This window comes from Dendronephthya gigantea, unplaced genomic scaffold (assembly GCF_004324835.1).
Source record: "Dendronephthya gigantea isolate DGI-Jeju-01 unplaced genomic scaffold, DenGig_1.0 000004F, whole genome shotgun sequence".
Classification (NCBI taxonomy): domain Eukaryota; kingdom Metazoa; phylum Cnidaria; class Anthozoa; order Malacalcyonacea; family Nephtheidae; genus Dendronephthya; species Dendronephthya gigantea.
In genome coordinates this window covers 2,777,126-2,849,214 of record NW_021163014.1, presented here as the reverse complement: position 1 = coordinate 2,849,214, position 72,089 = coordinate 2,777,126, and the positions used below count along the sequence as shown (strand labels likewise).

The following is a 72,089-nucleotide window of genomic DNA, read 5'->3' as shown; positions in this document are numbered from 1 at the left end:
CGCTAGAACTTGCATCGTATCCAGATTTGGTAATTACCCTCGCTGCTCTATTTTGCAGTTTTTGCAATTTATCATTTAACGTGATATTTAAACCATCCCAAACTGAACTACAATAATCAAAATACGGTTGAATCAAAGCTCCTTAAATTTTGAGGGCGGTGCTTGTATCTGTGAACTGGCGTATCCTTTTAAGAGCACCAATTGCCGACGCAACCTTTTTGGAAATGCCTTCAACGTGTCGCACCCATACTAGGTGCTCATCAATTTGTAATCCTAATGATTTCGTATCTTTAACTCTCTTGATTATCTTCCCGTCAATTTCAATGTTTATTTGTTCATTATTGTGTATCATTAAACCTTGACGAGATCCAATTATCATAAATTCCGTTTTAGCGACATTTAGACTCAGTTTGTTAGCTATGAGCCATTGATTAAGATTTTTCAATTCAGAGTTAATTATTGATTCAAGCTCTGTTACAGATTTTGCCGCAATACTTATATTAGTATCATCAGCAAACATTCTCGGAGAGGCTCTTTCTAGACAATTAGGCAAATCGTTAATGTAAATTAAAAACAATGGTGGCCCCAAGTTGCTACCTTGAGGCACACCACAACTTATTTTAACAGCCTCAGATAATTTACCATTTACGCAACATCTTTGGCCACGGTTGCTTAGATATGATTCAAAGAGTTTGATGCCGCTTTGGTCAACACCATATATTCTTAGCTTCCGTAAGAGAATGGTGTGATCAATGGTATCAAATGCTTTTTTGAGGTCGATAAAGACCACTCCATTGAGTAAGCCATTATCTATGTTGATTGACCATTTGTCCGTTGCTTCTAATAAGGCAGTTAATGTACTGTGCAATGATCGAAAACCGGATTGAATTTTGGATATCAAATTATTAGCATTTAAATACTCATATAGCTGATCAAAAATCAGTTTTTCAAAAATCTTAGCAACACATGAAATTACGGATATTGGTCGATAGTTGTCCATATCATCTTTTCTACCTTTCTTAAAAATCGGCGTAACTCTTGCTAACTGCCATTCCGTTGGGAATATGCCAGTAGTTATAATCTTATCAAATATTAGAGTTAATGATGGGGCAACGATTTCAGCTGCAAGTTTTAAAAGTTTGCAGGGTATTTTATCCAGACCTGATGCTTTCTTTTCGTTAATCGTTCTTAATTTACTACAAACTGTATTTATTGTGGGGGGTGTCAATGAGAATGTCGTTTCAGTTGGCTCAATATAAACCTCCGGTTCCACAGCAGATGGTGGTATATCAGATGCTAAATTCTCACCTACTTTTGCAAAGTGAGAATTAAACATTTCGGCTATGTCCTTAGGCGCATTTATTGTTTCTTCGCCAATTGTAATATTAGATATGGTCTTATGACTAGAATTATTACGAGAGCTTAATTCATTAATAAGTTTCCAAGTTGACTTTGGATTGTTCTGGTTGGTCTCAAGGTTATCAGTAAAATATTGACTTTTCACTTTTTTAATTTCATTATTCGTAGAGTTCCTTAATGATTTATATTGTTGCCAAATCAATGTGTCTCCAGTCATTTTTGCTATCTTTTTCAAAAAATCTCTCTGGCGCATTTTTTGTTTTAATTGTTAGTTCTCCAAGGGGATTTCTTTTTCCCAATTCTTTTTAATCTGAGTGGAGCATGTTTATCAATGCAATTAAGTAACATCCCTTTCCATCTTACCCACATTTCATTAGGTTCATTGCACAAATTTAATTCTAACCATTGCTGTTGTTTTAAATCTTTTATAAAGTTTCCTCTATGAAAATTTTTCATCACTCCTTATTTCAACTAATCGCGCTTCCGCTTTCTTATAATGAACCTTATGTGTCATATAAACTAAAACATGATCACTTATGGAAAGATCAATTATACCTGAATTTATGATCTTTGTTGGGGCATTTGTAACGCAAAGATCAATTAGCGTTGAGGAATATGGTGTAGTTCTAGTGGGTTCTTTAATTAGTTGTGTGAGGCCAAAAATTTCAAATATATTATTTAATCTATTAGCATTGGCTGATGTTGCTCCCGGCATAAGGTCCACATTTATGTCACCTAATAGAAAGTAGTCATGATTCGTCAAATCTACCTTCTGTATTATTTTCTCAAAATAATCAAAGTAATACGTTGGCAGATCTGGAGGTCGAAACCAAGTGCTAATTAAAAGAGATTTAGACCGAGGCTTAATTATTTCAACTGTTAAATATTCTAAATCGTCAGAGCTTAAATCATCGCAAATTTTGTAATTAAGGTTGCATCTTACATAGAAACAAACACCACCCCCATGTCTCCCATTTGTTCTCCTATCTTTCCTTACTATTTCATAGCCGGGTATATGGACTTCGTTATCTCCAATTAAAGAATCAAGCTTTGTTTCGTTAATTGAGATAACATCAATATCAGATTCTTTCATAAATATTCAAAATTCATCAATATGCGCAAAAAGGCTATTAATATTTAGTGAGGCCATAACTAGACCTTTGCCAAATGGTTTATAATTAATATTAGTACACTTACGATTTACACTCGGTAGCACAGACTCAGACCCCCGCACAGCAGATTGGTCGTCCACACTACCTATTATTGACGTGTTCGCCAGATCATTGTTATTTGTGGCATAAGTACTCTTTTCCGCGTCATATAACGATTTGTCTAACGATGAATTCTTTTCCTTGGCGTCTGCAGTAAATTTACGAGAAGCGAAGTAAAATTCAATAAAATGATCACCTTTTTTTCAAATTCAATACAAATATTATACTGATGAAACGTTTATATACATTGGTAGAACTTAAAAGTTCTCATTTGATTACACTCATTTTATTTACATTTGAATTTGAATACATATATTATAATATAAAATTTTAATACAAAATTATAATACAAAATATCATAATACAAAAATATTTTTAAAAATATATACAATGGTGAACTGATACAATATATTATTATACAAAAGTATTTTAGAAATGTATACAATTATGAGTGTTTGCTTTTAGATTTGTTCCCTGGTTTTTGGATGTGATGTAATACATTTAGGGAACCATAACTTTAACATGTGGCATATGTCAAAAATGATGTATACAGTTAAATCTGGTGGCCAAGGATGAGGGAATGAGCCTTCCAAGTCACTAATTTTGCAACCAAGTTTTCTTGCGGTTCCATTTTTTTTATGGTCCATCAAAAGTTATAGATCTGACAATGATACTTTCTTTATATATGTAGTGTAAATCGTGTTGTTCAAAAAACCAAGCTCGCACGTAACGTTTCCGCCCCATGAACGCAGGATGGGGTAAGTGGAGTTTTTTTCGGACAAATTTATACGCTCTGGGGCTGTAGAAATGCATTGATATGCAAATTCTTTTATATCTTCACTGTAGCGTGAGCAGTTGACATATTGCGGTTCTTTACCTCATTTTTGAATAAATCTAAGTCAATATGCCTAGTTGGTTTCGAGAATGTCCGCAAATTCACTTGACAAAAGTTGTTTTTCGTTTAATGTGGTCATCAGACCCTTTATCGTTTTCGCTTGTCTCAAAATTTTTGACATTGGTTGAAAGACTTTTGGTGTGTTTTCAACGTTTTTTCTTTCTGAAATTTGTGAACAAATATTGACTAAATGAATAATTTTCGTCGCGAAAATTTTTTCCGCAAAGCACGGCAGTTTTAGAGGGAAACCAGTTTTCTTTTCCCACGGCTTCAATCCATTTACGCAAAAGTCGCTCGTCTTTATATGAAGAAATCTGTTCAAAACAAAGCAGTAATTTGTCTTTAGTGTAGGGAAAACTTGATTTTTCAACGGCGCAACTGCCGAGGCAACGGCAAGGTCTCATAAAACATCAAGTCATCAAAATCAAGACAAGGTCAAAAGACAAATTCAAGCCAAGTTGAAGTTAAACCAAGTATCAATTTCCGTTGCATAACAAACGGATGTAAACAAAGCTTAAAGTGGAAGTCAAGTCCGTTCTGCGCATAGGTTCTGCTCATAACAAGTGAGGGCCCTCACTTGCCTAAATTTAGCATGTTTCTTATTTTTTCTTAATATAAACTCTAATGCTTATTCATTTAGAAGCGTAACGAACCTAAATAGCGTTAGATATTCAAACAGCACATCGTATTTTAAAAAATAGCTCAAAATCTAAAAAGTTCAAAATCTAAACAAACCGTTTGTTTACATACGGACTTGACTTCTATTTTAAAATATATTATAACGAGAATAGCTGTCACTACTAAATGCTGACTTTGCTCATGACTTAACGTAATCAATCCACCCATCCCATCCACTGAATGTATTAATTTTCACTCATCTCATCCAAATCCATCCCATTCAATCAACCAATCAGCACACCCCATTCCATCCCATCCAATAAATCTGGCCATTATTATTATTATTATTATTATTATTATTATTATTATTATTATTATTATTATTATTATTATTATTATTATTATTATTATTATTATTATTATTATTATTATTATTATTATATTATTATTATTATTATTATTATTTTATTATTATATTATTATTATATTATTATATTATTATTATTTTATTATTATTATTATTATTATTTTATTATTATTATTATTATTATTTTATTATTATTATTATTATTATTATTATTATTATTATTATATTTTTTATTATTATTATTATTATTATTATTATTATTATTATTATTATTATTATATTATTATTATTATTATTATATATTATTATTATTATTATTATATTATTATTATTATTATTATTATTATTATTATATTATTATTATTATATTATTTTATTATTATTATTATTATTATTATTATTATTATATTATTATTATTTTATTATATATTATTATTATTATTATTATATTTATTATTATTATTTTATTATTATTTATTATTATTATTATTATTATTATTATTTTATTATTATTATTATTATTATTATTATTATTATTATTATTATTATTTATATTATTATTATTATTATTATCATCATTATTATTATTATTATTATTATTATTATTATTATTATTATTATTATTATTATTATTTTTATACATCGAGCAGTGGCGTATGGACGCTCTCTGTGCATGTCCATTGTTTTAATGAAAAATTTTACTTGAATTGACATATACTGTGATTTTTTTGACCTTATATGAAAGATAAACAATCATGATTCGTGCACATTTGCTTGTATTGTTCTTTACGTTAATAATATGCGGGTTTTGTGGAAAAGAATTTTTATCATTGGGCCGCCATTCATGGCGTTGTAAAAGTAAACTTGGAAACGAAGAAGAAAGAACTGGAAATGTTAATCCAAGAATGGAAATGCCAACAAAATTATGTCTACCGGTAAAGGCTGTTAAGGCAATAAAATGTTGTTGTGGTAAAGTCTGCAAAGGAGCTCGCGGTCTAAAAATGCATCAACGAAGTTGCAGAGTCATTGATGACCTCGAAGACGAATTACAACAGCAAATGACAGATGCAATGAACGATCGCCACAGCGAGGATAGCATTTGTCCAGACACCACTGAAACATCAAATTTAAGCACTCAGGATCAAGAAAACTTCCCTGATTTAAAACAAGGTATAAAACTTCCTAAATCTCCATTACAATGGTCAGCCGCCAACGACTTTTTTCAACTAACATTTTCAAATCACCCAATCATACCGAGTGATCTTAATAATAACATCAATACCATGGCAACCGTCATCTATAATTACTTTAGCGAAAATTATGGGTTCGTTGGTAACAATAGTAACGTTAAATATGAACGCAAATATCAAACACTTTCAACTAAGGATTTAAAGAAAGAATTAAAGAAACTAAAAGCGGAAAATGGTGATATCACAGAAATAAAATTTGTTGCAAAAAAGCTACGGAACCTTCTAAGCAAATCCAGTCAAACCGATCCACATACAAATGACTTTGACTCTACGGAAATTAATCACGATAGTCTAATTACTAAAAACTTTTGGGGTTATGTTAAACGAATATTTAAGAAGACTACAAGCTCACTCCCGTCGTTTAATTTAACACAATGTACCAACTACTTCACTAAAACTTTCACCTCGATTAACCCGAAAAGATCATTCAAACTCCCTAGCTGGATCCCAAAACTCGCTTCTCCACAAACGCCATATAATATTGACCCCCCGACCTATCAAGAGATTACTAACGTCATTCGTAAAATGAAACCGTCTGGCTCGCCATGTCCACTTGATCATATATCTATAATCTGTTTTAAACGTTGTCCGTATTTGCGTTCCTACTTAACCGAAATTATCCAAGCAGCCTGGTCTTGCGGTGTTGTCCCAACAGAGTGGAAGAAAGCATGCACTATACTGATTCATAAGAAAGGTGAAACATGTGACCCTGCCAATTTTAGACCGATTACTTTGGAATCCATTCCACTTAAAGTCTTCACGTCATGTCTTCGTAATAAAACATATCAATTCCTCTCAGAAAATAATTACATAGAACAAAAAATTCAAAAAGGTTTTACTCCAAAACTCTCAGGAACACTTGAGCATACTGCTCAGATGGCTCATATCATTAATACAGCGCGCATAAAGCAACGTTCAATTGTTATTACATTACTCGATTTGAAAAACGCATTTGGAGAAGTTCATCACAACCTTATTTATGAAGTTCTTGAATATCATCATATTCCCAGTCACATAAAGAACCTTGTCCGCAATCTCTACACTGATTTCCAAACTTCTATAATAACTGAACATTTCAACACCCCATTTATCACAATCAGTCGAGGAGTTCTTCAAGGGGATTGTCTCAGTCCTTTACTATTCAATATGTCATTCAATACGTTTGTACAGCACATCAAATCCGAAAAATATCGTCAGCTTGGATTTTGGAAACTAAGCCAAGTTGGCATTCCATGTAACCCAGTCCATTGGTTCCAGTTTGCAGATGATGCTGCAGTTATTAGTAGCCAAGAGAGGGAGAATCAAATGCTCCTCAATCGTTTTAATATTTGGTGTCAGTGGGCTGATATGATCATACGTGTTGACAAATGTTCAACATTTGGCATAAAAAAACATTTAACCAAATCTATCCAGTATTTACCCAAGCTGTTCATTAATAACCATCTGATACCCCGAATCGAAATGGGCAAATCCTTCTGCTACCTTGGCCGCTTTTTCAATTATGATATGTCTGAAGAGGAGCATAAAACTGAGCTGCTAAATACGTTCAATGAAATCATGAATAAAATTGATCAATTACCCTTACATCCGAAAAATAAACTTCAATTATACAGTCGCTATTTGTTTTCGAAAATCGCCTGGCACTTCACAGTTTCTGATATCCCTAAGACCTGGATCTGTGAAACGTTAGATAGTGCCGCATCAAAATATATCCGGAAATGGTTAGAACTTCCTGTAACTTCAACGCTTAACAACGTGTTTCTTCCACAAAATAAATTTGGTCTCAATCTTAATCTCCCCTCCACAAAATTTTTGCAATGTCGAACCGTTTGCCGAACAGCTCTAAAATCCTCAACGAATAAAGACATCAATAATCTATGGGTAATCACGAGTACGAACAAGAACATTCAGTACGATATCTACAAAGACACTAAAGACGTTCTAAAGGCTGTTAGAAAAGAGAACAAAGAAAGGCTTCAAAACCATTTGTTTTCGCAAGGTTCTTTCTTTTCCAATGTCATTAACAATTCAACATCTACATTTAACTCTTTATGGTCCTCAGTTCAAAGAAAACTTCCCAAAAACATTTTTAATTTCACCATCCGATACATCAATAACAGTCTCCCAACAAGAAAAAACCTTTCAAAATGGGGTGTGTCGTCAACTTCAGCTTGTTCTTTTTGCTCGTCTCCTGAATCTCTGCTTCATGTCGTTGCTGGTTGTCAAACGTACTTAAAAGAAGGCCGATATACATGGCGACACGATTCCGTCTTAAATTTCCTCGCATCAACCCTTACTGCGGTACAAAGTTCCAGACTTTTCGTTGATTTACCTGGTTTTATAAACCCATCTGTTCTCACCGGAGATAACTTGCGACCTGATCTTTTACTTGCCATTGAAAACAAATATTTATATATTCTTGAGCTTACTGTTGGATATGAGTCAAACATGGAAAATAACGCCCATCGGAAACATCAAAAGTATACCCACTTAATTAAAGAACAAGAGTCAAGCTATGATAGTGTTAAATTTGTCAACTTATCCTTGAGTGCACTAGGCGTTTTTAGTAGATCAGCTAAATGCTTCGATGAAATGCTCAGAAGCCTAAAATTTGATGCCCAGCATAGCAAATATATAAAAAGAAAAATTGTAAATATGTGCATAAGATCATCGTATTATATATTTTGTAAACGAAACAAGGAGTGGGATAACCCAACACTTATGACACTATAATCTTTTTATAATCGGAAAATCATGACATATAGTACATTTTAATCAGTATATACATATTAATATAGAGTCAATTCTTGTAGTCATTGATAAGCTACCTGTAAAGCGAGGATTATCAAGTTTGTATTTTGTAATAATCAATTGAAAATAAAGTTTCCATTATTATTATTATTATTATTATTATTATTATTATTATTATTATTATTATTTATATTATTATTATTATTATTATTATTATTATTATTATTATTATTATTATTATTATTATCCCCGAGCGGGCGCGGAGCGCCTGCGAGGGTACTAATTCCGCTCGGAGATTAGGAATTACACCCGGAACCCGGTAGAACATAGGCGAATCCAAAGTTGTCCAAATTCTTTGTCATGGACGGTCGACGTTGGGTGGTTTTGTAAGTTATGCGCATGCGCGAGTAACGTGTGGTAATCAACGAACGTTCTGATTGGCTAAGACAGAAAGTTTGTATTTCAACGAGAACGTCAGCAATTTATATTAACTGTCATTTCGTAAACATTTTTGTAAAAGCGTTTCATAAACTTTGTGCAAAGAAAGTAAAACGAGAAGAAAAAAGATATATGAAGCATGACAGTTAGCAAAGATGAACGTGGATACGGTCAAGAGAAAGCCGTGTAAGAGGAATAATTCATAATCTGCAAACTTATAAATGTTTTCAAAGACATGGGGTACGTGTTTACTTTGTTTATTTCGTATTTGTTTCGCGATAAGAATGAGCCGTATTTGTATACTTTTCAGCTTTTTATGCCGTTTATTTGTTAAATTTTCAGCTTTTTATGCAAACGCATAAACCTGTGAAAGGCTATTACACCTTTGCTTTAACTTCAAAAAGTGTTTTTGAAAGTGTAATTTGAATTTTGCTATAAAAAATACACACTATATTTATAAAGTATGAAACTTCTAGCCGCCGGCATCGACTGCAAAATACAGAATAAAATAACATTTGAAGTTTTTTCTTTGTCTGTGAAGATTTTGTACTGTTTTAATCGTTTGAAACTTCGATTTTAAACCGTTACTTAATTGCTGGCATGGTATAATGCAGCAAAATTGAACGGGCAATGTTTACACTAGCTTTATGATTATTTTTGTATTGAATGATGGAAACATTAGCTATAATATACTCGGTAAAATATAATAAGACTGATTTGAGATTTGTGTCATTCCATAATATAAGTTTAGGTCAGGTTAACTCAGGAAATTGTGTACTTGGTTTGAAATAGCGAGGGGTTGCTGCATGCATGTATTTCTAGTTATTATTATTATTATTATTATTATTATTATTATTATTATTATTATTATTATTATTATTATTATTATTATTATTATTATTATTATTATTATTATTATTATTATTATTATTATTATTATTATTATTATTATTATTATTATTATTATTATTATTATTATTATTATTATTATTATTAAGTCTTTACATATAAAATCTAGCCACAACAGACGTGTGACCTTACAATTTAAACTAACATATACTAACATATACAGGAATGGAATAGAATTATTAATGTACAATATCTATTTTGACTAAAACTATTAAAAGTCAATCCTTTAAGTTTTACTATTAAGATTATTAAAATTTAAGATTATTAAAGTTAGCTAAAATTGTTAAAAAGACATCTATTTAAAAAAGACCTTTTAAATCTTTCTGTTTCGACTTTGGGTAAATCCAATCCATCCCATTTAATCAATCCGCATGGATTGCATCGCAACCCATGTAATCAATCTATTCATTCCAACCCACCCAATCAATCTATTTGTTCAAATCCATCTGATCCAATTAACAAATTCCACCTATCTATTCATCCCAAATAATCTCTCCGAATCGATCGGAGGCGATCTATTTATTTATCATAACCCACGTTATACAATTCATCGATCCATCCCAACCCATTCCACCAATCAATCTATCCTTGAAACAAATGAGGCACAAGTTGTCTATTTGCCTTTTCATTACAACAAGAGTTTGACGTCAAAACAAAATTATTCATGCGGTGCATGAATCGCTCCCATTGCACTTACGGTACTGCACGATAAGAAGAAAAATGCAAGGAACCTGCTCATAATAGAGACTTTTACGCCTAGATTAGACATCGCATTTTAGTCGAATTTAACTCGTCGCATTTAACCGCAGTTTTGTGCGACGTAAATGCGACGTTCGACGTGCTCAGTTTAGACGTTGAATTTATTGGTCGCATTTATCAACACTAATTTAAGTAAGCAATATGGCGGCTTTTACGTTAAGTCAATTATTTTAAAGCAAATTTTGAAAATAAGAAGAGAAAGATGACTGAAGCAATTACGAATATTGCACGGTATCAAAACAAGAAGGAGCAAGATTCTTTAGTTATGTTTGTCATTACTTACAATAAAGTTCATTAGGCCCACAAAGCCTCGAATTCGTCAATGTCGCCGTCTCGAAAGAACCAAACATGGCGGATTTGGTGGAATTTTGTGTGGGCAAACTTTTCTGAAAGTCGGTTTAGGAATACGTTTAGAGTGGCGCAGAATATCGTTATCACGATTCTTGGCAAAGTTCAGAACCATTTAACATGCAAAAGCTACCATAATGGAGCAAGCAATATCGCCAGCCAATATAGATTGGCAATTTGCCTTTACCGACTGGCACGAAGTGATTACAACTATACTCTTGCTGAAATGTGTGGACTTAGTACTTCTACTATGCAAGTCATTGTAATTGAACTTTGCGAGGCAATTGTGTAAAACCTGTGGGACCGTGCTGTCTCTTTTCTTTTTCCTTCGACAGAAAAAGAGATGAAAGAAAAAATCATCGACATGGAAGGAATGTGGCAATTTCCAGTCTGTTGGGCTGCAGTTGATGGTTTCCACATACCTATGAAATTCTGCAGCAGATTTGCCCTAGATCGATCTTTCCCCTGTAAGTCGTCCTCCTCAGAATCGTTTTCTTCTACATCACCCTATGGGGTGTTCTGGAAATATGGGGATGTGGTTTTGCTGCTTGAGGCCGATGGCTCAACAGCTTGATCTGGCTGGCACGAATCCCTACTTTTAATCAATGGGAATAGAACCATTTTTTAAAACCTTTATCTTCTATGAATCGCTGTATGCCATATTTTGTCTCGCCATGTTAAATTTATGCCGTTATGAGAAAAATACGTGTGTAAGCATTTCCACACTGATTAAAGCAGGTTCTATCCCTTTGGGCACAGAGATCACAAAAAAACCCATCTGCAAAAGCCCTAAAAACGTCATCTCAATGCATAACTTAAACTTCTTGGAGTCCACGAAGCAACAATGGTTAGATCATAATGGATAATTTGGTACAAAAACAAATATATGCATTTTATACGAGTCAGTTTTATTTGCCGTCTAAACTGGTGTATGCGACAGAGCTTGTCACAAAATTCGACAGCGTCGAATTTAATGTGCCGCGTCGAATAAAAACAATTTAGACGTTGCATTTCCGTCGAAAAAAAGGCGTCGCACTTCAGTGCAATAAATGCGACGAGTTAAGTTCGACTAAAATGCTACGAGTTAAGTTCGACTAAGATTCATGACGACATGGGAGCAGACAACGCAGTGAATTGAAAAAATATTCAATTCAAAGTTTTCTTTTGTATTTCTTCTTGTGCTTATTCCACTAGCATGAACGTGGGACTTTTCAATTTTAGATGATGCTTCAATATTTAATATATGCTGTCAATATTTTAAAGCAAAGCGTCGTTCTTCTGAAACGCCTTCTACTACACAGTGTGTACAGGGTGAGTAAAAAAAACTGACTGAAAACTTTGAAATTCAAATTAGCCGCGAACTTGTGGCTGGCATTTGACAATGCCCATTGTGTACAATCAACAAGACGTGCCTGGCGTGGTTAATTAATGTGAAAGTGTTTAAACCAATTGAATTAATTCAACGCGGTGCGTGTGCTAGAAAAACGATTTGATAAAACTATTCTTTTTTATTTACAGAGCTTAGAATGCATTTTAACTCCCAAAGGGAACAAACTTTATGTTTCTAGGTTACCTGATATGCTTCATATACTCATGAGATATTTTAGGCAACTTCTGTCACATTACCGCCGATTACTGCCCCTTGCAGCTAATTTGAATTTCAAAGGTGTCAGGTTTTTTTACTCACCCTGTATACAAAAGGTATATAACCTTTCAGATTTAAATCAAGCATAATGCCGTGTTCTATTGAATTCATCTGTCAGAGAAGCTATAATTGCTTCAAACAAGTTAGCAAGCCATAAACAAATGACTTTCTATTATTCTATAGTTATGCGTACAGCAGCACAAGCCCGAATTAAGTTATAATTGATCTCTTTGTAAAAGACGTTTTCGTCGCCTTACAAATCACACTCAAACAAAAAGTCTACCGAACAAACTGTTTGGTAACGACATTTAACTGAAACGTTTTTTAAGCATAAAATAAACACATTTATACCGGCTTCAAATTACCATAAAAGTCTTCACTGCTGAGTACTAAATAAATTCCATAAAGCGAGGAACACAAACACAAAATGACTCTTTCCAGTCAGCGTTATAAATTGTTTGTACTAAGCAAATTCAGTATAGTGTAAGACCAGGCCAGAATCAGTAGGTCATAAAATTATAATGAACACAACATACAGCAAAGGCAAAACAATTGCATCGTTATCGCCTTATTTTATCAGTTTTGTTTATTAATAGCATGAATTGAATAATGACATTTTGCATGGGAAGGAAATGTAGCACAAACAGCTACGATTGAAGGTTGTACGAGTTGTTACAACTGGCATTATAATGTATTGCTATAAAAGCCAGCGAACGACTATAATCAGTCGAATTGGATAGATTAAGTGTAGAATTTACTTCGATTTACTTAAACCTAAGTAAATCAACTCAGTCGACTACTCAAATTCCCTGTATATATAGCATCATGCATGCAAAACATTCTGGTCAGTTAACAGCAGTGCATATAGTGGTGCATTCTGGTCGGTTAACAGCAATGTATTCTGGTCCGAAAAACAGAAGTAAAATTGTACTTTAAGAACCCTGTACGAATTAGAATTAGAATCAGGCTCGCTCGCTGCGTCAGCAATTACGTCATTTTAATTTTACTCACTGCGTAGCCAAGTACCCGCGTATCCATTCAATAATGCGCTTTACAAATGACGGGTATTCTGCAATCGGTCCCTGTTGCCTTTAGTACCTTTGGCAGGAATTTTAGAAATATGCAAATTAGTGCGTAATATATGTATGAATGTCCATTTTTGTCCTTTTAGAATACCCCTATAACATTTGAACGTATTAAACATACGTATTAAACATACAGTCAGACTTCTTGCAATTGTTATTGCTAATGTAGTTAAATATTTTCACGTGAAATAAAAGTAATGTACTTTTCATATAAAACGAGCAAAATAGCTGTGTCGAATATATAAGTAGTAAGATTTTTAAAAGATTACAACTTTGAATTTCTTTACTTTCGGTGATAAAATTATATACTGGTAGACTCGACGAATTTCCGTAGAAATAGCAATAACGAACTAATTTATAAAACTCGTAGCGTACCAGTCGCATTATGATTTCTCTTCAAAGCTCGTTCAGGTCTTCAATTGTTCAGAGTCACTGAAGCAGAAACCCCTCAGTAGAAAATATTTTTATGGGCTGTAGGCTAGAAATGCGAATTTTATGTTACGATCATTATTCATTTCTTTGGAAATTCATTGTCTTCACGTCAATGAAAACCAAAATATTCGCAAAGCATGACTAAATTGTCGGACTGGCCACGCCACTGAACGTTTGCCGCTTTCGGTAAATGGTTTCCCGTATATGTCAGTCTTAAGGTCCCTAATCTCGAAGCGAAGGCTGCCTTCTTTTCCACTCTAAAAATTCGGAATATATTCCTTGTCGCAAACAAAATGCAAAACAATTTTAAAAGTTCCGATCTAAAGTGAATTATACGTATCAACGTGATATCGTTAAATATTTTCACGTGAAATAAAAGTAATGTACTTTTTATATGAAACGAGCAAAATATGTCGAATATATGTAAGTTTTCTAAAAGATTACAAATCTAAATTTCTTTACTTTTGGTGATAAAATTACATAGGATCATATCAGGGGTGGATCCAGCACTAGTGCACTAATTTGCATTACAAAACAAAGTGGCTATTTCGAGCAATTTTCTTGTGTCATAAAAATTAGTGCACTAGTGCTGGATCCAACCCTTCATATAGGATCGAAGAATTTCGTCAATCTTAAGGTCTCTAATCTCGAAGCATAGGTTGCCTTCTTTTCCGCTCTAAAAGTTTGGAATATATTCCTTGTACATGTCGCAAACAAAATACAAAACAAAATGTTGAACTTACGGGCCGGCTAAGGTGAATTATGCGTCAACGTGATATCGTTAAATATTTTCACGCGAAGTAAAAGTAACGTTACTTTTTATTTTAAACGAGAAAAATAAGTCGAACATATAAGTAGTAAGATTTCTAAAATAATACAAAACTCGAAGAATTTTTGTAAAAATAGCAATAACGACATAATTTATAAAGCTCGTAGCGTACCAGTCGTATTATGATTTCTCTTCAAAGCTCGTTCAGGTCTTCAATTGTTCGGAGTCACTGAAACAGAAACCCCTCACCAGAAAATATTTTTATGGGCTGTAGGCAAGAAATGAAAAATTTTTTGGTATTAAGTTCCGCAATCTCGAAGCGGAATATATTCCTCGTCGCAAACAAAATGCAAAACAAAATTTTAAAAGTTCTGATCTAAAGTGAATTATACGTATCAACGTGATATCGTTAAATATTTTCACGTGAAATAAAAGTAATGTACTTTTTATATAAAACGAGCAAAATAGCTATGTCGAATATATAAGTAGTAAGATTTCTAAAAGATTACAACTTTGAATTTCTTTACTTTCGGTGATAGAATTACATAGGATCGAAGAATTTCTGTAGAAATAGCAATAACGAACTAATTTATAAAACTCGTAGCGTACCAGTCGCATTATGATTTCTCTTTAAAGCTCGTTCAGGTCTTCAATTGTTCGGAGTCACTGAAGCAGACACCCCTCAGCAGAAAATATTTTTATGCGCTGTAGGCAAGAAATGCAAATTTTATTTTATGATCATTATTCATTTCTTTAGAAATTCATTGTTTTCACGTCAATGAAAACCAAAATATTCGCATAGCATGAGTAAATTGTCGGACTGGCGACCGTACTGAACGTTTGCCGCTATCGGTAAACGGTCTCCTGTAAATGTCAGTCTTAAGGTCCTTGGTAAAATTTGTGATAGATTACAACTTTGAATTCTTTACTTTTGGTGATGAATTATATGGACTCGAAGAATTTTTGTAGAAATAGCAATAAGGATATAATTTATTAACCTCGTAGGGTACCAGTCGCATTATGATTTCTGTTCAAAGCTTGTTCAGGTCTTCAATTATATTCGAAGCAGGAACCTCTCAATCTAAAGCAAAGAAGAAGAAATGATAATTTGGCCTTAAAAACCTTTCTGTTAAAACTTATTTCACCATTCTTTACATAGACTATAGGTATGTTAATATTTTTATAGGCTGTAGACTAGAAACCATCTGGCTTACGGTCTAAATTGAATTGCGCATCAACGTGATATCGCTAAAAGTTGTGTACTTTGTATTTTCAACGAAAATAAATGGTCGAATACCTATACATGCTAGGAAGACTACAACTTTTAAATTCAACTTTTTCACAAATCGTTTCCAGGAGTTTTTTTCCGAAATAACAATAGCGATATTATTTATTAAACACTTACCTGTCCTCGTTCAGGTTTCAATTGTTTGGATGCACGAGAGCGTAAACTCATCTAGATAAAAGATCCTGGCGAATACGCGATTAAACATAAAGTTTACCTGTTTGGTTAACGAACAACAAGGCCATCGCTCATAAGAAGGAAGCAAAAATTAAATTGAAATAGTAAGTTAAAATCGTTTATATATTGTGAGATTCATCAACTTCAGTAGAACCGAGGCATTCGTAACATGTTTTAGGAAACGAAAGGTGTAGCAAAAATGTTGAAGCTTTTGTTCAGTATCACAATCTTGGTCGGAATTGCTGTCCAAGAAAACATGGGTGAGTATAAGTATTTTTGTAGGTTTTTATGAGTAAAATCAACATTTTCCTATGCATCTGTAAGTGGAATATAATATTTTGCAAAGTGCTTAAAGCCAGTTTCACAATGCGTTCAAAATAACCAAAGCCGATGATCCTTCAGAGGAAAGAAATCCGAGGCTTTAACAGGGTTATGTTATTTTTTATCTTGTCCCTGCGAAAGTCTTGCCTTGCTTGGGTTGCCTTGTTTTGTCTTGCCGAATTAATACGCGTTTTGCGAGAAATTTAGCCTTTTCCCTCAGTCTTTTTTTAACTTGTTTGGTAAGAAGTACATAATATAATTCCTGTATTTACAAAGCGATAGTCATGTAGGGAAAATTGGGCAAAAGTTCGATATATCCTTACACTGCAACTGGACCGTTTGGTGAGATTAATCCGAAATAAATCAAAGCCAAAAAACTTCGAATTATCTTTTAACGAAAGTAGTCCTTATAAATTATGCAGTAAAAATAGAGTCAAGATGCTTTAAGCAGATAGCAAATCACGAGGATAAATCAGCCTTCTACTTTTATACAACTACCTAGATTAAATTTAGCATAAATAGTTACACTTTTCAATATTCAACCCAGAGGGATACATTTTCCTAAGTATATTGATCCAATACTTTTCCCTAATTGTAGGCTCTCTCGGATTAGTTTTATCAATGATAACTATCTCACAATTATTAACTAAGCCATTGTGCTCTTTTGTTAAAAAATGTGAATGAAAAGATGCTTCAATGTGTTGTCCCGGTTGCAAATCGCTTTCTTTTGACATGTTTTATAAGTTATTGTTAAAACCACTCCAGTCTTACATCTTTGTTCATTAACTACCCTGCTTTGTTCTATGTTATTCCTTAACTCGCTTAGTTTCCTTCTCAATGAGCCATGTATGTATGATCTATTTTTGAACCAACTACATAGCTCCTGGAGATGTTTCTCAAATCTTCCTTACGTGATCCGTAGAAATTTTCTTAAGTCGCAAACCCTGATTATCTACTATAGATGTTTTAACGTGTGCAGGGTGCGATGACTGATAGTGTAAATATTGATGGCAGTCAATGGGCTTAAAAAAAAGACTTGTTCTGAACTTACCATCATCAATTTCCACCGTTACATCAAGGATATTTACCTTGCCCTGTGAGTACTCATAAGTAAATTTCAAGCTGGGATGGAACTCATTAAATCTGTTCATAAACTTTAATAGCTTATCCTCACCTTCTAACCAAATAAAAAAGGTATGATCATTATACCGTAGCCTCACCCATGGTTTTATCTCTTGTTGTTCCAAAAATTCCGTCTCTATCATGTCCAAAAAGATACATGCATACGGCGGGGCATATACATAATTATACTGATTTTAATTAGCTACATTACAGAGTCAATACATCATTACAAAGCATACGAGTCAACCTGTCAAATTATTAAAAAAAATTTTTGACAGTGGCACATATGACGTCATTGCAATTGAAAGAAAGAAAGAGCCGACAATTAGAAAAATAGAGTAATTAAGTGAACAGTTGTAGATCTTCGCTGGCCTCAACCCCAGTGTTAAAGAAAGGTCTCGTTACGTTTGACTAGGAGCGCCTCGAGAAAGCCGAGATAGGCACGACAACCTTTTAGTGTCGGAAATAGTGTACAACTTTACCGGTTTAGAAAGACTTCTTAGTATTTTATCGAGACAAGATTTTAAGGGAGATCACCCCGGTTTCCGAGATTAGGCAAACGGCTCCAGATTTTGGGCAATAAATTATCATCCGCTCCGCGGAAGGAGATTTTTCACAATACTTAGTTTTGAGTTTATTTATCGGGGAGTATAAAACATTATCCGGATAACGATTCCAAGACAAGAAAGATTTGATGATTTCAATTTGATTACTGAAAAATCGTTTTCGAACTACAAATTTTAAAAGCGCGGTGGTATAAGGTTTTCATCCAAGCTATTTTACGGTATAACATGGCTTGAAACTAGGAAAATGCGGGTACTGACCAGTGTGAGTGTCTTTACGATATAAACGTGGGTACCATCGATCGTGCGTTACTTTCATATCTAAAAAATGTGAGACACTATCGGGAGAAGTGTCAACTGTGAAGTCGAAACTATTAAACTTTGTTAAAACGGCGGAAATATAGGAAGGCTTGATTAAGACAAGCGTATCGTCAACGTAGTGTTTAAAATTTTTTAGTGTCAGCAATTAAGTTACAAACTATTAATCTTTCAAATTCGGTTAATATTATTCCCGAGCCGACGTAGAGTACCGCGCGAGAGTACTAATTCCGCCAGGAGATTAGGAATCACACCTGGGTATTGTGACAACATAACGGAATTCAAAGTGTCTAAATTCTATGTCATGGACTGTGGACGTTCAATGGTCATAGCACTTGTGCGCACGGGCAAAATTTGAACGAGTAAGGACTGATGATAAGAAACTTGCTCATACTGGAACAAAATGCTTGTATTTCAATGAAGAACGTCAGCAATTTAACCGTCATATTTTATCCACTATTTTTATAAAAAATGTTTCGTAAACATGATATGAAATTCGGATCAAATAAAATGATATAAACACTTCGAAAATATTAAAATATGATCAGAACTGGAAAAATTAAGCGGCGAAAGGTAAGCGGTGAACAACTCGTACTTTATAATCCTTGAAATGGCAGGTGTCTAGTTTGTTTATCTCGTGTTTGTTGTAAGAATGCATTTTACTTGAGCTTGGTATGTCGTTTTGCGAAGACCTATAGTAATCGTATTTTTTTTAAAAATTGCTTTGTCTGAGCCCTGCCCTGCAAATTCGCAACAAATTGTCCAAGCAAAACAATGTTTTCGACAATTGGGGTGAGTCACACCCCTACGTAAGGTGATCTTGAAGAACTGAAAAAAACTGTTAGTCTTTCAGTAAAAAAAGACGAAGACAATGATATGATGTCTTTTTTACTGATAATATTGGTGTATATGCTATGCGATATATTCCTGCAAACCATAAACAGCAATAATTATGATACTGCATTATTTTAAATGCCGCATTGTCACTGTTTTGCAATAGCGCGTATCTAAATATATCAAACACACTAAAACAGGTCCGTTTAACTCCATAAATACTCAAGAAACACCATCCTTGCTAATTTAAATTGAACTTCAATGTCTGAAGAAACGACACTGGCCGCGTGCACATTAAAACACCATGGTCAACATCACTTGACCAACACGGAATTGTGAATTCGCGAGATTGCGTACAGTTGCGCATGCAACTGCTCCGTAGATTTTCGCATTTTTTGCTGCTATTCTTGATGCTGCGGCTGAAATGTTATTAAAGGGAGATTGGTAAGACATCAGTTAACAAGAAGATAGAATTTATTTTAAACTTTTTGTTCGTTTTGTGCTAATATCTGGTGGTTTTTATCTATTACTAACCGTTACTGGACTCGTTTACATTAATTAGACGGTTGGTTTTTGACGCACGCAGTATACGCCATGCGTATGGCGACGAAAGCGCGCGTATTCAAACGTAGACGAGACATCTGCACACGTATATTGTATGGAAACTATAGAGACGCTTATGGTACTGTAGATATTTGTAATTGGATAGTAAATGGATTAATTCGTGTTTCGCTCTTGGTGACAATTGTCTATTGGTGCTTAAAACCATGTCCTAGCAACGTTGACTCCAAGACTTCCTTAAATGGGATCATAATCCAATGTTCTTTGGCAAATCTACCTGATAACTTATGCTTCACATGGACCGCTACTCCTGATCATCGGCTAAGAGTAACTAATTATCCTCCCGATTACCATTATGGATTAGGCTTCCAAACTACTGGTAAAGCATCCCACATCTTCCTGCTTATTCTACTTGCTGGTGACATACAAACTAATCCTAGCTCTACTCTGCAATCCAATAACAAGAACATGTTGCGCTGCCTATATTTTAATGCAAGAAGCGTCGTGCGTAAGTTGGATGATCTTCAAGTTCTCGCAGCTGATAAAGATTTGATCGCTGTTACAGAAACTTGGCTGAAACCGACGGTTATGGATTGTGAAGTGCTACCCGGGACAAATTGCAACATCTTTAGAAAAGACAGAACTTCTCGGCCTGGTGGAGGAGTTATGTTGGTCGTTCGAGATACGATTACGTGTTTTGGTCGTCAGGATTTGGAGGGGATAGTTCTGAGGTTCTATTTTGCGAGATTCGACCTAACAACAGACGTAAACTTCTTGTTGCTGTTTACTATCGACCACCGGATTCCAGTCTTGAGTACTTGAAGGAGTTAAAAGCATCTCTACGTCTAGCACATAATGCCAAATTCGATCAGCTCATTTTATGTGGCGACTTCAACTTGCCAAACATAGACTAGGCTACTGGCACCTCAAAAACCAATGACGCTATTGAGAACTGTTTCACAAAGTTAGTGCGTGATAACTACTTATGGCAATTAGTAGACTTCCCGACACGGATCTCTAACACACTGGATCTAATATTAACTAATGTATCTGAAAAAGTTAAAGATGTTTATGGGTATGATGACGTCATTTCTACTGATCATAAACTCATCAGTTTCACTATGGATTTTAACACTCCAAAAAAACTAACTGTCAAACGCAACGTCTTCGACTACAAGCGCACTAACTGGAATGACCTGAATGAGGCTCTTTCTAGAACTCCTTGGGATTTGGCTTTTACTTCAAATAATGTCGATGCAACCCTAACCCACTGGTGCGATTTATTTCTTGCTGCAGTAAAGGATCACGTGCTGGTGCGCCAGGTCAAGAGTGCGTCCGCCCATCCATGGATCGATGCAGAAATGTTGTCCTGTATCCGACGCAAAAATAAACTTCGGAGAAAAGCTCGGGCTACAGCGAATCCAGACGACCTTTCGCGGTATTCTGAAATTCGACGGGAAACAAAAAGACTCATCGCGCAGAAAAAGAAGGAGTCTGGCCATAAACTTGGTGATGTGCTTGCGAGCAACCCAAATCGTTTCTGGTCCTTGATAAAGTCATTAACTACTAAACGTTCTATTTCCAACGTCCTGCGTGATGGCCAAATGATTGTGTCTGATCCAGTTAAGAAAGCTAATTTGATGAACTCGTTCTTCAACTCCGTATTTTCACCTCACTCACCTGTCTCTCCTGCATCTTTTCCTTCCCGTGATGTTGATCAGCAACTATCTGATATCGAACTGTCAGTTGGTGAAGTAGAAGCTGTTTTGAATACACTGAATCCATCTAAGGCATGTGGACCTGACAACATCCCTGGAAGACTTATTACATCCACCGCAGCAGCTATTGCACCAAGCCTGTGTCGTCTCTTTAATATGTCTTTATCCCTCGGTGTTTTCCCAGAAAACTGGAAGAAGGCCAACATTTCTCCTGTCTATAAAAGTAACGATCCTTCACTGCCAAACAACTACAGGCCAATCTCTCTACTGTGCATCCTATCCAAGGTGCTAGAACGTTGCGTATTTAACCGTTGTTTTCCACATACATCGCAGTTCCTCTACCCCCTACAACATGGATTCCGTCAAGGCCATTCTACTGAATCTCAACTACTGGTTGTGTATCACGACCTGTTGGATTGTGTAGCCAGTGGCAAGGAGATTGATGTTTTATACCTGGATCTGTCGAAGGCATTCGATAAAGTTCCGCATCACCTGCTACTCGCCAAACTTTCTAAACTTGGTATATCTGGTTCCCTCCATCAATGGTTCCATAGCTATCTGTCTGACAGGTACCAACGAGTAGTATTAGAAGGTGCGTCTTCTGACTGGTTGCCAGTTTCATCCGGGGTGCCTCAGGGATCAATCCTCGGTCCCTTTCTGTTTATCGTTTTCGCAAATGATCTGCCTGGCTACATCACCACAGGGTCCACTTTAGCGCTGTTTGCCGATGATTCAAAATTGTATAAAACCCTTGATAGTCCTTCGTCGACGACCAATCTCCAACAAGACCTGAATAACCTTCGGGATTGGAGTGCTGATAACTCGATGCTTTTTAATCCCTTGAAGTGTAAAGCGTTGCGCATCTCCAGAAAAAAGTCACCCAGTCACAAGTTCGACTACATCTTGGATGGACATTTGTTGGAGAGTGTGTCAAGCATCAAAGACCTCGGTGTGACTCTCTCCAGAGGTTTACAATGGTCTAAGCACATCGAGGAAATCACGGCAAAGGCAAACCGAACGCTGGGATTGGTGAAGAGAGTATGTAGAGATGTGCAAGACGTGAAGACAAGGAGGACGCTGTACTGCACTCTGGTTCGCCCGCAGTTGGAGTATTGCTCCAGTGTTTGGTCGCCATACACTGCTAAACATCGGGCATTAATTGAAAATGTTCAACGCCGCGCCACCAAATTCATCCTGAACTACCCAGAAAGTAATGTATCTTACGCCAACAGACTCAGCGAACTTAACCTGCTACCCCTGGAATATCGAAGATCTATCAAGGACATTACTCTATTTTATAAATTCAACTCTGGTACTATGTATATCGACTCTAAGGGCATTTTCTCTCCAGTAAACTGTGCTCGTTTAACACGTAATTCTAGTTCACATAACTTTAAAACCAAGATATCACACAAACAAGATTATTATAGATTCTCCTTCTTTCCACGGGTGATAAATTTGTGGAACAAGCTACCGCATGATACTAAAGCCTCTTCATCACTACAATCACTTAAAACAAGGCTTATACTTCAATGTAAAGATACTCTGCAAAGTTACGTTCCTCCATAATACTTAGTAATAATAACTTCTGTTTTGTAATAATGTAAGCATATGTGACCGTCCGAGTTTGTTTGTAAAATTTCTGTATATGTCTGTACTATAGTTGTATTTTAGTGTATTTATTTTTAGATAAGGAGACAATTACAAATTGGGACTTATGTCCTGTTATTGCCTCCTGTCACTGCTGTAACTTTTAGTGACAAACCAATTAAAAAAAAAAAAAAAAACAAAAAAAAAACATATCTTCGCATTGATGATAAAACCAGCTTTTGCCTATATATCTCTTAGCCTCAACTTGTGCTACGGTTCTTCAGACGTCAAATGTATGCGCAGAATTTTCTTTCAATATTCTTTTATTTAAGGGATTTTGATAAACAAGAGTCGTACACGAATCTTTGAAATGGACTTATCCACGCAAAGAACCCCACCATGAAACAGAAAGTCGGAACAAAATTCAATATTTTCTTTGACTTTGGCGATCCATCTCTTTCGTTAGGAACATACGTATATATATTTCATAATTTTGATGAGTACTGGCTTAGACGGGAGTGTAAGAAACAAAGCTTTTTGGTCAACGTGGCTACATAACACTAGTATTTTTACGCCATGCTAAGAATCGGTACTATTTTCTAAGTCACAAACCACACTATATCCGAGCAAAAGTTCACACAGGAAATAGAAAAAATCGCAAATTTTGAAAGCTATAAAAATCTTTCGACAAAGCCAGTTTTGATTCTGTTTTCCGAAATGAAATCAGGAAAGTGAGCACTTTAAATTAAGCCAAAAAAGGGCTCGAAAATTTCAGACCGAGTTAGGCCGAGATTTATAACATCTGTCTCACCGCGGTTCGATCTCCGTCTGTTCTCGGTTCAACCGCGATCAGGCCGAGGTTTGAACTAGGTTAACCGCGGTTTTTGTTTGGTTATTTTTTGACAGTGCAGTATACCATTACAAACAATCCTAAAACAGATTTTTTTTTTAGCTAGCGGCACATGTCGAAAGGCAAATTGGTGGCATAGTTTCGACAAACCTGGTTGGTCCAATTGTCCTGCTAATACTCCCTATATCAACGGTTTGTTGAGAAGTAAATCCTCGCATCCCCATCGCGATTGGATATACCATCTTGAAGGGGCAAGTTGTTGTGATGCCGGGAGACCAAATGCTGAATGTGTACAAGCTAATTGGGTGCACAGTTTTGACAAGTAATAATATTTTTTCTCATAGTACTTTATATATTTAATATAATTTTTCCAACAAAAATTTTATTTATGCTTATAATATATCAAACTAATATGTTCGGCTTAACGCTGTCCAGAAAAAAATGGAGAACAACGTTCTCAATTACCGTCCGCTTCACCCGCACATGCGTCATGGAGAATCGGCTTAAGTATTAGTCGGGATGCGGGCGGGCGCGGGTTGAGACTTATCCCATATAAACTTTTCAACTGTCGCTTTTTATTTAATTGACAGATATTTTTATTTAATTTCGTTTCACGGCATTTGCAGACATCGTACTTGGAACCTATGCCCAGCAGGATATTATCTGTCCGGATTGCATCGCTCACACGGCCATAATCTACACAATATTGAGCATGCGCGGTGCTGCAAACCTCGTGGAGCACCGAATTCTTACAAGTCATGTTATGATGAGGGTGTTTGGTCCAGCTTTGACTGGAATCGTAAGGGTATGGTTTCATGCAAAAAACCTGGTCACTTCATCACCGGTCTTTACAGATCTACCTGTAACCACTTGTATTGTATTGATATGTTCAAATGCTGTGAATTGTCTGATGGTATGTATTATCGTATGTAGTCGACTTAATAAAGAACACAAGGACGCTAACTAAAAATTTAACTAGCACTATACAACGTTTAAAATATCCTTTTTTATACACTTTGAATTTTGCTATTATGACAATTATTGAAATGAAACGAAACAAAAAAAAATGTATATAACTCAAATAAGACTGGAATGCCAGTTCTCTTACTTTTCCTCATTAATGAGTGAAGCCAAGATGGCGGAAAATGAAGCCTCTCTTCTTGTAAGTATAAAACACGCGTGTTTTTTGCGTTGCTAATCACGAAGGGTGAAGCCGTAAAAGAAATTTTTTACTTTTTGTATGAATCATACCAGCTTTGTACAATTTTTTGAACAATTTTCATGGGAGACGATATTTTATAAAGGATGTGCATTTGACGGACTTTGCGATCATTTTAATTAAGCCCATATATTTGAACACAAGTCGAAAAAATGGGAAATGTGCTTATATTTTCGTTGGGAACGATGTCTTTTTTCTGTCTGAAACAATGTCCTAGAGAAATGATTTGTGTTCCGTAAAATGATCCTCTTGTTCCTCATATAGAATACATGCTATATTTTGGGTTACTGTTATCTAAAGCTGTCTGTAAGTTGAATCTATAAAGAGGAGTTTAAATTATCATTGATATATTGCCGATATTTACTTACAAAATTTCCGTGCCGGAGGACTGGATCTTACCTATACAAGAAAGGCTTCATACTCTGCTCTCCTCGGTTCATACCTCCGCTGGGGCTGGCGTACAAGTCGTATTTGAGTTCGCTGATCAGATCTTATTTGCGATTTAAAGAATGACAACATTCGTATAGAATACATGCAATATTTTGTGTTACTATTATCTAAAAAGGTCTGTAAATTGAAGCAAAAACGATCTTTAAATACTCATTCATATATTGGCACCATTATTTTTACCACCTACACAGTGAACTGAAATAAGACTGAAACGATAGCTCTGCAAAAAATTTGAAGCTGAGATAACGGAATATGACGCCTTTCTGGTAGGTGTGATTCAAGCCTCCACGCGGAAGTCTTGTAAGTAAAATGGCAGCAATTATGATTCGACCTTTGACATTTCCGCGCCAAAGAATGGATCATACGTGCAAGATCATACACTTGGCTTCAAACGTCCGGTGGAGCTAGCGTTCGAGTATCATTTGAGTTCACTCATATCCGCTTTCATTCGGGATTCAAAGAATGACGCCATCGAAAAGTAGGTGGCCCAAGCATTCTTCAAAATTCGTAAATAAACGTTTGAAGTTTAGCTTCGAGAGAATATGATAAAACAACCGGCGTTCAAAATAATCTTTATTGCTTTTATTTTCAAGTTGCGAGAATTTAGCAAACGTTTTAAACATACTACATTTTAATAAGATTCTTGTCAAGTTTGTCATAATAATATACTGAGTAGACTCGATCGTGTAACACACGCGAGAACAAAAACGCGATTTTGGAATAAACAACACTGATTTCTAGCCTCCCTGATTAAGCGAGACAAAATAACCAGGTCAATGAGGTCATTTCTTCAATGTACATTGGTTTATTTGTTGCAATAAAATTCTCTTTCGACTCATTAGTTGTTTTCTTTATAGGCCGGTGGAGAAATATTGGAAAGGGATGTGCTGGGGCAAGAGATAACAAATTTGCAAGTCTGACATACAAGGGCCCTCCTGGTTTTGTTAGTGCATTTAGGCTCACTCACACCCATGGAAAAGTCGGATGCGTTGGAAGCGCAAAAACAAATTGGGGATGTAATGGTCATTACCGCACCGATATGTACGTCACAGATGTTCGCAACGCGGTTATGTATCCTTCTCGTGTATTAACCAAGCCTCATCATCACGGCGGTTGGTATCACCTGCCTGGCTATTTCGAGAATTCACCTCAGCTGGTGTTTTCAGATGTTGGCACCAGGTTCATTTATCGAGGGCAGCAAATGCGAGTCTGGTATGGTGAAGATCTTTACGGTTATACCGAGCATGACAACCATGGAAGCACTTGCTTCACGGCTGAACTTTATTTTGTTAAATAGCCGTTTTTAGCGATCAAATTAAACTCGCTTATTTCTTATTACCCTTAATTGTTAAAGGCTTTTGTTCGGTGTGTAATTGTCACAATTTTTTTCATTCGAAAAAATAATACAATTTGAATTTACCAATCATTTATGTTGTATTAATTATTTTTTTTATTACAAAATATTAGATGAAGTTTAGATTATGGGAAACAATTGGGAGATTCCTATGTTACATTGCTATTAAACCATTTAAATTATAAGTACAACTCTTACAGTGTTTCACCGCGATTCACTCAGTGTTTATCACATTGCTTCCTAACGGCACAGAATACCCATCAGAAAGACAACTTAATTGTTTTTTGGATCACTGTAATTGGCAACTCAGCAAGGACGATAAATAGAAACCATCACCCCTTGCCAATATTGAAAATGGCGCCATCTTAAATATTGGCGCGGGGGTATCTCACCTACGCAAAAAGAGACAATGGCGTATGTATGTATGTATGTAAAACCTTCTTTAATGACGCTAGCCTTATCAACAAAAGTTGGTTTCCATAAGGGGCGTCCAAAACACAATAGAACATTTACAAAAGATAATAATATATCTACATAGCTATTTCCCAGCTAACACAATTACGTTGTAGCAACGTTGTACGAACGTTTGCCGAACGTACACACTACGTTGTAATTAACGTCGTTGGAACGTACTTTTGTGAACTCCCACGAACGGATTAAACACGTCGGGATTGACGTACCAGTTTTACGTTCGTACAACCTTCGGTCGACGTTTGGACATTTATACAACGTTCATAGCACGTTTCTGGAACGTTCCAACAACGTACAGTGAACGTTCACTTAACTGTTGGTATGAAACGTCCTCATTAGTTTGAAAGGCATTTTTCAGACAAGTCCTTGAATTATCAAATTTCATGCAATATATGCATGTTAAAATTTTTTATCTTGCTTAAATTATTGGTCAACAATACAACATGATGTACAGGATAGAATGCAATTTATTTAAATAAAACTTAACTGTGTATACATGTATAAAATTAATACGAATCAAACCATTTACAATATTCTTTATTATATATATGTATATCATGCCAAAAGGCCTATCTACATGATGCGATTAGTCGTATGCGATTCATATACCGGCGTATGTATTCGAGTAAATACGTGTGTAAAGATGTCAAATTTTAAATTTCGTTTTAATAAACTGAGGAACAGAAAGACTGGCATCAGCAATCGTTTTCATACGTCTGGATAAGAATCGCATACCACTATAATCGCATCGTGTAGATAGGCCTTAGATAAAATGTACACCATGCATAAAATAAGTTATGCACTTCCTTGCTCCTGGTTCCTACGATCCTGCAAAGAAAAAAAACGCAATAAATGTTAGGTATATGTTGGACATATAAGCCCTTCAAATTTATGGTAATATGTCAAACATTAATTAGAGTCTATTAAGATAATTTTCATATACGGACCGTAAGACGCGTCTCCTGTATATGTAGTTTGCACTTTACTAGTGGCTAGTATTAGAGTTTGAAAATTCGATTGTGACAAAGATTGTGAAGAGGTCCGCATTGCTGTAATGCGAGCCTCGTACTCTAGCAATTATAGAGGTGAGTTATAGTTACCTTGTATCTAGAGCCACCGGATTTCTGTGGAGCATGCTTCAAATACTCTGCAATTTGTTCCTCGATGTCTATTTCACTTACACCTTTGTGAACACGTAGACAGGCCTCTATAATTAAACAAAAATAGAACAATTATAGCTAATTATCAGAAAGGGTTAATAGCAATGAGCCAGTTGTTCGAAAGGTGGATTAGCACTAAAGCACCTGTACAGTACATGGGTACATTCATCACCAAACAGAATACATTATAATTCATTATTTCCTGGTAAAGCCTGGCAAATATCATGGGCCAAACAATAATGTACAAATATACTATGCTATACTTACTGATAACAATTTTCGAGACAGCAAGTTCTTTAAATGCCCGCTTTGCTTTTCTCCCCTTCAGACTATATAATGACCACAGCTTGTTTGTTCCAACCTTAGCCAGGATTCTTCTTGTGCTAACACCATGGTTATGCCCACCAGAGCAAGGAAGAATTGTAACTACAAGTAAAATATTTATATTAATTTTATCGTGAACAAAAACAGTACGTGGCAGAACAAATGGCAAACCAGGGTGTCTGCATTATGCTCATTACCATTTTTTTCCTAGCATCTTCATCTGCAAGTCGATCATTAAGGTTTTCCAATTCCTCAACTGAGTCCAGAGGATTGGGAATAATATCCTCAAGCATGTCATTTCCACTAACACCTCTTGTGGCACCAAGTACTACCCGCAAAATTGATAATGCTTCTTCTTGTTTTTCAAGCATTATATCAAGCTTCGTCAGAACAGATCTTTGAAAGCCTAATGACATTTTAAATGTATTTATACTATTAATTATGTAACTTTGTTAGGAATGGATGACCAGCTTTCTTGATATTGGGAAATGACTGGCCACACCAGAAAACATACATGCACATAATATTAAATTATTACATTACGTGCATATAATTGAAACAACATATCCACAAAACAAAAAATCAGACAAGATCTCATGGACTCTAAAGAAACCACGCCAACTTACTGTCGTGATCCTGATGTAGAGAGTTGCGATTGCCTGATTTTGGTGTTTCAAAAGAGTCTGTAGTTGCACCAGAACCTGACAATTGAGAAAGAAAATTACTGAAAATGCAAAAAGTTATAAATTTGACTCTGAACAATATAGCGCAATGTTCTAGAATATATAGTACCCATATGTACACTGGCCATGTTTTATGACATATAAAACACTCAGCTTTGTCTCGTTTATATGTGATAAAACACATGTGTTTTAAATAGTACTTAAAATTTTGTCATGGCTTCACAACATGACCCGTTATTGCAGCAAGAAAGTGTTCAGTATAGACATAAAATATGCAACATTAAGTTGAGCACAATTTTTATTCCTTCCAGCTATGTCCAGATTTGAAATAGTGATTTCTTTTTAGTAACTGTTTGAGAAAGACTACCACTACATAAAATATTTCTCTTTGGCAAGCATAACGAAATCAAGTATACATACTGTAATGCTGGCTTCTTTCACATGAATTCCTGTTGCTTCAGGAGTTCCAACAGCTGTTTGATAAAAAATAGCCTCAGTCTGGCCTAGCATATGAATTAATGACTCAATACACGTACATACAGCTGTACAATAAAAGCTAGAAAATCAAATGGAACATTCTTACTTCCATGGACATTCTGTACACCAGAACTTAAACTGGTCCTAGATGCATCAGTGAGAGGATTGCTCAGGGCACTAAAAATTTCTGAATATCAACAAAGTATAAATTAATACAACAGCAATAAAAACGTTTTAACTAAAAAGTATGACCTTATTTAACTACTTTCAAATATCAGGCATTAGAAAGACGATTTTGCGAATTATTCAAAAGAATATGTGATTTGCACTGGTCATATTTAATTACATATAAAACACATTCAATGCTTACCACTGGGATTTAAAGAGAACACCTGATTGACTGCATTTACAACTGAACCATCTTGAAGAACATCATGATGACCCAGGCTATTGCTCACATCGAAGGTTGACAAACCCTTTCTCTGAGCCATGGGCAGACTCATTTCATTCGATGGATTTGATGAAAAGCTCGATGCAACAGGGAGCAATGGTGTAATAACTGGGGAAGATGATGTAGGGGCTGACTTCTTTTTCCCATTTTTTGAGATATCTTCATCCGCTAAAATGTAAATGAGAGAAACAACTATAACCTCAGTTGCAGAACAATATAAGTGCTATACACCACACCTGGTCATGATTGAGAACACTTTTTCACAGGGCGAAAATCCCATCCTTACTATGTAAGAAATATAAACCTAATGCCCTCAACATTTCAACTACAGTAGCCTGTTGAGCAATACCAAAGAACTTACTATCACTGCCTTCTGAATATTCAAATAAACTGGCTTTTGTGCGCCTTCTTTTTCTTGCATGGCCAGAATCTGAATCGGATTCAACATTTGATGTTTCTTCAGCCCTTTTCAAAATCTTTTGTGCTTTTGCTACTGAATCTTAATAATAAAACATGGCATATAAAACTCTAATTGGCAATTTACTTGTCAGGGCAGGTGTCCAGATAAAGTGTTAAAAAGTGCCATTACTGTAATGGTTGGAACCTTCAAAAACTCCCGACACAATTTTCAAAGCTATTAAAAACAAACCTGTATATGAGAAAACTCTGACTTTATAAGCAATCCAAGTTTCTTTGTCTGGAATCTCGAGCTTCCTTAATTTATGAGATGCATTATTTCGTGGCCAGTAGCAGTATAATTCCTAGAATGACAAGTTTTGTAAACAAAAATACTGTTAAACTAGAGTATTTAGCAACATAAGATCATCATGGAATGGTCTATTTAGGGTGTTAGCAAGTCAAAAATTTGGCATGATACATGTACCCTGTTTTCACAACCAAATCTAGCCAGCAATTATCACAATTTAGAAAAAGGAAACTGGGTAACACCCAAGAACTATTCTGCAAGTGAACAAAATTCAACAAATTCTAACTACTTACACAATCAATTGTCTCAATCCAACATGTTGCAACAATTTCCACTAATTGTTCCTCTATAAATTCAACGACAGCATATATGTTGTTTGCCATCTATAACAGAAACAATAATTAAACAAATTGCATAATTTTTTGGGATTTTAGAGGTGCAGAATTATAATTAAAACCAGTACCTTCAGTGCAGAGTGCTGTTAGTATTTTGTGTGCAATATAGCCATGAATATTTTTGTCAGGGCCAAGATTAATTTTTGGCTTTTCTCTTGAGATCTTTGGAAGGCAGTAGTCTCATATTTGTCCAGCGTTGGTTAGCCTTGTAAGCACCAATGAGGCGGGAATCACATGGAGTCATGAAGATGGATTCAGTTTTGCTATAAACTCGGCATTGAAATAATTCATCCCCATTGTGATCATGATTGCCAGTCTTATCTACTACTTCACAACATGATGATTCAGACAAAATAAAAACATTATCTGGATTTTTTACACTGACTGCATCCTCATCTACAAGTTCAATGGAACCAGAGTGTTCACTCATGCGTTTTGCAATCTGTGCAATTGGACTCTTCCCTGATCACAAGACGTTTCAACTTTTGCATGTAGTTTTCAAATGGAAAGAACTACACGCGTCTAAACTTTCAAACTCTTCAACCACATCTGCCAAATGAACCATACTATGCACATTATATACCAAAAACTCATCACCATACAAACATTTGCCTTGCTCAACAAAGTATTCCATGAGTTGCTTCGCATATTCCCTGTAAGTCTTAGCTAACATAGGGCACACCAAAATGCAGCTAGCAACGCTAAGAGATAAGAAGTGCTCATATAAATCTGGTCTTAGGATACCGGATAGAACAATTTTTCCAGTATACAAAAGAAATTGCCGAAACTCAGTGGCCTTCCACCGATCAATTTCTGCTAAGCTCCGTGGCTTACGTGCAAATGTGCTGGGTATGGAAGACTTGACCTCTATCAATTTAGTACTGATAGACTCCGCCTGGCCAGCCGATATCTTAACTTCTCGCTTTCCTCGTAACCATAGCAGAAGCAATTTCTTCATGACGCCCAGACACAATTGATGCATGTAGTCAATCGGAAATTTCTTAATCATATCAACTGGCAATTTACTGAAGGGACTAACACCATTATGATGCCCTTCATGCACTTGTTCTCTAAAAGAAACATCTGTCCGCAACTCAACATTTCTAATCAGAGAGTACACAACACGACCAACCCATATGCCCTTCTGTGCACATTTATCACACCCAAAATAGCCAGAACACAACTTTGTGCCTTTTACAAGGGCTCTAGCGGGAGCATCACAAACTACACATCTTAAACAAACTGAAAGAACAGTTTCACCGTCTTGGAGCCCATTCTGTAGAAGATTATTCAAATCTCCAATTAGGTCATCCAAAAAATCCAAATCAACTGGTTTGGAATTACCACAGGTTAAAACCACTGGGAAAACAACTACAGGTGTGATATTTACAATGGCACATAATACTGGCCATAAACACTTCCTTGAACTCTTAAATAATGGAAGACCATCAACATTCAAAGAAATTTCAAGAGAATTAGTCCTAGCAATTATGTCTGAAGGATATTTCTTAAAGTGTTTCAACAATTGATTAGCAAGGGGAAAATAAACATATTCCATCCCAGACTTTTCCTGAATGGTTATATTTCTGGATGTGTGCAGCAAGGCACGAGCAGTAAGAGGCAAGTTTGGATGCCCATTCTCTTTCAACACAGAAAGAAGACCATCAAGTGCATTATGTTTTATCATAAACCTATTAGCCCAATTGGTTAAGCCTTCAGCAAGAGAATCATCTAACAATTATCATTCTCAGAATCTGATGAAGAAATAGAGTTATCATGCCAAGTCTCATCCAAATTTAACCTATCATGATTGCTTAAGTGATTTTCCTCAACAGAGGTGCAGATACGTTTAACAGGCTGCAGGTCATGATCATCTGACACAGTTCCAGTGTCATGGTTCAGGGGTGCTGAATCAAAAGGTAGTTCAAATAATTCAGTATCATCAACTTCAACTGGAATGGGAGCACTAGTACGTTTTAAACTACGAGCTGCAGCAGTCCAGTTCTTCCTATACTGTGCTCGGTTTTCTTTCATTTATGAAGCTGCAATAAACAACAGAATATAATCACTCATTGCTTTTTTTTTGGTTTGAGAAACTACCTGCAGTTGAAATTTTGCAGTGATGTTTAGAAATATGAAAGTTAATTAAGTCTATCATAAATGTAGGTATACATGCAAAATATACAATATGAATAAAACATAAAATATTGAGCAGTTCTAATTGCAAAATCGACTTCTGTGTGACAATTACTCATGATTCCACTTCTCTTTGAATGTATTTCTCTATATTCCCTGTTTAATTAAAATGACTATGTCAACTACACCCCATGAAAATTCAACACAGTTTGTGGGTGCAACAAAACTTCTGACAAACTTAAAACTTATTTGTTAAATATATTATTCACCAGTAATTACTTGAATCAAATACAAATATTTTAAAATATTATAGTCATACAACTATTCAATATTAATGTTACAGCATTCAGAATAATAAAAAATGCCAAGTATATGATGTAGTCATGCTGTAGGATCTATTATTGTGCATTCTTATGAAGGATCTATATATTATGGTGCAACAAAAATTTGTTTCAGTTTTAACAAGATTGATTAATTATCAAAACCTATAAACTGCAAAATCTATACCATGAATTTGTGGTCACAGCTGGGCAAATGGGTTGTGTTGCACAAACATTAAACTTTAAATATCAAGTTCAAATTTTAAGTGCACACAGGTATCACAGTGCCATACTACATGTAGGCCTATATACATGTAGGCCCATATATATAAAGGGCCTGCTCCTGCTTGCTGGGAAATTGTAGAATGTGTGTCAACTCTCATGCTTTTACACATACTGTATTTTTTCAATTACCTTAAAAAGCAATTTGATAATTAATGAAAAAGATTTAAGTGGAGCATTTTAGAGGTAAATAAGTTAAAATAAGCAAATTTGAGCACAGCAAACATTATTTCTTACATACTGTACATGATACATTTATGACTATATCATGTATGACTGTATGACTATAACAGTGGATGATCAATTTACTTTTTTTGAATAAGCTCTTCAATTATTAAACATATAAAAAGATAAAAGAGAGACAATTTACACCTTATCTAATGTACTAGAGTAACATAAATTATTTATACTTGATTGAATCAGACCAAACTGCATTATTGATGGATTGAACTCAACCGATTTCAATCCTTCTTAAAACATGCCCATCCGTATTTTTGGAAAGGTGTAATATCTCTTTTATCTTCCTTTAAAGTTTAAACTATGATTTAATTATTCTATATAAAGCCGTTTAATGAAACGATAACTGTTTATAAAGGATGATGAAAACCACCATATGGCGGCCATCTTAAATGCAAATATTAACATGCCTAAAAATCTTTCCTCGCAATATATGTAAATATTTTCATACACATTAAATTACTAGCTAGTAAGAATATAATCCCGTGCTTTTGGGCTTATATTCTACACAAACGTTCTTTGATAGAACCTCTAAAATCGCTATACTTTCGCAATATTAAATATATGTAATATGATAATTCGTGAGAGCTATAAACGTATATGATCGTCTTGGTATAAATATTTATAAGTCTTATAAATCTAGTATTCTCTGTATATAGGTAACATAATTATACTTACTTTAAAATCAAGCGACAATATCCGTAACAAAATCTTCTGTAAATAATACGTATGACTCCAGCAATAGCCAAGACAGAACGACAGAACACGCTTCAAACAGTAAAAATTTTACAGCGGGAAGAGACAATCAAAGACGAACACGCGTTCAAAGTTCAAACAGATATCACGTGTCACTATGATATATATATATATATATATTCGAAAATGGCAACGTTGTATCTACGTTATTTGAAGGTTTATGAATACGTTTTGCTTTGACGTCGTCTCGACGTTAAAAAAGGACGTTGCACAAACGTTAAATAAATACCTGTGTCACACGTCCAAGTTCTACGTCGCTACAACGTTATTAACACGTATAGTAATATCGCGACTGGAAAACAACGTCGTGGGAATGTCGTGGTTTAGTTAGGTCTGACCTGACATTCCCACAACCTTCCGCTAACGTTGGCATTACGTTGTGTGTTAGCTGGGTTACAAAAGAGAAATATATAAGAAAGAAAATAGATTAAGTTGGTGTGATCCGGCCGTATGCTAAGATCTATACATGATTGAATCTTAATTCTATTTAACAATTCATTTGCTTTACAATATTTTTGAAAGAATAAATAGATTGCGCTTCCTTAACTTCTTGCGAAAGATTATTCCAAAGTTTAGCACCACTGTACTTAAAACTTTTTTTCAGAAATTCTCGTCTCGGTTTTGGAAGAGCCAAATCAATGTGACAGTTTCTGAGGTCATAATTATTTTGCAAAAAATTCCTCCTGATAAATAATTCTTTCAAATTAGGTGCGGTATAATCATTCAAAATTTTATATAATAATGCTGCCTTGGTCATACTTCGTCTGGAATCTAAATTTTCCCAGTCAAGTGCCCGAAGAATATCTAAGCAGACCTAATTTCATAGCTAGCGCCAGCTATTATTCGAGCTGCTCGATTTTGAAATTTTTGCAGCTTATCTTTCAATGTCTTGTTGCAGGTATCCCAAAGGGAGAGCAATAATCGAAATAGGGTTGTATCAAAGCTTTATAAATCGATTGCAACATGTTTCCAGGAACATAAGGCTTGACGCGTTTTAACGTTCCTATACCTGCCCCAACTTTTTTGCAAATCGTTTCAATGTGTTCTTCCCAACTTAATGTTTCATCAAGGGTAACGCCCAGACAAGAGATTGAATATACTCTGGGAATAGGTTTGCTATTTAGCATTACAGGAATATCATCATTGATCTTAAGAAGATTATGCTTTGATCCAACGTACATAAATTTAGTTTTGGTTGAATGGTGCTGTAATTTGTTACTTTTTAGCCACAGGCTGATTTTATTCAAATCGCTATTTAACTTGGAGATAAGTTCTGCTGAATCCTTTGCTGTTGAAAACATCTGCGTATCATCGGCATATAAGCAAGGGGTGGTGTTATCGAGACAATCTGGGAGATCGTTAATGTAAAGTAAAAACAATAATGGTCCTAAGATGGATCCCTGAGGAACCCCACAGACTATCTTTTTTGGCGTTGATATCGTGCCGTTGACAAAACATACTTGTTCCCTATCAGAAATATAAGATTCAAACCACTTCAATTCAATATTTGAAACTCCAAATTGCTCTTTCATTTTGTGCAATAAGATATTGTGATTAATTGAATCAAAAGCTTTCCTAATATCAAGAAAAACTACACCATTCAAGTCGCCATTATCTATATTTTCGTACCACGCTTCACACATTTGAATAAGTGCAGTCAAAGTCGAATTCTTTGGGCGGAATCCAGATTGATACTTAGAAAGCAAAGAGTTCTCACTCAAAAATTCATACAATTGGTTGAAAACAGAACGCTCAAAAATTTTGCTAATAATTGGTAAAATTGAAATTGGGCGATAATTTTCGCACTTTTGTCTGTCTTCAGATTTGAAAATCGGTAGAACCCAAGCTTTTTTCCATTCGTCTACATAGATTCCAGTTCTAATCGAGAGGTTAAATATCCACGTTAATGATGGGCTAATTACTTCAGCTGAAATTTTGAGTGCCCTTGCTGGAATAGTATCAATGCCTGTCGATTTTGATGTTTTAAGTCTATATAACTGAAGGAATACATCATGCACATTAATTTCTGAAAATCTAAATTGTATATCTGATTGGGAATTGACATTTTCTGACCAACTTGGGTCCAAGAAATTATTCTCAATTTCGGCGGCTAATTTAGCCCCAATAATCACGAAGTGTTCGTTAAAGGACTCTGCCATTTTTATATCGTCAGAAATAATATTTTCGCCTATTTTTAACTGGGAAATATTGTTCGCTCTATTATTTTTCCCCAGAAGTTCGTTAATTAGCTTCCAGCTTTGTTTAGGGTCTTTTGCCAGAGCACAATCTTCAATTTTTTGCAGAAAAAGTTTTTTTTTGCCTTATACATTTCTGAGTGAACTTTATTGCGAGTTTCTTTATACTTAGCCCAGTGGATTTGAGATTTAAATTTTACAGCTCTCTTTTTATGAAAATCTCTCATTCGCATTAGCTTTTTAATATTTGGAGTAATCCAAGGGAGGGAATTGCCCCGAACCCTCATGCGTCTTAACGGTGCATGCAGATCGAGTACTTGCATGCAAGTAATAGGACCTCCATATTCGATAGCAAGTGTTTGGATCGTCATGCTGTGCCACATTTTCCCAGGGTATCTGGGAGAGATCATTAAGGAAATCAGTAGCATTAAAATTTTTAAAATTTCGAGCATATGTTACGTTTTGTCGAGAATTAAAAGCGCAATGTTTCCTAACAGCAAAAATTAAACTGTGATCTGATATACCTAGATGGATAACTCCTGATTTTGCAAAATTTTGCTTCTTATTCGTGATAAACAGATCGATCAGGGTAGCTGTCGTTTTCGTTACCCTTGTAGGCTCTTTAATTAGTTTATCAAATTGGTAAAGAGACAATAAAAATTGTAATCTACGCGTGTGGGGATCAGGAGGAGATTTGCTGATGTCACAATTTAAATCACCTAAAAGTATTAGTTCTTTGTTCTCTAAGTCGCATTTGCTAAGAAAAACTTCAAAGTCGTCGAATACCTGTACATCTGAATTGGGAGGTCTATACCATGTACTTACTAGAATCGACTTACTACATGGTCTACTGATTTCTATGCATATCATTTCTAGTGAACATGTTAGCAAGTCCTTTCGTTCGGTAAAGGGTATGGTGTCACGGACATACAAAAGTACACCGCCTCCGTACCTATTACGATCTTTTCGAATTAGGTGATATCCGACAAGGCTAATTTCATTCTCCGAAAATGAATCATCAATTTTAGTCTCATTAATTGCTAGAATATCTAAGGCCTCTTCTGATGGGTATAATTTATTCTGTAGTAACGGCGTAAACGCTCTTGGATTCTATATCCCTCCCTAGGTTGTTGAAAAATTTGAATTAGAAAACAAGGAACAGTACAGTCCACCACTGGCGTCCTCTTCTGCTGGGTATATTCTCTTGTAACGGCCTGACAGCTTGCAGAATCTGACCCTAAATGGTTGAAAAATTTAAATTAGAAAACATTGTACAGTACTGTCCACCACTAACAAATACTCCGCGGTTAACCTTAGGTCAAACCTCGGTCTGATCGTGGTTGAACAGAGGACAGACCGAGGTTGAACTGAGGTCGTACCGAGGTCGAACCGCGGTAAGACGGAGTTTAATCCTCGGCCTTACTCGGTCTGACAGACATTTCTTAAGATTTTTTCGATTTGGTTATTGTGTTGTCATTCTCAGCTGTTCATAGCATTTCGTTGGGAAGCGAATGGCCACTGCGAAGGTATTTTTTTCCTTGCGGTCGTCTGTGGTATCTATCAGTCGTATACACTGGTATCGGGGAAGGAACGCTTGTGTGTAAACGCTAACGGGACAATTTCGGAATTCAAAGGGAGCAGTGTAAACGTAGTCTAATAGACAACTTGCATGATAGACTTCGCACCGCTAAGCATGATGGTAGGAGGCAGGGGGCGATTTCCTTCGGAGGAATATATGGCAGCTTTTAGACTATTTATTGCTTCAATCGACATTCGTTTTCCTATGGGAAATAACAAGGGTGCTATGCTCTATATTCTGAGAGAATTTGAGAAGTTCCTATCCATTAGCAACCGAGAAAATACTCCGTGAGTGATACGCTTTGAAAACTTACTTTGCAGAATTTACATGGGGAAATTTCGATCTCCGCAAAAAAAGCAGGTGAGTTGGCCTTTCATTATGCGATCGGCTGAATTTTATTACAAAATATGATGCTCGGATAGTGCCTTGCATTCGATCTCACAGTTGTTTTGCATGTTCGCGCTTTAAAATGGCATTTTTGGCCTCTTGAAATTTACGACCAAAATACACTTAATTCAAATTCAAGTCGTCTTCTTGTAGCGCAAAAATTAAAAGCCAGACGTTTCAGTTCTGGGTTTTCTGCTGTTATTTATGCTTTAGCTGAAATGTAAGTGTACTTCTTTCCTCCGGTACTATAAATTTTGTATATAATACGTGAGTTCTATCGTAATTTTAGGCAAGATATATAGTTTAATATACATTTTTAAAGTCGCTTTAGATTTGTATATAATTTTTTAATAAATCATTTAGTTAAATTATACAATTTCATTTTCTCAGGTGCTAGAGGATAATCGTTGTGAAGATCGTGTAAATCGGGGGGATAGTGAAGGTCCACTTCCAATATGTAGCCTTCTTCGTCATCGTCAGCAACGTCTGTGATGTCAAGTCTGCGATCTCTTGGGTCTCAAACTCACCCGTGGGTAGAGGCTGTTACATTGCCTAGCCGTAGAGGTTGTTAACATCAAGATACGTCACGTAGGAAGTCTCTTTTTCTGGGTCATCATCGGGTATGTATATGGATTGTTAGCTTTACCATAACTGTTGCTAACTATTGAAATTCCACCGCGAAGACCTTCTTCGATGAATAGATACATGTCTGGATCGGTCAGCAGCTCGAGTTCGACTTCAGTCATTTTCAAACACACTTGCCAGGCTAGACCATGACTTGTAGAGAAGTGGCAGGGATCCAAGTTGTGGGCTTTGAGGCATACGCTTCGAAAATTTTCAAACACATCCGCAAGGAGAAGAACGTCTGACGTCAAGTACAAATCATCGTAATCACCCATGTTCCGACAGGAAAACTTCGTCGCGTGTGCGTATTCTTCGTCTGAAATACCTTCGTCGTTCAACAAATTGTAGAAGGATTCCTTCGGTGGTAAGGTTGTTTCTTCAAATCTCTCTATGCTATCCATGTAGTCGTAGGGGTAGTTACCTTTTCTTAACAGAAGGGATACTTTGTCGCTGTCGAGGTATTTCTTTAGAATGGGGAACTTTTCAACGCCGTCCTTTGCTAGTTTGGATACTAACTTCTCCAACGATGCATTCATGAATTGTAGGGAGTCGATATAATCCAAATTATCGATGGAGAAGGAGATGTACTTTTCGGCGTTGTTTGCAATGCAGTTGATCTTCTTCTCTTTGAGTTTACCAAGTCCTTGCATTATGAGATGAGAATCATACCCACGTAGATTGTGAAGAATAACAGGAATTCGGTCGAAAAAACTATAGTTCAAATTGCAATCGTTGTGTGCAGCTCCACGGTACTTTCCTGAAAGATGACAGTGGTCGCGAACACGATCCGAACCCAATTCATATCCACAAATATGGCAATGGCCTGCATCTTGAAATGCTTGCTCTTCTTCTCTCTCAATTCGCATGGGCTCGACCCAATCCAGTTTCTCTTGAATATATTTCTGCTCTTCTTCTAAACACTTCAAAAATTCGTTGACTGCATCTTCTCCGCGATACACAACTGGTGGTTTGGAGTACTTCGCATGGTCGGATACAACAATGTAGGAAAATCCACAAGATTTGTGGTGTTGGTATTTTTCAGTGGAGGATTTTTCAGGATTAGGTTTAACTGAGTTGATCTTGGTGGTAGGACTTTCGAAGTCGGCGTAGACCGTGTTGAGAGCAGTGGGGTTCGTGTTCTTGGAGGAGGTCGTCTCGGATAAATCCATGAAGCCAGTAATGACAGTAATACATACGAGCCTTTCTCCGGTTTTGACTGTAGAGTAATTTATTCAGATCTTTGATGAGGCAGTAATGTCTAGTTGTTCCTTGGGAGTATAGTAATAGGTTTACGTGGGTATCAAAGTGCTCCTTTGTGATGTAGATGGGAAAGAGTACATCCTCAAAGCCAAATACGTTCACAGAAATATTATTCTGACGCTCAAATTTTCCAATCTTGTCAACAGTAACAGGAAATTCAATACCAGCCAAATCTAGTTCATCTTGAAACTGTTAATAATGATGCAATCTTTCCGCATTCAGTTTCACTGGGTGCAGAGCGGCGAGGATAAACCACATGAAACATTTGTTATCAGAATTCTTCACGTTTATGATAGCTTTCTTAGTCTTTAGTTTGCTGGGTAGAGGGATATAACTGGATCCTTTAACTGGAGAATACTGAGCGATACTCAAGTCAAGATGAAGGATCTCGTCTAATATCCAACCGCTTCCTTCTTTTTGAAATAATACTAAGGACTGAATGGTTTTCTGTTTGGCTTCAGTTAGTTGACTCTCGATTTCATGCTGGCTTACTGTTCTCATACAATGACTACGAAAGTGGGGTTCGGTGGCCACATCTTCACCATCACGTTTAGGTTTGATGAACCGTACTTTAATGCTTATGAACCATTTGATACCTCTTTGCTTTACCAGCTCTTTGGAAAGGTGATTCAGAATGGAGTCTGTCTTGCCGCGTAAGAAGTGAGATATGTCCTGTTTCTGATCCTTCCGCGGTTTCAACTCGATTTTCTTCAAGAAATCTTCAAAAGCTGTTGTCGAACTACATGGGTTATCTTCTTCGACGTGATTATCTGGTTCGCCTTTTCCAATGTGAACATCAGCTCAGGCCTTCTTTGAGACTGAACCACTGTCATTTTCGTCAGGTCTTCTTTTCAATGGATTCCCTTGACGGAGAATTTGATGCTCCACCAATTTATCACGACGGTAAAAGCTTTTTCTACAGTTGGTGCAGGTATGAGTATCGGCGCTTTGGTGGTGTCTTTCATGTCGCTTTACAGCATCCTTTCGTTTAAAAGACTCGTCGCAATGTTCACAAACAAACTTCTCCTCTCCATGAGTAGTCTTTTCATGGCGAGTCAAATTTCTCAGTTGAGTGAACTTCTTCGAACAAACTTTGCAAGTATAATCCATTCTACAAGCAGAGTAAAAAAAAATCATGCTCAGAATTTTTCTTCAAGTTAATGATATAGCAGCTACATTGAAAGCGTGAGAGTTAACGTTGATTTATTAATACTAATGCCGCAAATAACTAATCTACCAACCACAATATCTTTATCAACCGTTCGTTGCATGACTTTCCCAAGGCGCACCTCAGATTTTTCTTAACAAGTGCAGCTAACAAGGGCACAGCAACTACTTGGTGATCAAAATGTGATCTCACATTTATATCATATTTTACACAAAAAGAATAAACTATTCAACATCTTACCTTGGTACAACTCTCTTTACCCTCTTTAGACTTAAGCAGCAAATTCAGCAAATTCAACTTTGTCGTCTTTACAGTTACGTCGCAGTTTACAATTCCAAATTTGATAAATTTTTCAGCTTATATCCAAGTAAAATGCACCTACGGCTTGTGGTGCAAACATGATATTTTGGATCATGTGTAATTTTGCGCATGCGTTAAAGGTTTTTTATCTAAACGTGCTCGATCTTGCCTGTAGTTCAACCATGGGTTGCTAGGATATGATGTATTATGATATACACGTATATAATTATAAATCATTGACTAATCATTGTGTAAAAGCGGCAGAGCGTTAAATATCATATAAGCTGAGATCTCTAAACTAATGCCTGAAGTCTTGAAATATAAACAAGAACGCCGAGACTGTGTTTCGTTTCAATACAAACTCTGGTTATCATATTAGACGAAAAAGCTATACGTTATTGCTTATGCCTCATAGTAAGTCTCGGTCTTCGAAAAGTTCAATTTCAATTCGCTATTTTCTTGAATTAACGCTAAGATCTATAAAATACACATGTATAGCTATAAGGTCTTACAATATAAGGCTTTTTAACACACCGGTAAATTGACAACCGGCTATGATATAAAATAATTATGTCGATGTCATGTGCATCTTCTACAAATCGCAGGTTAAACTATTCTGGGGTTACTACATTTATGTAGAAATTATAAAAGAGTAACAGAAAAACCCATCAAAAACGAGTTCAAAAAGCAGCATTGACAACGTATAATCTTGAATAAATTAGCAAATTCCTGAATAAATTTAAAATGATAAGGCGGTAATGACGTCACGTGTGGAGCAAGGCTCTCCACCCGCTCCAGAACCCCTCTTCTGTATACTACTATTACGTAATTTTAAATTAACTCCCTTCGTAGCCACACACCCATAGCGTCTCCACATTATTCAATTACCTCATTTTAATTTAACTCATTGCGTGGCCAAGTATCCGCGTATCCACTCCATATTGCCTCTACCTTAGTCAATTACGTCATTTTAATTTAACTCGCTGCGTAGCAAGGTATCCGCGTATCCACTCAATAATACGCTCTACAAACGACGGGTATTCTGCAATCGGTCCCTGTTGCCTTTAGTGCCTTTGGCAGGAATTTTAGAAATATGCAAATTAGTACGTAATATATGTATGAATATTCATTTTTGTCCTTTTAGAATACCCCTATAACGTTTGGACGTATTAAACATACGTATTAAACATACAGTCAGACTTCTTGCAATTGTTAATGTTAATTTAGTTAAAAAAATGGCATTAAAAGCATCATGAAGCCGATTGTTGAGGATATCAATATCCTCCATAATGGTGTACAAACGTGGATCAATGGTGTGGAACGACCAGTATTTGGCAAAGTATTGTCTTACAATGGAGATACATTGGGGCAGCATTTGTGGGGTGGCTATAAATCACTGGGGTGGCTTTATAAATCATCCCAGGGTGAAAGGCATTTTATTCAATTTTTTCTTCAAATAATCTTATTGGATCAATATTATATTTGCTGACAAAAACTGATGGAGGAAAGTATGCAACAAATTGAGTTTAGTTCTTTTACTTTGCTTGGTCTATGAACAGAAGTTGTTTTTAAATTTTAATATAATGTAAATATAAACTATCAAAGAAAGTTTATATTTTAGCTGGCAATAACAAACATTATTTCACAAGTGCCAGGTCTAATTATTCCACAAAATATGAAATGCAAATTTTGTGTTATAATCATTATTCATTTCTTTAGAAATTCATTGTTTTTACGTCAATGAACACAAAATTTTAGCATTTATAGCATGACTAAAATTTCCGGCGGCTACGCTACTGAATGTTTGCCGCTTTCGGTAAACAGTTTCCGGTAAACGTCAATCTTAAGGTCCCTAGTCTCGAAGCGTTTGGTTGCCTTCTTTTCCACTCTAAAAGTTCGGAGTATATTCCTTTTCGTAAACAAATTAAAATGCAAAACAAAATTTTTAAACTTACGGTTCAGCTAAAGTGAATCACGCATCAACGTGATATCGTTAAATATTTTAACGTGAAGTAAAAGTAATGTACTCTTTATTTTAAACGAGAAAAATATGTCGAATGTATAAGTAGTAAGATTTCTAAAAGATTATACAACTTTAAATTTCTTTACTTTCGGTGATAAAACTATAAAAACTGGAAGAATATTTGTAGAAATAGCAATATCGACATATTTTAAAACTCGTAACGTACCAGTCGCATTATGATTTCTCTTCAAAGCTCGTCCAGGTCTTCAATTGACCGTAAAGAAAAAAATGGCGGCATGTACATTTTACCAGAATGCATAGCAAGCATTAAGAATGATTGACTGAGAAAAGATGGGAAGAAAAACACCTAATGACGTGAAATTCTAACACAGCAAAGGAAATAATTTCTTGTTTTATGCCTGTCCTTTACAAGACACGAGTTCGGTTTTTTAAACGATTTCCGACCGCAATGCATTCTGGTAAATTGAACATTCGCCATTTTTTTTGTTATGGTCAATTGTTTGGAGTCACCGAACCCCTCAATATTTAGCAAAGGAGAAGAAATGATAATTTAACTTGGAAAACCTTTTTGTTAGATCTTGATTCACCCTGCTATACCCAGCCCATCGGTATGTAAATATTTTTATGGGCTGTAGACTAGAAATGCAAATTTTACGTTATTATTATTATTACTCATTTCTTTAGAAATTCATTGTTTTCACGTCAATAAAAACAAAAATATCAGCATAGCATGACTAAATTCTCGGACAGTCTACGCCACTGAACGTTTGCCGCTTCAGTCGGTAAATGGTTTCCGTAAACGTCAGTCTTAAGGTCCCTAATCTCTAAGCATAGGTTGCCTGGCTTTTCCGCTCTAAAAGTTGAGAATATATTCCTTGTCACAAACAAAATGCAAAACAAAATTTTGAACTTACGGGTTAGCTAAGGGGAATTATGCATGAACGTGATATCGTTAAATATTTTCGCGTGAAGTAAAAGTAATGTACTTTTTATTTTAAACGAGAAAAATATGTGGAATATATAAGTAGTAAGATTTCTAAAATAATACAACTTTGAATTTCTTTACTTTCGGTGATAACATTATATAGACTCGAAGAATTTTTGTAGAAATAGCAATAACGGCATAATTTATAAAACTCGTGGCGGACCAGTCGCGTATTATTTCTCTTCAAAGCTCGTTCAGATCTTCAATTGTTTGGAGTCACTGAAGCAGAAACCCCTCAGCAGAAAATATTTTTATGGGCTGTAGGCAAGAAATACAAATTTTATGTTATAATCATTATTCATTTCTTTAGAAATTCATTGTTTTCACGTCAATGAAAACCAAAATATCAGCATAGCATGACTGAACTGTCCGACTGGCTACGCCACTGAACGTTTGCCGCTTTCGGTAAATGGTTTCCCGTAAAGGCCGACACACACCGGACGCGATGCGGGAACGCGACGCGAATTTTCAGTTTTCAGAAGCATATAAATTAAATTCTGGAAGTAAAATTTGGAAACTATTGACGCTAGAGCAGTCAAAATGTTTTATTGTTATGTAATATACCAGAATATTATAATAGTTTAAAATTTATTTGATTTTGAAAAATTAAAAAGTTGAAAATTCGCGCCGCGTTGCCAATTCGCGTCCGGTCTGTGTCGACCTTAAATGTCAGTCTTAAGGTCCCTAATCTCGAAGCAAAGGTTGCCTTCCTTTCCACTCTAAAAATTCGGAATAAAATTATATTCCTTGTCGAAAACAAAATGCAAAACAAAATTTTGAACTTATACGGGTCAGCTAAGGTGAATTATGCATGAAGGTGATATCGTTAAATATTTTCGCGTGAAGTAAAAGTAATGCACTTTTTATTTTAAACGAGAAAAATATGTCAAATATATTAGTGGTAGGATTTCTAAAATATTACAACTTTGAATTTCTTTACTTTCGGTGATAAAATTATATATACTCGACGAATTTCCGTAGAATAGCAATAACGACATAATTTATAAAACTCGTTGCGTACCAGTCGCATATTATTTCTCTTCAAAGCTCGTTCAGGTCTTCAATTGTTTGGAGTCACTGAAGCAGAAACCTCTTAGCAGAAAATATTTTTATGGGCTGTATGCAAGAAATGCAAATTTTATGTTATGATCATTATTCATTTCTTTAGAAATTTATTGTTTTCACGTCCAAGAAAACCAAAATATTGGCATAGCATGAGTAAATTGTCGGACTGGCTACCCTACTGAACGTTTGCCACTATCGGTAAACGGTTTTCCGTAAATGTCATGCAGTCTTAAGGTCCTTAATCTCGAAGCGTAGGTTGCTTTCTTTTCCACTCTAAAAATTCGGAAAATACTCCTTGTCGCAAACAAAATACAAAAATAAATTTTAAAACTTCCGGTCTTAAGGAATTACGTATCAACGTGATATCGTTGAATATTTTCACGTGAAGTAAAAGGAATGTATTTTTCATTTTGAACGAGAAAAATATGTCGAATATATAAGTAGTAAAATTTTTGAAAGATTACAACTTAGAATTCTTTATTTTTGGTGATGAAATTATTAGACTCGAAGAATTTTTGTAGAAATAGCAATAACGAAGTACTTTATTAAACTCGTAGGGTACCAGTCGCATTCCCATTATGATCTCTGTTCAAAGCTCGTTCAGGTCTTCAATTGTATTCGAAGCAGGAACCTCTCAATCTTAAGCAAAGAAGAAGAAATAATAATTTGGCTTTAAAAACCTTTCTGTTAAAACTTATTTCACTTTTCTATACATAGACTATACACTGTTAATTTTGAAGTGTTAAAATAGCACCACCGCAGGTGCCAAATAAACACCATGCAGTGGTGTTAAATAGAAAGTGCTATTTTGGCCCCAACGTCGGTGCTAATTTAATACCACCAAATCTGGGATTACGCTAAAAGTGCCAATACGACACCATATTACCACCACCATTGCAAGGTGCCAAAATAACACCTCTTTTGCCGACGGAAAGTGTTAAAGTGACGCCATATAGGGAGTTAAATATGGGGTGTCAAAATAACACCAAATGGCGGATAGGCCGGGAAAGAGCACGTTTGATTTTATTTAAGTTATTGGAAAATAAATTTGTATTTTGGAATGAGATGATTTTGGAACAAAGAATTCCCGTGCGTTTTCTCACAACTATTCATCTAAAAGACGACATGGAAATTCGGCTTGTGGCTATGAATACGTCAGATACGTTTCTATATAAAAAAACCCGAGATACATCGATATAGTGACCCATTGTCCTTTTTATTTCATCAAACTATGTTATTTTTGCTATGTATTGATTGCTACAAAGTAAATATTTCGCAATCGCTTCTGCATATGTATGTCTATATAAAGAACAAGAATTGTATTAACACCACCTGTCTTTATAAGCTTGTCTACCTGTTTGTTAAGTAAATTGTGGCAGATGTGACAATCTCGAAGCGTAGGTTGCCTAGTTTACACTCGATCGTGGTTATTCACTGGTAGTTATTTACTTTCGTTAGTTATTCCTTGTCGTAAACAAAATACAAAGCAAAATTTTGAAAGGATGCAAATTGAATTTATAATATTGCTATGTATAATATAAGAATGACGTGCATAATTTCATTGAGTATTTTACTTGAAGTAAAAGTAGTGCACGTTATATTTCAAACGAAAATGAAATTATATGATTGAATACCTATACATTCTTGTTAGACTACAACTTCGAATTTCAGTTTTTCATAAATCGTTTCCAGAATTTTTTTCGGAAATAAGAAAAGCGACATAATTTATTAAACACGTACCTGCCCTCGTTCAGGTTTTAATTGTTTGGACGCACCAGAGCGTGTACTCATCTAGATAAAATATCTTGGCGCATATGCAATGAAACATAATGTTTAACTGCTGTGTTAACGAGCAACAAGACCATCTCCCATAAGGAGGCAAAATTTAAATTAAAATCGTAAGTTAAAATCGTTTATATTTTTACGATTAAAACCGTATAGCATTCACTTACGTCACTAAAATCGAGGCATTCTCTTAACACATTTTAGGAAGCGAAAAGCATTGCAAAAATGTTGAAGCTTTTGTTCAGTATCGCAATCTTTGTCAGGATTGCTGTCGAGGAAAGCAATGGTGAGTATAAGTATTTTTGTATGTATAGCTATTTGTAAGCCATTTATAACAGCAATATCATATAAAAAGCCGGTAACATGCAAGAGAAGATCGAATATAGAAACAATGAAAATTTTCTTCCTCCATAACGCTCGAATAAAATCCACATTTTCCTACACTTGTCGAATATGATATTGATATTCTGCGAAGTGCCAAAGGCCATTTTCACAGTTCGCTCGAAAAAACCAAAGCCTGCAACCCTTCATGCATGCAGGGAAAGGAAATCACTGACGTTAACAGGGGGATATTTTTATCTTGTCCATGCATGGGAAAAACAGCGCGGGATCGTGAGCGTTTACCTACAAATTTTGTTTTTGTTTTGCTTTGCTTTGCTGTGCTTTTCTTTGCTTTGCTTTGCTTTGCTTTGCTTTGCTTCCTGGAGTTTTCTCATCGCTATTTCACCTGTAATTTGTAAAATTTGTAAATAATTTTAATTTTATAAAAATATGAGATGGAAACCATCTCCTTAATTTTAGACATTTTTAATTTTAAAAACATTTGTCGCCGACTTTTTTATTGGAAAACAGATCGCGTGCTTCCAAATGGTGCTAAGAACTTGCAAATAAATATAGGTACTCATTTCGCGAGAATTTTAGCCTTTTATTGCCCAGTCTTTCTTTATCTTGTTTAGAGAGAAGTACATACATAATTCCATATATAAAATTTTTATGTGCGATTTTATGTGCGATTTTTGTCTTTTGGTAGATGTGAACGAGTGACCAGTTTGGTGCTGAACGAATGCCCTGTTGTATAAGAGCTTTCATTTGAACGTTCGTAACTAATTCACTCGTTCACATCTATCAAAAGAAGTAAATTGCAAATGAAATTGTAGCAAAAACCCCCAAGTATAAACAGGCCTTACGCGCATAGCCCTATTGCGAAACCAATGAAGCGCATAATTTATCTCACTTGCGGTTGTAAAAAGGAAATCCCAGACGGGATTCCCAAGAGTTGGGAAGAAACGTTGATTGTTTTACAAATTTATGCTTAAGGGGAAACTTATTAATTAACGGTAATTCCTACATGTTAAATATACTGATTTTCGAATTCTATGGAGGAGGATGTAGCTTCACAATAGAATATGTGAAGTTTCACATGTGGGACTTCTCACGTAAACCTTCAAACAGCGAAGATTTGGACGTGAACCCTGTGAGAACGTAAACGTCAAAAGGGGGAGTAAATGGGGCGATGCATCTATATATGTACATGTCTCGTCATGTATTGGCAAAGTTAAAAGGATGGTGTAGTATTTTTTCATAGCCGATTATCTCACCAATAGGAACATAGTTTTTAATTTTTTTTTGAATTCCACGCGGTTAAATTCAGTTTGCCCCTCTTTATATGAAAATGGCACGAAACAATAACGCTTTAATTAACCTCTTGATTACACTGCACTAATAGCTTGGGTCACATACACGCGCATAAATAATTATAAATACGATTGCGCGTGTCATATATAGCGAAGATTTTACCATTGACAACTCTATAACTGTGGGAGAGGAGAGGGGACCAGAGTAAAATGAAAACGGGCAACGCGATACAATTACAAACAATCCTGATGGAATTTTTTTTAGCTTCAGGCACATGTAGAAATGCAAATTGGTGGCATAGTTTCGACAGGACTGGTTGGTCCAAGTGTCCTGCTAATGTGCCTTATATACGTGGTTTGTACAGGAATAAAGCGTCGAGACCTAACCATGATTGGATATACCTCCTTGAAGCAGCTAGTTGTTGTGATGGTGGTAAACCAAATGCCGAATGTGTACAAGCCAATTGGGTGCACAGTTTTGACAGGTAATAATAATTTTTCACTAGTACTGCATATATCTTTTCGAACAATAACTTGCATTCACGCTAATAATAAAGCAAACTAATATGTTCGGCTGATCCCTGCGCAAAAAAATGGAGAACATCGCTATCTGGAGCCGGTTGTGTAAAAACGTCGTTAACTTTAATCATGATTAGTGGTAATTACTGTAGTGAAATCCTTAACTATGATTAATTAACTACTTGACTTAACCGCGTTGCAAAAAAAGTAGTTTGTCGAATGATTGACCAATCACGTAGTTAACTTGCGAGTGGCTTGCGTGGGGTTGTTTAACAGAGAAATAGGATGCATTAAGGTATCGAAATAATATTGACCGCTGTTGTAGATTTTTAACAAGACCGAGGACTCGTATTTACAAAAATTGACGGTATTTTGATCAGAAATATTGCAAAAAAATGCAATAAAAAAATGGAAAAGTTTAAAAAACATCCAAATAAATTAACGAATAAGGGGCTCTCAAAATAAAAAATTTAATATCCTTTTGAGTCAACCTAAAAGTTGCAGATGAAAATGGCGATGGCTATATAGTCTTTGCTAGGATCGTAATTCGGTTCGACACGTCTTCCGAAGCAAAAACATATCATGTTGCTGCCCAAATGACAAAAATAAAAACTTATTGAAAGTTGACAATCTTCGACGGGGCCTTTTCTGAGTGGATAACGGTTGAAAATGGGTATGTGTTGTCTTTAATGTTTATTCGCTCATCGAAAGTTCATGATGCCATTTTCAACTTCGTTTCGGAAAGTTAGCGATGCTTTTAAGAATGATTAAGTTTAACTACGTTTCCTCCGTGCCGATGCGGAGCGCAGAATAATATTTGGGCTCGTTTTTTTTTAATTCACCTTGGGACCAGGCCTGATTCAAGATGGCGGCCAGCCAGCTCTTAAGCAACGAATTTAATATTCCGCGAAACTTAAATTATTTAAATTTGATATTTAAATAGCCGGGCCAGAAACGAGAGATTAGAGAATCCTATGCGTAAAATGTTTTTCAACTGACGCTAAATCCAACATTGTCAAATTGCAAAATATCGCATTTCTATATAGATGTATGCAATTATGTCAAAGCAACTATAGTAAGAATAATGTTTAGCTGAAATAGCAGATTTAAATTCAAAAGGTATATTGTTTTGGTCGAAAAATTTGAGAATAATCTGTTTAATTAAAGAAGTAAGATCAAACTTAAATGTGGATTATATCACATAACGATCCCATATGCCACCGGAGTCGTAATCTTTGCGGTACAGTATACGAGCCACTCAATTGTGTTTGTTTCTATTTAAAGCAAATTCGTGCCGATGCAATTTCAAAAGGCCGTCACCCATCTATTGTGCGTGTCTTAATTCGTTAATTTTTGCTCTTAAGGCCCTGTCACACTGTTGCGTATCACATTAGCGTATGGCAGCGTATGATGAATATCACGCATACGCCGGAATACGCTGAAATATGCTGGTGGTACGTCGAGCGTAAGTTATACACGTTCCGAGCACGGTCACATACGCTGGTATACGCCGAGGAAGAAAATTTTTTTTAAGGCCCTGTCACACTGTTGCGTATGATAGGAACGTATGAGTCGCGTATAAAGATCATTTCATTCTTTTTTATACGCACGAAAAAGTCCGTAAAAATAGACATTTTGCATAAAATTAACTTATTAAACGTATGGGTATCGTAAGAGTAGCCTGTCGCTGGCGTATGCCAGCGTATGAACAGCTTACGAGAAGCGTTTGGAATGCGCATGTCAAGCATACCACTGGCGTTTCACAGACTTTAATCGTATGTAAGCGGCAGTATTTTCACACGGCTCCATTCGAGAAAATGTCAAACCTACAGTGAAAAAAGAAGAAGACACCATGGCAAATAAGAAGACATCATCTACCCGCGGACGAAGAAAAGGAAAGAGGACTCCATCATCAGCCGTTGCCAAAGCTGACGAACAACGTGTTTGTGCACCTGCAGATGTAGTTGAACCACCTGATGAAGATGCACTTATTCCTGAGACATCTTTAAATAATGCGCCACATGTTCCTGAGCTCTCAAAGTCCCCAACACAACCTTCCCAAGACTCCCATAATTCATCGGCTTTATCATCTGAAACCATTGATGACTTCACCTCCTTCCGGCGGGCTGATAGCAAGAAGAAAATTAGAGGAAGAGGGCGAAAAAAAACCCCCTACAACCTCAGCGCCACAGAAGAGGAGCTGATGCTGGAGTTTATCATGGACAATCCTGTGCTGTGGAATGTGAAGATGACAGATTATAGGCGAAAAGACAAGAAAGAGAAGATCTGGGAAGAGCAAGCACATCAGATGAATAAGACTGTTGACATCCTCAAGGGCTGGTTCAGATCGTTGCGCGACACCAATATACGCCTTGACAAGAAGAAAAGCGGGGATAGTGCTCCAAACCTGACTAAGAGAGAACAGTGGATCCTCTCAAAGTTTGCCTTCCTGAAGACTGTCACTCGCCACCGACCGGAGCCCATGCAGAGTGTAAGTATACAACCATATTACCTTAGCAACATGATAACCAAGTAATTTGAGACAATTTCCACATGATATTTTTGGTCTTTTTAGGTGAAGGAAACCATCCAGCTTCACAGAGGAGATCTCAATGCTGCCGAGAGCGCCTGCGCTGATATGCAGGATGTCTTAGATGAAGTCACTCCAATACCATCATCTACCGCTGGAAGGTCCCACAAGCGACCTCAGGACACAGAGAGTGACGTCCTTGAGACTCTACAGAAGAGAGTTGCTGAGTCTGGCACCATCCTCAAATACATCTACAAAGCCAAACAACAGCCCATTACAGCACGAAGTGTCTTTGCAAATTATGTTAAAGAGAGCCTTTTGACTATGTCCAAGTCCAAGTACAAGAAGGCAAGGTCCTCCATCAATAGGTTATTGTCTGAACTCATGGATGAGGACAGCGATGATGAATTTCCAAGTGCAATGGCGGCTCCATCTATCAAAGTAAACCAACAAGAGATCCCTTCTCAACCACCCCACGATTTGCACCCTACTACAAGTATTCCCTTCTGTTCATTTAGAGCATCAGCACCATCCTTCTCTGAGCATTATCAGAAACCTAGCAACATGCCTATAAACATGCCCCTGGCATCGTTGGTGAGAGGCTCTCAGTCCATGGAGTACATGCAGCAGTTTCACCAGCGGTTATTTCAGTATCCACATCATCACAAGACTACCACTAAACAACAGCAGATGATTCCTCCTTCCCAACAACTTGCTCAGCAACCGTTTCAGCAAACTCAGCAACAATGCACTCCTACCTCTGGCCCGGTTCGTGCCTCTTTGGCTTCTGCAACAGAGTTAATAACGGAAACGTCTAGCCCAACGCCGCACAGTCTAAGCTCAGCCTTTGAGCAAAGTCACCCGAACATTACTAGTCTTTCAGGATTTCGAGACATCATGGAATCTACTGATGATATTGGATTTCAGGATGAGGTTCTCAACCTTCAACCACCAACGTGAAAGAAGTATTGACTATAGACCACGGCGGCTGTATGGCTTCATCATTGTCTCTCGGAGGGCAAAGGCATCATCACCTACAAAGAAGTAGGGGACACTCTGATAGTCATTTGGTAAAGCATCGGGGATGGGGGATCCTATAGTTCCGTCTTCTGTTAATTCTTTGATTTCAGAGTTGTTGTAGATCTGTGCGTCCGATGATGACCCTTTACCACGGAGGTCTGCCTAGATGAATTTATAATCTGCGTCTACAAGGCCCATGAGTACAACAGAGTAGAATCCCTTGTAGTTGAAATATTGGGATCCACTTTTTGGTGGACACTTGCAGGTAATGTGCTTTCCATCTATAGCACCACATGTATGGGGGAAGTTCCACCTATTGAGGAACTTATCAGATATGGCACGCCATCCCTCTGGCGTGGTAGGGCAGGTCATTACTTCGGACAAGTATTCGTCGATGATTGCTTGGCAAACTTCTCTGACAATAAGTGACTGGGTGTTGTGGGGGACCCTCCATCCGTACTTCATGGCTGAATACGTGCTCCCAGAGGCAAGGTTTCGCAAAGTCAAAGAGAGCTTCAGCCCAGGCTCCAGGGGTTGCCTATACTAGGTATGTTTCTTGGTGATCCTGGGACTCACTCTTGCCAGAAGCTCATCAAACATCTCGGGGACCATCCGCATAAAGTTCTTAAAACATCGCGTATCCTCGCTTCGAAGTTCCACCAGAAGTTGGTCGTAAATGAACTGCCTTCGCCTTCCGATCCATGATCTCTTCCATACCTCACGTCTTTTTCTTTTTCCTTTTCTCCTTTTCCTTCTGTTATTTTCTATGTGACGAATCGTCAAAGCTATGAGATCAAACTGGTATTCAAGAACAGCTAACTCCATCCTTTATCCTCGAAGGTACAAGATGATATGAAGGCATCCAACATAAATATATATTATACACAATAAATGACATGCTATAATATTTATATACCCTTCCTCGTAACGTTTGCAATACTCTGAGGATACGACGACCAGGCGTTAAATATACACTAATTGTACGGTAAATGCGTTACTTAATCGTCAGTCATACGCTAAGCCCTCTATAGACGTTAAACATACGTCACACATAAGTTAGACCTTCGTTACTGATGCGCTATCAACACGTTAGTTGTACGGCACACTTACTCATTTGCGTATGATTAGCGTACTCAACCTATTAGTACAGTACATTTAGCGTCCTTCTGCCGTATTCAGCGTATGACTAGCTTATCTTTACCGTATAAACCATACGTCCAAACACGCACAAGATTTTTAAGCATGCTTAAAAAAAATTTTCTTCCTCGGCGTATACCAGCGTATGTGACCGTGCTTGGAACGTGTATAACTTACGCACGACGTACCACCAGCATATTTCAGCGTATTCCGGCGTATGCGTGATATTTATCACACGGTGCCATACGCTAATGTGATACGCAACAGTGTGACAGGGCCTTTAAGCATGCTTAAAAATCTTGTGCGTGTTTGGACGTATGGTTTATACGGTAAAGATAAGCTAGTCATTCGCTGAATACGGCAGAAGGACGCTAAATGTACTGTATTAATAGGTTGAGTACGCTAATCATACGCAAATGAGTAAGTGTGCCGTACAACTAACGTGTTGATAGCGCATCAGTAAGGTCTAACTTATGTGTGACGTATGTTTGACGCCTATAGAGGGCTTAGCGTATGACTGACGATTAAGTAACGCATTTACCATACAATTAGCGTATATTTAACGCCTGGTCGTCGTATCTTCAGCGTATTGCAAACGTTACGAGAAAGGGTATAATTATAAATATTATAGCATGTCATTTTTTGTCTATAGTATATATTTATGTTGGATGCCTTCATATCATCTTGTACCTTCGAGGATAAAGGATGGAGTTAGCTGTTCTTGAATACCAGTTTGATCTCATAGCTTTGACGATTCGTCACATAGAAAATAACAGAAGGAAAAGGAGAAAAAGAAAAAGAAAAAGACGTGAGGTATGGATGAGATCATGGATCGGAAGGCGAAGGCAGTTTGGCATTTACGACCAACTTCTGGTGGAACTCCGAAGCGAGGATACGCGATGTTTCAAGAACTTTATGCGGATGGTCCCCGAGATGTTTGATGAGCTTCTAGCAAGAGTGAGTCCCTGCAGGATCACCAAGAAACATACCTGGTATAGGCGACCCCTGGAGCCTGGGCTGAAGCTCTCTTTGACTTTGCGACACCTTGCCTCTGAGAGCACGTATTCAGCCATGAAGTACGGATGGAGGGTCCCCCACAACACCCAGTCACTTATTGTCAGAGAGGTTTGCCAAGCCATCATCGACTTGTGGTGCTATAGATGGAAAGCACATTGCCTGCAAATGTCCACCAAAAAGTGGATCCCAATATTTCAACTAAAAGAGACTCTACTCTGTTGTACTCATTGGCCTTGTAGACGCAGATTATAAATTCATCTGGGCAGACCTCGGTGGTAAAGGGTCATCATCGGACGCACAGATCTACAACAACTCTGAAATCAAAGAATTAACAGAAGACGGAACTATAGGATTCCCCATCCCCGATGCTTTACCAAATGACTATCAGAGTGTCCCCTACTTCTTTGTAGGTGACGATGCCTTTGCCCTCCGAGAGACAATGATGAAGCCATACAGCCGCCGTGGTCTATAGTCAATACTTCTTTCACGTTGGTGGTTGAAGGTTGAGAACCTCATCCTGAAATCCAATATCATCAGTAGATTCCATGATGTCTCGAAATCCTGAAAGACTAGTAATGTTCGGGTGACTTTGTAGTGGGGTGCAAATCGTGGGGTGGTTGAGAAGGGATCCCTTGTTGGTTCACTTTGATAGATGGAGCCGCCATTGCACTTGGAACTTCATCATCGCTCTCCTCATCCATGAGTTCAGACAATAACCTATTGATGGAGGACCTTGCCTTCTTGTACTTGGACTTGGACATAGTCAAAAGGCTCTTTTTAACATAATTTGCAAAGACACTTCGTACTGTAATGGGCTGTTGCTTGGCTTTGTAGATGTCTTTGAGGATGGTGCCAGACTCAGCAACTCTCTTCTGTAGAGTCTCAAGGACGTCACTCTCTGTGTCCTGAGGTCGCTTGTGGGACCTTCCAACGGTAGATGATGGTATTGGAGTGACTTCATCTAAGACATCTCAGCGCTCTTGGCATTGAGATCTCCTCTGTGAAGCTGGATGGTTTCCTTCACCTAAAAAAACCAAAAATATCATGTGGAAATTGTCTCAAATTACTTGGTTATCATGTTGCTAAGGTAATATGGTTGTATACTTACACTCTGCATGGGCTCCGGTCGGTGGCGAGTTACAGTCTTCAGGAAGGCAAACTTTGAGAGGATCCACTGTTCTCTCTTAGTCAGGTTTGGAGCACTATCCCCGCTTTTCTTTTTGTCAAGGCGCGTATTGGTGTCGCGCAGCGATCTGAACCAGCCCTTGAGGATGTCAACAGTCTTATTCATGTGATGTACTTGCTCTTCCCAGATCTTCTCTTTCTTGTCTTTTCGCCTATAATCTGTCATCTTCACATTCCACAGCAAAGGATTGTCCATGATAAACTCCAGCATCAGCTCCTCTTCTGTGGCGCTGAGGTTGTAGGGGTTTTTTTTCGCCCTCTTCCTCTTATTTTTCTCCTTGCTATCAGCCCGCCGGAAGGAAGTGAAGTCATCAATGGTTTCAGATGATAAAGCCGATTAATTATGGGAGTCTTGGGAAGGTTGTGTTGGAGATTTTGAGAGCTCAGGAACATGTCGCGCATTATTTAAAGATGTCTCATGAATAAGTGCATCATGATCAGGTGGTTCAACTACATCTGCAGATGCACAAACACGTTGTTCGTCAGCTTTGGCAACGGCTGATGATGGAGTCCTCTTTCCTTTTCTTCGTCCGCGGGTAGATGATGTCTTCGTATTTGCCATAGTGTCTTCTTCTTTTTTCACTGTAGGTTTGACATTTTCTCGAATGGAGGCGTGAGAAAATACTGCCGCTTATATACGATTAAAGTCTGTGAAACGCTATTGGTATGCTTGACATGCGCATTTCAAACGCTTCTCGTAAGCTATTCATACGCCAGCGACAGGCTACTCATACGATACTCATACGTTTAATAAGTTAATTTTATGCAAAATGTCCTATTTTTACAGACTTTTTCGTGCGTATAAAAATGAATGAAACGATCTTTATACGCGACTCATACGTTCCTATTATACGCAACAGTGTGACAGGGCCTTTATATGCAAATTCAAAACACCAAACAATTTCAAAAGATCATTCAATGACTAATAATACGTATACCTTAAGTGTAGTGTTTTCATGTGTATTGTTTTCGTGACTGATCATGATGTTTTTATCTGTGTTATTTGAAATTTTTACGACACATTCTACCGACGAGATCTTTCGTAAGCCAAAAGTAAAAAACCCCGAAAATTTCAAAATTATAGGCAAATATAAAAAATTTCTTATTAACAAAACCAATATTTAGATGGAGGCGATTATAAAAGTTACCGTTGCTGTAAATAACTCCAATGGCAGTAGGGAGTGGGGGGTGTTTGTATGGGGTCATTTCAACAGTCAAATTTGACATCCTTAGACATTTAGTTTATATTTCTATCGAACTTACTCATGAACAAAAAATCTCGATTATACAATACAAAAATGGGAAAACCAAATAACCACACGTAATAATTAAGGCTTCTGAAATTTCATTTTACAACGCGCACCTCCCGACTCCCGCTCTTCCGCTTGCCACCCATTTTCATGCATGATACTTGCCACTAAAAAAATCTGTGGAGGAGATTCGGCTATTTTGACTATCCGTCTTTTTATCTTAAAGAAAACGGATTCATTTGGACATCTTTTCTGTCAAAATTGAAAGCAAACAATATACGGCTATATGCGCGAAATCAAAAGCATTTATTACACCCGTACTAGCGAATTTGCACAAATGCTAATAATAGGAAGGCAAATGTTTTACAAATTACAATATATCATGATGTAAAAAAAGCACAAACCTGCCTTTTTAGTGTGAAGATGCTGCCTGGATAGATAACAGCGCGGTTGATATAAGCTGTAACAGGACTTGATCGAAACAGTGACAAACTTGAAAAAATGGCATACACGTGCGCTAGTCTAGCTGTTCTTATGTTCGCCTGTAATGCCAAAACTAGACTACTCTATTCGGATCAATTTATTAATCCTCTTATTTCTTACGGAACTTTAGTTACCAGGTATTTTCACTTCAATTCGATTCTATTCCATATTCACGGCATTTACAGGCACAATAACTGGAACCTATGCCCATCAGGATATTACCTCTCCGGACTTTATCGCTCACATGGTCATAACCTGCACAATATTGAGCATGCGTGGTGCTGCAAACCTCGTGGAGCCCCGAATTCTTACAAATCATGCTACCATGAAAATGTTTGGACGAGATTTGACTGGAACAAGAAAGGAATGATATCGTGTTCCAGAAAAGGTCACTTCATCACTGGTCTTTACAGATCTACCTGTAACTTTATGTATTGCATTGAACTGTTTAAATGCTGCCAATTGCATGAAGGAGGTATGTAATATCTAGTTCACGTAATACAGCATTTGCGTAATACAGCAGTCACAGAGTCAAAGAGAAGAACATTAAAATGACTGGTAACTATTTCAATAATGCAAAAGAACTATACAATAGCGCTAATTGAACTTCAATTCAATTGTGCTAGTACGGAATTAAGTTCCACAAAAACACCTTCGTTTCGTTCTATTTATTTTCACCGGCTTTATGGAATAATTATATAATATGGCGTTGTTTTTAACCCCGCACTAGTACAATTGATGTTGTCCAATACAGTCAAATATACATACGACCCGTACGTCACGCAAAATTGAATGAATGTAATCGACCCGTACGTTTCGTTTCGTTTCGTTTCGTTTCCTTTCGTTTCGTTTCGTTTCGTTTCGTTTCGTTTCGTTTCGTTTCGTTTCGTTTCGTTTCGTTTCGTTTCGTCTCGTCTCGTCTCGTTTTGTTTTGTTTTGTTTTGTTTCGCCTTATACTAATCTTATTCTTTCAAATAATCACATTTTATGTATAAATCGAACTTTGTTATTTCGAATGTGTTCCCTTTAAGCGTGATAAGAATTGTTGTTTGCTTCTTTTTTTATAAAAAGATATTCAATGCATGGTTGCTAACTTGCTGGGAGATATGGATTTATTTTTTCTGTTGGCAAACGAGTTGTTAATATTCTCAACAAGTTCCATATTTCCGCGCAACCATTTTCTATTGTCTGGTTTACACATGTTCAGTCTCACATAAACTATGCCAAAAATTACAAACATTTGAGTAAATAGTGCTAATAGAGAACACATTGAACCGTCTAAACGATTATCTGTAACGAGTGTAAAATTTTCTTATAGATGATATAGCAACATGCAGCGCAACAGGTGACCCCCATTACCGAACCTTCGATGGAAGGCTCATCCACTTTCAAGGAATATGCCAATATGTTTTGGCAAAAGATATTCACAATAGATTTGTGGTGCTTGGAAAGAACGAGAATTGCGGACATGGAGTTACATGCACAAAAGAAGTCACCGTAAAAGTGAACAATCTTGTCATTGTTATCGCACGTGGAGGAACTGTTACAGTTTTTGGAGTTAAAGCTAATTTGCCATACAACCATCGAGGTAATAATGCTAATCAGCTTTGGCCTAAGCAATTAGAAATAAATTTTCATAGTGACTTCTTTTGTGAAATTCTTCTAGTAAATTCTTCTAGTTTTTTCTGCTCGCCTAAACATTCACAAAAGCTTTCGCGGTAAAGAAAATGAAAGCTAGCGAAAAAAAAAGCAACGTGGAGGCAGGAAAATGATTGGCAATCTACAATTCTAAGACATGTCCTTGGCAGGAATGCATGATTTATGCAAATAAAATATCGATATATAGTGAAAAACAATAATGAAACATCTTATCAACAAAATTCTGATCTAAAACTTCCCCATTACATTATACAAATACACGCTGACCTTTCCTAGCTAACCTTGTTAATATAAGTTAGTCAATTTACGCCACATCGTTATTTTTTGTGGCTTTTATCAGTTTTTCGAAAATTTTTAAAATATTCTCTTGTGCAACATTGTGAGCAATCTCAAAAGACTACCATTACAAGAATAATAAACAACAATGTTATAATGATTCGTATTTCATATATGATTTATCGAGCGTGGTTCGTGGTAAGAAAAATTTGTGTGTTAATATTAATTTTTATTCATATGGCTGATTAGTTATACTGAGTTTGATGCTTTAAGTTTAACACAAAAAAAGAAGAGTATTAGACATTCATTTTACCTTAGCAACAACACGAAAAGGAAACTCAAATTTACATGTACATGCGAACTTGCAAATCCACGGGAGAACGCATTTTCAATAATATTACCTGTTAGTTTTTATGCAAAAAATAGGCATCATGATTAAATGTTGAATTTATGATACATTTATATGGTAGCAAAGGGCACAGGCTGCCCCCGCTGTCCCCGTGGTTCTGGCGCCGCTGAATAGGCCTTCCCCGATTGGTTTCGGCAACTTTTAAGCAACTTTTAAAATTTGAATAACTGTTCCGGTTTACAGCTACCTGGACCAACTTTTGCTTTTTTTGAGTAACAGGAAACAACTTTTACGGTGATATATTATCCATACTGATAATTGCGTACTAATTATTAAATGAAATCTCGACTACTAAAGTATTTATTTATTCACTAGCACAATCGGGGGAGGGGGGCTAGAAAGAACTTCGATAGCGCTTTCATGCGGTTAAGAAGTCAAATTTTTGGGTGCAAAAAAATGAGTTGCAACTTTTTAGGTAAAAAATCTGTCTTTCCTGGACGCGTTCTCCCTGTTTTTTCATCTAAACAGTTCATGGTGAATGTTCTTGGCGAATTTTTAGCATTTAACACTAAATGCTACTCCAATTTGGCCTTCAAGAGCCGTAATACGATTGCACAAGTTGCCGATTGCACCTGATTTTAACATTAATTAATTGCACTCGAAACTATATTAATAAATTATTCCCATATATTAATGTACTTTAAGAGTGGGTGTTTTGCCGAACTTTACGTTAACAAGACTAATCCATTTCTACAACCAGGTGTGACGATCGCGAGACATGGAAGAAACGTTATAGTCGACACAAATATTGGCTTGAAAGTGGATTACGATTGCGTATACAACGTCTTCATCAAAGTTACGTCTACATCGAAATTAAGTTATCGAGGGAAAACTCGCGGGATTTGTGGGAGTAATAGTGACAACCCGAATGAACTTCGCAAGCCTGACAATAGTCTCACCACAAATGATCAAGATTTTGCTAACTCCTGGAGTGTTGATAGATCATGCCCGAACGCGCCTCCACCAACAAATCCTTGTAAGACAGCTGGCCATCAAATAGCCGAACAGGCGAGGAAGAAATGTGAATTACTGAAACGTTTTCCCTTCTCGGCATGCCATCACAAAGTTAACGTTCACTCAGGTTTCGTCCAGGATTGCGAGTATGATGTCTGTGCTTGCAAGGAGCATCCCTCAGCGTGCGCATGTGAAGAATACGCTGCCTACGCCACCACTTGTGGTTTTGCAGGAGTCAACATCAAGTGGGAACATCTTCCACAATTCCATCATTGTAGTAAGTTCATGCAATGACGCAGAATATTGATATTTTTGTGCACGCATTCGTTAATCGTCACCTAAAAAACAAGAGTATAATGAAAAACCTGTCGACGGAATTTAGATTTTTATTATTGCAATATTAACGAAATGACTCATTGTTTTATTTTTTATCCAGAGAGCCCCTGTGCTTCTGCTCCTTGTTTAAATGGTGGTACTTGCAGAAATGTTGGTAGATCTTATCAATGTAACTGCCCTTCCGGTTACAAAGGTTCTCGATGTGAAAGAAAAAGTGAGAAAAGCCAATATGTAGTAATTTATTTAGTGAAATAAAACGAGCCCAGCCGAGACAAATTTTATCTCGTCAAATTTAATAATTTAGCTCTATCCGATTTCTCGCCATTTTAGCTTGCCGTAATTCTAAAGCATTAGGAATGGAAAGTGGAAAGATACCAGATTCACGAATAACGGCATCTTCGGAATGGGATTCCAACCACGGCGCATCCAATGCACGGTTAAATTTCGCTAAGAATTCTGGATCATGGTCATCAAGATATAATAACCAAAACCAATGGCTGCAGGTTGATTTCAAATATCGTGCAACAATTACTGAAATTTGGACTCAAGGCCGTGGCAGGCACAGGCAGTGGGTGAGAAGTTATACTGTGTCTTTCTCTAATAATGGCCTAAATTTCAAAACTTACGGAGGAGGCAGGCAAGGAAAGGTACAGTAAAGCTATTTTGGATAATATTAAATTTGTCATAACATAGCCATTTTCTTTCATATAAGTAGGCTTCAGTTAAGTCACTTCTTAATTTTGTGACATGCACGTTGTGACCGTGAAAAAATAACTAAATAAAATCATATGCTTCACATAGCAGAGAATGTGTAACATCCGCGTGTAACGTTTATTACGCCTCATCGGACTGACTTTATCAAACAAAATGAACGAACATGGCCTTCTGAAAGCATAGAATGTCACTGAATAATTATATTCAACGGAAAGTCAACTTGTGCGAATGTTGACAGTGTTTCTTCAGATTATAATTATGTAAAATTTGTTGAATGAATCTTAGGGGCTGCTTCCCAGTTACGCATTTTTTTACGCGCAGAGAATGCTTCAAAATTTTTATTATTTAAGGTAAACCTTGGCCTTACTCGGTCACGTGGCACTTTTAAAGATTTTTTCGATTTGGTTATTGTGTTCACGTTCTCAGCTCTTCAGAACATTTCGTTCGGAAGCGAACGGCCACTGGGAAGGTATTTTTTCCCTTGCGGTCGTGTGCGGTTTCTATCGGTCGACCGCAACCGAACCGACACCGAACCGGAACTGCCGTGTTAGTCTGGGAAACCGCATTGCGCATTTGCTGACTAAAGTTACGCTTTTGGATATAACGGTTGTGGCCGCGAAAAATATTAAACAAGGCTGTTTTTGCCAATACAATACTATTCAAAATAATATTATGGATTTTCAGGATATGTTTTTTCCAGTAGTAATTTTCAGACATTTTACATTGAACCAATTACTCTTTTACATAGAATTCAGTTTTTGAGAAATAATATTAAAAAAACGTTGTTATATCGAACTTGTTTTGTTGTTTTAGGTCTTCAATTCGAACAATGACGAAAGGAGCATTGTTAAAAACGCAATCCATCATGTTATCGTCGCTCGGTTCATTCGAATCCATCCTATATCTTGGCATCACCATATTTCCATGCGAGTTGAATTCATTGGTTGTTTCATAGGTACATAGGTTTGCATGTTGATTGTTCTAGTAATTCACATTGCTGTTAAGAATATAAATCTTTACCATTATAACCAAGGATAGATTGACAATTAATCATAATTATAAATTCTGTTCTTAAAAACAACCCAGGCAAAACAAAACCTTTAAGCTCCAAGTTCCTCCGCGTTCTTTTTCAGTAGCGTAGCCGGCCAGATATACGATCATTTGTATGATTCATATAATTTATTGCATACAATCATTCCAGGCCAACCATGTGCAAGAGAACCATGCCGTAATGAAGGAAAATGTGCTCATGTTGGCGGAAGAGCTGTATGCTCCTGTCTCCCAGGATATCGTGGCAATAGATGTGGACAAAGAGGTACTTTCGATTGCACGATTCGCATAATGCACTCGATGTGAATGATTGCAATATACACGGCGGTACCAGTACTTCCGGTGATCAACGTGTGCGGGGGATTGGGGCCTAAGTTCAAAGTTTTCAAATTTTTGAAAACACATTTGTGGTAAAACTTGGGTGATTCATGCCAAAAAAAAAGTAACGAGGCCAATTTGTTACTCTTGAGATCATGAGAGATTTATCGCAAGTTTAACTTTCGAAATACTTATACACTTCATGTTCACACGTTCTTGTGTTTTAAAAAGCTTGCGGTGAAATTTGAACGGATTCAAAGTTGTCGAATGTCAACTTTAGTCTTCGCATTGTTACAGTCAAACGAAGTACAAGCAAGCACAAGGAAAAACGTGCCATGAACTTGCGTCTTCGTTTGATCCGGGCTTAAGATAAAAGTTATTCCGAATAGATTCATTGCATTATTAAACAATTTTAACAAATATACAATCAAATTAATTTAAATTCTATATTTTGATTTCAATCTAACGCCTGTATTCTAAAAGCTCATTCACCCTAAAACTCATTGAGTAGGCCATCTTTATTTTCTCATAGAGGTATTACAGTCGAATAAAAGCTTGATTCTCAGTGTTTAACCTTGAATGTTTGCAATGGTTAAGAAAAAACGTTTTCATTGATCAGTGAAAAAAATAAAATTTGTATGTCACACTCAACGAGGTGGAGTGTGAGCAGGCTTTTTGAATACAGGCGTAAGTCATGTTCAGGAGATAAAAATTTCCAAAAGTAAACTGCTTTTCAATTATTTTATCAATTTTCAAATTATTCACATCAGATTGCAGACATGCGAAGCGTCTTGGCGTGGAAAATGGCAAAGTATTAGACTCCCAATTATCAGCTTCGTCAGAATGGAACTTCAACCATGGGGTATTGAACGGCAGACTGAACTTCAAGGCTCATGGTCACCGGCAAGGCGCTTGGTCGTCAAGGCATAATAATCACCACCAATGGTTTCAGGTGAATTTCGGACTTCAGGCCACTGTGACTGAAATTCTTACCCAAGGACGCAGCAATTACAATCAGTGGGTGAAGAGCTATTTCGTGTCTTACAGCAAGTACGGCCTGGATTTCATCACCTATCGCGTGAATGGTCTTGTGAAGGTAAAATTGTTTAGTAATCATTTCCAATTTCCAATATTACACGCACGTAAGTAATGTACGGTAACATGGGCAGAAATTTATGCCCGACTGATTTCTTTGGAAAGCTATTGTTATACTACGGCATAAAACATTGACGTTAATAGATCGGCATGAAACAAAAGTTTGAAGTAGATAGATACGTAGAACCACTTTCTCCAGAACACACCATGTAGAATGCACACCTTTCATTCACACACCTTGACAAAGACACATCTGGCTATATCTATAGCACATCAATGGGAACACACCTTTTTTAAGTGTACACTGACAAAGACGAACACCACTTGAAACCCAATCTCTCAACCTTTAACGGGTTATAATCAAACGTTTTAAACGCAGGTTTTCAATGGCAATAACAACAGAAACACCATTGTTCGCCAAATAGTCTCTCCTGTTATTGTTACTCAATACATCCGCATCCATCCGAAGTCATGGCATGGCCACATATCAATGAGGGTTGATTTTGCCGGCTGCCAAAAAGGTACATACGTATATTCTCAGCACAAAATATGAAGCAAGGCGGACGATCGTAAAGTGTGCGGGGGGGAGAGTGCTAAAATTCATATATTCGTGTTGGCAGACAATTAAAACAAAAATAACCAACACTGCTGAACGTGAATATATGAATATTAGCCAAATAACAATCTTACGCCGTGTTTGAAGATCTAATTAAAAGCTTAATTAACTCAACCAAATTTTGTTATCGTTCCAGTTTAATTGTTTACAGTTCAATGCCCAGAAATGACAGATAGGTCGTGCATGGTTTTATAGCTTGTATGTTTTGGTTGCAGCTGCTTCTGTTGGACTTCATTTAGGATATTTCAGCAGTGCAACTGGCCAAACCTTTACTCTTTGCCTATTACAGGCTCTCCGCAGTTTTTCTCGTTTTCAGACCGAATCAGTTTTTACTTTGTTTAAGTTGATCTACAGTGTACAAAAATAACCTAACACTGCGGTTGCGGTTTGATTGCGGTTCGATTGCAGTGGACCGATAAAAAGCGCAAGGGAAAAAATACATTCGCAGTGGCCGTTCGCTTCCCAACGAGATGTTATGAATAGCTGAGAACGATAACACAATAAGCTAGCAAATCGAAAAAATCTTAAGAAATGTCTGTCAGACCGAGATAGACCAAGGTTTAACTTCCGTTTAACCGCGGTTCGACCTCGGTTCAACCGCGATCAGACTAAGGTTTGACTAGGTTAACCGCGGTTTTTGTTAGATTATATTATTTTCTGGACAGTATACTGTAAAACGAGTTGTGTTAACTTTCTTCATGTTAAAAGCCTTTTCTGTGTGTTTTAAAAGAGTGGCCGTGTAAAAGGAGACCTTGCCGCAATGGTGGTACATGTTTGGATTATGGTGCCGGTTACCGGTGCGCTTGTGCTCAAGGTTGGGCATGCCGAAACTGTCAATGCGACGTTGGTAAGCAAATTTTTGTTTACAATACATATTTACAGTGAATTCTCATTTTCACAGCTAAAGTAGGCGCGCGTATCACTTTCAGCCGTGCTTTGGCTTTATATTGGTAGCCTGGACCAACTGACCAAACTTTGTACGGATGCCAATTTTAACTTTACCGTGTCAATGTAGTGTACACGGGGCTCAAACTGTCAGGCTGGCTACGCTATTGCTATTAAAGGTCTAGGATTGCAGTAATTGGTGTAAGCTTTTGCGTTTCCCTGCCTGCTGTTTGTGTCATTTACTTATGTTCATTTTTTTATTGTTTTTACCTGGCAAAGTTAATCATTAAATTGAATTAAATTAACGCCCGTTTTCCTCAACTAGGCGAATTTATTTGCGCGATCTGACATCTGAAATCCGGTGATTTGATTGGTTTGCGAAAAAATTCGCAGCGAGAAAGTAAAATCGCTTCCTACTTTTTATCAGTTTGCGCGAATAATTTCGCCCGGTGCAAAACGAATTTAACGCTGGAAATTAGACTCACGGTGAAACTAACAGTAACAGCATACATGCATTGCTGTGAATCCACCTGCCAAAATGACAACAAATACTAAAGTAACCCTTAAACTACCCATAGTTTAAGTAGCAGACACATTAAAATCGCTTGGGACTCGTGGTCAAAGTAACAATTGGTATATATAAATAACAATTGGTATAAGCCTCTTGTGTTAACACAATATGGCATAACCGTTAACCACAGTCAAAGCGCCGTATATTGACACTCGCGTTAAAAATATATAAAGTTTTAAATAACGGCCGATTTATTTACATGCTTCGCTTTATATTTTCTTTAAAATATAATATAAAATAAGCATATTCATCACAGATCACAGCCGGTCGAGCGAGAAGAAAATAAGAAAATTAAAAGGACACAATCGGTCACATTCGTCATGTAAAGATTATATAACCAACGTAAACAAACATTGTTATGCGCAGAATATATGCGCAGAACGGACTTTACATCATCTTTAAACATGCTTTTATGTGATGTTTACAACACGGGCGGCAATAGAATGAATCCGTATAATTAAAACGATCAGTTACAAACACTAAAGTGGTTGTATTTTTTCGCTACATGCAACAACAACTAGTGTTTGTAACTGATTTGCATATTTATCAATCATAGTTGTATTTGGTGTAAAGCTAGGGTGTGCATGTGACCTGGGTATAAACCTCGTCAATTGTTCATGAATCTCAAAAAACTATACACACAAGCATTGTGAAATATATTTTACATTCAGTTTTTTTATAAGTATAACTATACTCGGAATTGGTAAAAACGACGTTAATTTACTAACCTTACTTTAATATAACAAGGGAAATACTTGATGTAATTTTCTGTTTTTGTAGGAAAATGTATTCCAAGACACCAAGAAGAGTAAATTAATACCACCAAACGATACGCAGCAAAAATTACCATAATTAAATTAGTTTTAAGGACATTATTAAATGTGTGTCAGGTATTCTTATAGATTTGAAATAAAGTAATGTTTGCAGCTCGCAAGATCTGCCATCGATTGATTGTCTCAAAGCTTTAGCATTTTTTCCCGATTGATAAAATCGTTTAAAGCTTTCTAGCAAGTGTCGACCAAGTTTTCAACTTTGTTATTTGAGGTTGTTTTTTTTCGATAAGAAAAGTTCAAACGTATAAGAGCTAGATAAGAAAGTTCGCAAAAAGTTAAGCTTCTTTGCTCCATTTAAATTGTAAAGTTAATCCTAAATTTCATGCAAATATTACATGGGAACATGAAAACTTCACTACCTGCGACATATTTTTTTTAGTAAAACGCATCTCAAATCAAAGTTCGGAAAGTGTCCGTGCATTGTTCATTTGAGAAACAGAATGTGTTAGACGAAAAATTTATTAACATGCAGTCACCATGCCACTTTTTGAATTTACTGGCCGTTTTTATTCTAGTCTTTTTTAGAGAGCAAGTTTATTATGCGCTCTGCTATATGGCATTATATATGGACAAACTTTAAAGTTTTACACTCTTTTCATACCCACTATTTCGCGGCCTTGGGAAACGTTCAGGACAGCTTTATAATCCCAATTAATAACGCGCAGGATTGAAGCAATCGCAGACGCTTTCAGCGGTGTTTGTTTTTGTAGAGGTTAGCTATGTTGTTGTGGTTTTCAAAAATACACAAAATGCAGGATTCATTTTATTTCGATTGTATGCTTAACATTTGGAGACAACGGAGGTAGGTTTCATCTCATTGCAATTATGTATTATATCGTAGTAAGTAAATTGAAAATCCCTCTATACAGGGTGTATAAAAAAAAGTAGACAATTGTTAAAACGTCCATAAACTGAAAATTTCGCAAAATGTCTGAAGAACGTGTGTTGATCTAGGTATTTTAGGGTCGCTTCACCACTTTAACACTCAAATTGAATAAAAAAAATTATATCGACATGTAGGAATGGTTATTTTCAAACACCACCTAAGACAACTCTCGCGCACAAAAATGACGGTTTAAATATTAATTCATTATCATTGGGTGAAAGTTTGGGTAATGTTTTATAAACTATAAAAGTTCCAGACAATTTAGTGTACATTAAATCCGCCGCACGGCCTCTCGAACTTGGACTTTTTTGCTATTTTGGCCTTTCCCACATATTTTTTGCAGCTCACAAATGATTTCACGCATGATTAATTTTTGTGTGCTTGAGACAACAATGCTATTGTTTCCCTATTGTCAACCATAAATGGTATTAAGATCTTATAATGTAAACAAATTTAATTAATAATTTACATGCAAGGACGAAACGTAAAGGCAAAACAGAGCGGCATTTTTTACAAGAATTTATTTACAGTCAACGTTCTTTTATTCCTCAACATGCCCTCCATCTCTTTCCACACAAAGAACCTTTGGTCTGTCCTGTCTGAGGCCATTCATGATCAACATCGCGATTTTAAGCAAAAACTCGGTCTCCAAACAGTTCGCCCAAACGCTCGGAAACGACTCGTCTCCTGTGACATGGTGCACCATCTTGTATCCACCAAACACGCCGAAACTGACCATTCATGTTCTGACGGAAACGACGTATTCGTTGTAAGGCAGGGACTACTTGCTCGTTAATCATTTGCAGGTAATTCTCACCGTCTAAATTTTGTCGAAAAAAGAAAGGTCCAATGATGCTTCCGTTACCCATTAAGCCAACCCAGACATTTACTTTATGTCTATCGTCATTGCGTTGATATTCGAAATCCAGGGGTTGTTCGCCTCGTTGAGTGTATGCTCTGATGTTGTGGGTGTTGCATGTCCCTATCAATATATATATACAAATATATATATACAAATATATATATATATATATATATATATATATATATATATATATATATATATATATATATATATACACCCATTTGCAAAAACGTTGGCCGCAGATAGATAGATAGATAGATACTCGAAGTCTAATTAGAATTGCATATGATAACATTTGCATGGGATTTCAATCATATTACACAACATATGCAATTCTAATTAGATTTCGGGTATCTATCTATCTATATATCTGCGGCCAACGTTTTTGCAAACGGGTGTATATATATATATATATATATATATATATATATATATATATATATATATATATATATATATATATATATATGTGTTTGTCAATGAATGTTCTCCGGAAAAACAGTTGTTCGAAAGGCGTTTAACTTAAACGACAGATTACTTCACAATGAAAAACACACTTATATATTTCTTGAACAATTGATCTGAAATATTTTGATGTAAATAGTTCAATTTTCAATTGAAGTAACTACTTTTTTAATTCATATGATGTAGGATCAGCCATACACAAGATGCACGATGTTTCACTTATCCACCATTTAACCTAAACGCCTTTCGGAGCAGAAAATATGCAATGGTGCATTTGAACAACTTTGGCGAACTCCGTTTCAGCGTTGTATTATGCACATAAACTTGTGTTCATTTAACAACGCATGGTGGTATGTTTTATATTGGGGAAGATAAACAAAAAATAAAAAGTTCTGTTTAGTTACTTTGGTTTGTGTTTGCTTGTACTCCAGCAGAAACAATTGACAGTGCTTCC

General features: G+C 36.4%; 3 protein-coding genes and 2 long non-coding RNA genes across 5 annotated transcripts; 2 read left to right on the top strand and 3 right to left on the bottom strand.

Moving 5' to 3' along the window:
• The first annotated feature begins 16,279 nt into the window (after nt 1-16,279).
• Nucleotides 16,280-27,233, top strand: LOC114515610. Its single transcript, XM_028534899.1, has 5 exons — nt 16,280-16,402; nt 16,477-16,558; nt 24,278-24,497; nt 24,802-25,088; nt 26,702-27,233. Exons 2-5 carry the CDS (start codon nt 16,498-16,500, stop codon nt 27,139-27,141), a joined length of 1,008 nt encoding a protein of 335 aa, XP_028390700.1. The 5' UTR covers nt 16,280-16,402; nt 16,477-16,497; the 3' UTR covers nt 27,142-27,233.
• Nucleotides 27,234-28,280: 1,047 nt separating this feature from the next.
• On the bottom strand, nt 28,281-29,227 carry LOC114515667. Its single transcript, XR_003686220.1, has 3 exons — nt 29,097-29,227; nt 28,770-28,876; nt 28,281-28,497 (listed from the first exon to the last, which is right to left on the bottom strand). It is a non-coding gene; the product is annotated as an uncharacterized LOC114515667 (long non-coding RNA).
• A 7-nt stretch (nt 29,228-29,234) lies between these two features.
• Nucleotides 29,235-30,292, bottom strand: LOC114515666. The gene is made up of 4 exons (XR_003686219.1): nt 30,257-30,292; nt 29,780-29,854; nt 29,351-29,559; nt 29,235-29,255 (listed from the first exon to the last, which is right to left on the bottom strand). It is a non-coding gene; the product is annotated as an uncharacterized LOC114515666 (long non-coding RNA).
• An 11,541-nt stretch (nt 30,293-41,833) lies between these two features.
• Nucleotides 41,834-42,751, bottom strand: LOC114545087 (PR domain zinc finger protein 10-like). The gene is made up of 2 exons (XM_028563464.1): nt 42,466-42,751; nt 41,834-42,420 (listed from the first exon to the last, which is right to left on the bottom strand). The coding sequence occupies exons 1-2, from the start codon at nt 42,749-42,751 to the stop codon at nt 41,834-41,836; spliced, it is 873 nt and encodes a 290-aa protein (XP_028419265.1).
• A 6,229-nt stretch (nt 42,752-48,980) lies between these two features.
• Nucleotides 48,981-69,529, top strand: LOC114545227. The gene is made up of 14 exons (XM_028563512.1): nt 48,981-49,041; nt 49,133-49,214; nt 50,828-51,047; nt 59,889-60,178; nt 61,022-61,291; nt 62,748-63,278; nt 63,438-63,551; nt 63,668-63,984; nt 64,865-65,006; nt 65,253-65,366; nt 66,190-66,515; nt 66,894-67,035; nt 67,861-67,977; nt 69,367-69,529. The coding sequence occupies exons 2-14, from the start codon at nt 49,154-49,156 to the stop codon at nt 69,396-69,398; spliced, it is 2,676 nt and encodes an 891-aa protein (XP_028419313.1). The 5' UTR covers nt 48,981-49,041; nt 49,133-49,153; the 3' UTR covers nt 69,399-69,529.
• Nucleotides 69,530-72,089: the final 2,560 nt, after the last annotated feature.

What these genes read in the sequence shown, in the direction of transcription:
- LOC114515610 (XM_028534899.1), top strand. Translation starts at nt 16,498, where the DNA reads ATGTTGAAGCTTTTGTTCAGTATCACAATCTTGGTCGGAATTGCTGTC. An exon ending in TGCTGTCCAAGAAAACATGG is followed by an intron (nt 16,559 to 24,277) that starts GTGAGTATAAGT and finishes TTTTTTTTTTAG; the next exon opens with CTAGCGGCACATGTCGAAAG. An exon ending in TGGGTGCACAGTTTTGACAA is followed by an intron (nt 24,498 to 24,801) that starts GTAATAATATTT and finishes CGGCATTTGCAG; the next exon opens with ACATCGTACTTGGAACCTAT.
- LOC114545087 (XM_028563464.1), bottom strand. Translation starts at nt 42,751, where the DNA reads ATGGATTATACTTGCAAAGTTTGTTCGAAGAAGTTCACTCAACTGAGA. An exon ending in ACCTGACGAAAATGACAGTG is followed by an intron (nt 42,421 to 42,465) that starts GTTCAGTCTCAA and finishes ACATTGGAAAAG; the next exon opens with GCGAACCAGATAATCACGTC.
- LOC114545227 (XM_028563512.1), top strand. Translation starts at nt 49,154, where the DNA reads ATGTTGAAGCTTTTGTTCAGTATCGCAATCTTTGTCAGGATTGCTGTC. An exon ending in TTCTCGATGTGAAAGAAAAA is followed by an intron (nt 63,552 to 63,667) that starts GTGAGAAAAGCC and finishes TCGCCATTTTAG; the next exon opens with CTTGCCGTAATTCTAAAGCA. An exon ending in GAGGAGGCAGGCAAGGAAAG is followed by an intron (nt 63,985 to 64,864) that starts GTACAGTAAAGC and finishes TTGTTGTTTTAG; the next exon opens with GTCTTCAATTCGAACAATGA.